General features: G+C 52.2%; 2 pseudogenes; one reads left to right on the top strand and one right to left on the bottom strand.

The window, feature by feature from the left end:
- Positions 1-46,893: 46,893 nt before the first annotated feature.
- On the top strand, positions 46,894-48,163 carry LOC136303281 (uncharacterized; annotated as a pseudogene).
- Positions 48,164-52,437: 4,274 nt separating this feature from the next.
- On the bottom strand, positions 52,438-60,433 carry LOC136303331 (zinc finger protein 502-like; annotated as a pseudogene).
- Positions 60,434-71,123: the final 10,690 nt, after the last annotated feature.

Raw genomic sequence — 71,123 nt, 5'->3', positions numbered from 1 at the left:
CTGAATGTCGTGCAATTGGCCTCAGTCCATTGATCCAGCCCGTCTAGATAGATCCCTCTGTAGTGTCTTCTTACCCTCCAGCAGACCAACATTCCTGCCCAGCTTGGTGTTATCTGCAAATTGACAGAGAGTGCACTTGATCCTTCCTTCCAGGTCATTGATAAATGTATTAAACAGGACTGGCTTGCAGTGATGTCTGCTTTTCTGATTAAAATGGAAGTCAAATAATGAGGATTCCTTGGAGGTTGAATCAAGGCCTAACATCAAGTGCTCTAAATGGCAGGTGTACCTGTATTTTTGCAAGAAGTTCCTCTGTACAAAGCTGCTACTTTTTTTTATGCTGTGCCTTTGCACATTGTGTTTCACAGAGTCTGACGTAAAGTACTGAGAAGCTGCTTTTGTAATGGGTAGGCAGCTGGAAGCAGACAAGGAAAACAGTGGGCTACTTTCAGCACTGCAGAACATTAATTCATCCTGGTTAGTCACACCTTAACATGACAGCAAGTAAACAGAAAAAATATTCAAAGATAGGTAGGAACTGGTCAAATAAAAGCTTTACCAAAGCACTGGAACCATAAAATATGTGCTAATATATTGTGTGTATTTGTCTCCTAGCAAGTTTTTGCTAATGATGCATCTATTCTGAACCATGTACTGTTTTGTGTTTTACAGCACTTCAATAGAAGCTTGTGCAGGGCTCATGGTGAGAAATGGGCAGTAAACAAGTACAGCCAACAGATTAACAGACAGAGAATTGAAAGCAGGAACCAGTTCTTTATTTTGAACTGTAGGAATTTTAAAAAATATGTAAATAAATATAATACTCAAAAGAGGAAAGAAAAAGGTCTAAGCCAGTAACAAGACATGAATACATACACACAACAAGAGATTACATAAATTAGCAAATAGTGAACTCACCAGAGAAAAACTAATTGTAGACTAAAAACAAATCTCAAAAAGTCTGCATATAAATTTAGCATATCATTTCTATGGGGATAAATTTAGGGCCATGTTCTAAGACCATATTTAAAAGGTCAGAGGCAGCATAAATAGCCATCATCCCTTCCTCTGACTTTATCCTTACATTCTCGTTTTATTAGTTCCCTCTTAGCTCTTCTAGCCTTGAGGTGAACCATGATATAAGGCAAAAAAAAAAAAAGTTTTTGTCTTTATATCTCCTACCATTGCTTTTTTCCCTGAAGGTAAAGGCAATATAAATTAACTTTTTCAGGAGGTACTGGGAAAGTAAAGACTTCAAAAAAGCCACTCACCATTTTTGCTGATGTAGAATGTAAGGAACATGCACAAGAGCTCTAAAATCAGTGTAACTGCTGTTGGCAAGTCAGCTAAATCTGAGTAAGAGCTTATAACTCTCCTTTAACTAGCCTTAGCAGGTGGATCAAAGAATGTGTAGGCTTATATAAAAATCTGCCTACTAGTCCTGAGAATATCTACTTTGTGATTCCCTGTTGCAGGATCTTATTCCATCTTATTAAAATCTTTTTCTCGTTATAGTTAACAGTCCTTGTACTGTAGAGCCTCTTTCTTACATTAAGTCCATTGTCATTTTTGCTGATGGTCTAACTTCCATTCCTCCAAAACTTTTGGATTTTTTTTACCCAGCCATGCAGCATTTGACTTTCCAGATCTTATGTACAAATATCTTTACAGGGAATGACATGAAATGAGTTCCCATTACACCAAATTACTGCTCCAGTGCTAGGGCACTCTAAATTTCTCTTCATAGTTTGGAATAACAGATCATGCTCAATTAACTGTAAAAAGCAATAAAAGAGGAATTTGGGGTTTTTCCCAAAGGACGTACATTAGGTTAATTTTCTTCATTAAACCATTGCTTGTGAAATGCAAACTAATACAAACGCTTGATGCTGTGAATGATGCAGTGGATCCTCTTCTGCTTTTAGGCCAAAAACAATTTTCAAAGACAGGAAAAATGTCTTTACCAATGTCTGAGAAAAAATCCCTGACACGGCTTACCCACAAATAGATATTGAAATTGAAATTCTCCTGAATTCTTGGATTCTGGCATTTCATCAAGAAGTTTCTCTGATTATTTTCTGGAACAATAATAAATGTGTCCTTAGCAGCTAGCACACCTTTTACTATGGGGCTGTTCCTCACCTTGAAAATGTTTGTGGTCTGAACTTGTCTCATCAATTGGATTTGGCTGGTCAAAAGAAATTAGTTAAAGATTTTTTTTGGCAAAAATCAGAATACGATGAGGATGTGTATTCACATTGCTTTCGGTCCAGTAATACAGATTCAGATATCATTTCAGTCCAAAAAAAAAAAAAACAAACAAACCCTGAAAAGGCTTTGGAAATTCTGTGTTTTGGAGAATATGTGCTGAATTCTCTTTGTCTACTCGATGATGGTGATGTCATCCACACCATTCTGATTAGGCCATCACATTGGCCTTGCTGGGGCAGCAGTGAACCTTTCTTTTGACACCCAACTATCACTCCAACATTTTCAGAAGTATGCCCTTTATGCTGAGTTGAAGTTTTCTTTGTTATGCTTAATGTCATTCTGACATCATGCAGTATTTCTGGAAAGTAGGGCTGTTAGTATACATGACTGTTTTAAGCTACTGCTGAAATGGTGAAAATCTAGATAACTTTTAATCTAAATGTTACTAAGTGTTCTTTAAAGTAGGAACTCTCTCTGCTTGATGCGTGAGGTAAACAATGGATGGTAAATCACTGAATCATGGGATTGCTTAGGTTGGGAAACACCTGTAAGATCATTGACTTCACCATTTACCTGACACTGCCAGGCCCACCACTAAATCATGCAACTGGCCTCATACTATAGATCCAGCCTGCCATATCCCTCTGTAGAGCCTTCCTTTCCTAAAGCAGATTGACACTCTTGCCCAGCTTGGTATTATCTTCAAAATAACTGACCCAGTGTGCATTCTATCCCCTTGTCCAGATAGCTGATAAAGTCATCGAAAAGGGCTGGTCTCAGGACAGAGCCCTGGGGAACACCACTTGCCACAAGTCACCAGCTGGATGTATCTCCATCCACCATCACTCTCTCAGCCCAGCTGTCCATCCAGTTTTTTACCCATCAATGAGCACATCTGACCAAGCTACCAGCAGATAGTTTCTCCAGGAGAATGCCGTGATAAATGGTGTTAAGAGCTTTACCAATGTCCAGGTAAAAATCCACATATCCAGGTGACAATCTCACGATAGTAAAAACATAGGGGATCATAAAGAGTAATTTTTTACATATAAATACATATATGGCTCTGTAGTTTCTTGACTCCCAGGACAATTCCAGATACTGCAAAATACCAGAAAGCCATGGCTTCTGAAACTTCATGCACTCTTACTCATCTGACTAGGCTTTCCAGCTGGCACATAATTAATTTGGGGGTTCTAAAACCTCCAATGCAACCAATCTTCTTTTACTGAGATGGCCATAGAAAAAGGAAATCTTGAATTCTGGGGGTCTCAGAACTCCAGAGATATCATATCTATTTGGAAAGTAAATCTGAGATTTTCATTAGAGCTGCTTTTTCTGTGTAATTAGATTCTTGGCTCCTGACCATGAATGACTGGATTATCATACCTTTGCCTGTTTAGACTTCTGGCCCTGGACTTAACTGCTTGAACCAACTTGTGCTGTGGTGCCCCCAGACGGACAAACCTTGAAATCTCTGTAAAATGGAACCCACTTGCAGAAATATCCTGTATGTAACAGAAAATATTTTAGTTAACATAAGCAAGCTGAAAGTGCTGCCCCTTACCACTGCAGAGTGGAAGGAAATAATTTTTCAAATCTCTGTATTATGTTGCTTGAATAAAATTAATCAGATTTAATTATTTTTATTGGGATGGAAAGAGATGTGTATAAAGAGATAAGTCACATGTTAGTTTTATCATCAGATTAACTCTTGATTTTGGAAAAATAAAGAAAAGTTTTGGAAAAGATCAAGAAAAGTGGACAGAAAACTTTAGTGACAGTCTATCATGATGTGAAAGAAATACATGGTGTTTTAGAAAGGGTCCAAAAGGATGCTGAATACAGGTGGTGGGATACCCTTTTCAGGTGGGCACCTACTGCCACAGGTATCCGGACCAAAGTGTGTCATCCCATTGTTGTTCTTTTGATTTTGGTGTTGATTGATTTTGTCTTGTCAGTCGTTTTACACATCCTCAGTTGGAAAATGATGAAGAAGTTGACACACTTGGCATCTATCATGGAAGCACACAGTTTAGTCAAGACCCCTTTTGCATGACACACTCCCAAAGTTATTGACACCAGACATACTACCCAAACAGCGAAAACTAGACCTGCAACAGCGGGTTCATTTGAAATTGTTGGTTGCTTGTTTTGATTATTGTTGTTTCTTTGAATGATGTTAGATTACCATCAAAATTCAGCTTTTGTTTGGAACTGGTTATAGCTTTAAGAAATTTGATAATTTGGTTTGATTATTTTGAAGAAATTGTTTTAATCAATATTGATTGATTTTGGTTTGTTTCTATTTCCTTTTTCTATTTTTTCCTCTTTCTCTCTCTTTCTTTCACACACACTCTCTACTGTCTCTGTTTTTTCCGGGATATGCTACTGACATGGACGAGTCCTGAAGACTTCACAAGACTACGGAAGCCTGCTGAAGGAGCTCTCTTGACGACAATCGTGAGTCCCGGGCTGGTGTAAGAGACGGACGGAAGATCCCTCATCTGCCTCACCACCATGGTCAAGGACAGAGACTGAAACCCCTTGAAGGGACTTGAAAATCTCAAGACGGGAGTTGTGGCCTGGCTGAGCTGGGATGTTGGCCAAGTGCTGCCTGCAGGTATGTTTGATGGAAAAACCCAGCACCCACATGGGAACATCAGGACCTGAGCAGAAACAATGGGCAAGTCATGGTGAAGTGACCGCGCCTGCTGACTCGTACTGGTCGACACCGTACCTGCTGACGACCGACTTGTTCTGAGTTCTCTAAATGAACACACTGCAATGATTTCCCCCACCTGTTTGGCCAACTGCCTGTCGCTTCGGAGAGGACTATAAAAACCCTAGAGACCCCCGCTCACTTTTGAGATCTCCCCACTGGAGAAACTCACGTCTATAGGTATCTTAAAAAGCCTCGAAGACTCCACCCTCCATGCTGGTAGCTAGAATCCCCTTGCCCTCTTTTCTGTCTTTCTTGCTATTCTCTTTTCTCTCCCCACTATGGCATTTGTTGGCACGAAATCAAAGTGCATTTGTGATTGAGTAAACTGAGTTTGTCCCCCGCTGTGTCTTTTGTAGTCTGAGATCCCTAAAACGAACCATCCTGAACCCCGCCTCTGGGAGCGGATCGTGACACGCTGCGGGAGCGGCTGCCCGCGGTCTCCTTCCCGCCGCTGCCTCGACTGAGCCCATTCCCCTGCTTGCGCTGGCAGGTGCCATCAAATGCATCCCAGGATCCCATCTCCCCACCTGAAGCCTCCAGTGCCCAGCCTGTCCGGGCCTGGTGGCAGCCAGCCTGACAAAAACCAACAGCCACGGGCCACCAGCGCCCAGGGGCTCAGAAGCAGGCGAGGGACGCTTTGGTTGGCAGGAACGGAAGGGCCGGGGCTGCTCCCCTGCCTCTCTTTGCCTTGGGTTAGGATTCAATTTTCTTGCCTCTGTCCGAGGGGATAAAGGCATGGTTTTTCTCCAACACAGGGCAGGTTTTTTCTCTAGCATGGAGCCTTCCCCATGGCCCTTCTGGCCTTCCCCAGGCCCCTTCTGCCCTCTTGCAGAACCAGTGGCATTTTCCGCCACACGCAGTTTGTAACCCAGAGTCGAGTGCAGCCCAGAAGGCTCCAAGCAAGTCCTTCCAGGCTGACTCTGCAGATGCCGAGGCTGCTCTGGCCTCTGCCAGGCCTCTGCTGGGGCTCAGCTCTGGGCAAGGCTGGGCCCACTGTGGCCTCGCATTGCTCCGCGCAGCTGAGTCACAGGGGGAGAAGGATGGCACATGGCACAACTCAAGGGAGTTGAGGTTGAAGGGAGTTTTTATTCCAAAAGCTGCCGTAACAAACAGGGTGTCACAACAACCAGAACAAACAGGCTGTCCTAACTACCAGAACTAACTGGCAGTGCTAACTACCAGAACTAAGTAGTTGTCCCAAGGAGAAGAGAAAGCGCTTCATGTCCCCCGCTGCTCCCTCAGTTGCTTTGCTGCAGTGATCAGAGGGGTCAGGCTGGAGAGAGGCTTGGCTGATGCTAAAAATGGGTGCTGGCCAAAGGATAAAAAAGAAAGAAGTGAAGCGTTACTTTCCAAAGTCAAGTTCCTCCCAGGCTCTGTTGCAACAGGACAAAGGGGAATGGATTTGAACTGCAGGGAGGGAAGCAGGCTCAGATTAGAGGTAAGGGAGAATTTTGTTTTTATACCAGGAGAGTGGGGAACACACTGACAGAAGGTGCCCAGAGATGTGGGAGGTGCCTCCTCCCTGGAAAGAGCCAAGCTCAGCTCAGGCACGGCTCTGGGGCACCTGATCTGCTTGAAGATGTCTGCGCCCATTGAGGGCACCAGGTGCAGAGGACCTGGAAAGGAGCCTGCCAACCCAAACCGGGCGAGGATTCTGCTTGCTTTGCGCGTGTAAAGCAGCCAGCCTGGAGATTACGGGAGAGGGCCCCAGAAGAAAACCCCTCCCTGCCGCTGCTCTTTCCCCTGCAGCCGCTTGGCATTCACCTGCAGCAGCTCCTGGGCAGACCAGCGCCGCTCCTCGTCCCACTCCAGGCTGCACTCGAGGAAGTCCCGCAGCAGAGCCGACAGGCGCCGGGGCTCCTGCAGCCGCGGGGTCCCGTTCTGCCGGATCAGAGTGCGAGCCTGCAGGAAAAGCAAACACAGCGCTCTGCCAGCTTCCATCACACCCACAGTGCTCACGTCGACCCCAGCTTCTCAGCCCCAGCTCCAGGAACACTTTCCTCCCTGGCAGAGATGCTGCTCACAGTTCATTTTTCTTTACCAACCAAAAAACCCAAAGCCTGATGCAGCCACAGCCATTGCAACATCCAAATGATCTGGCCTGGAGAGCCAATCTCATTGGCTTTCTTAGTAGGCACTTCCATCAGAAAGAGCAGATTTTGCTTCTCCAAATACCGACACCAGCGTTCCAGGCCATTTGCAAGAGTCACTGTGGTCTGACTGTTATTTCAAAGGATTCTTACATCCAACGCATCTCTGCAGGGCCACTGACACTCAAGGAAATTCATTTGTGATGCCCCATGCCAGAAACTGCCAGACAAGAAACAGGTTTGTGTTGCTGAAAGCTCAGGCTTGGTGACATGGAGAAAGGAGCTTGGGCTAGGAAAGAAACGTGTTAGACTTTGGGCATGTTAAATAATCATCTTGAGGTGTTAGACAACTTTCCCAGTGAGAAGAGCCGGGAGGGACTTAATCTCGCCAAACCTGTTTTACAAACTCCTTCATAGATTTCTTGTGTTTGGGGCTGGCTTTTGGGGTGCGTTTGGGGTTTTTTTGCAAGATAACATTGGAGCTGATACTGGCTTGACGTTTTCAGGTCATCCTCACAGATAGAAGAGCTGAACACCTTAAAGCCCAAAGCACATTGTTGCCAGAGACTGCAGAATATTGGTCTGTGTTCAGGCTCGAGTCCTCTGGGAATTCCCTTCCCCATGTCCAGAAACCTTCAGCTGCTCCTGCCAGGGCAGGGTCACGCTGTGCTCACAGGCCTCTGCAAACACTGGAGAATCTGCCTCTTACCATGGCCGCCGTTTCCTTGAAGTAAGGAGGTTCTCCTTCCACCATCTCGATGGTCACAATGCCCAAGGACCAGATGTCCACCTTGGGGCCGTAAGGAGAACTGGTGACAACTTCTGGGGCCATCCAGTGAGCAGTGCCCACCATGGAGCTGGGCTGGTCCTGCTCAGGGCTGAGCTGAGCGCAGAGGCCAAAATCAGCTGAGGACAGAAACAAACCCTGTCAAAGGCAGCTGGAATGAGGAAACCAACCCCAAAGATTCCCCACTCTCAGTGTGAGAATGCAGTCGTGAATACAGCTGCAAAAGTCCTCACGGCTGGAGGCAAGGAAAGATGGAACTGGACCCTTCAAGAAACCCTCAGCTTTCATGCAGTGGCTTTTACTGATTCCCTTGAAGATTTCCATTCCAACTCCTGCCCCTCTGCAAGGGCCATAGCCAGAGCAAAGCCACTCCTGACACTCCTGCTCCTCCCCTGAGCTCTCTGCAGAGGCAGCAGGAGCGCTTGTGGCAGTGCCACCAGCAGCACTTGTGGGGCTCTGGCCGCCACTGGCAAGCAGCCCCACACCCGCAGCCCGGGAGCGCCGTGCCTGGCCAGGAACACTCACCCAGCTTGACAGAGCCGGCCATTCCCAGAAGGATGTTGGAGCTCTTCAGATCTCTGTGGATCACCTGGTTGGAATGGAGGAAATCCAGGCCCTGCAGACACTGAGAGAGAAAAAGAAACACCAGGGTAAAAATCAATGGCTGGAATATATCAGCCAAGAAAGGAGAGTTTAGAATTCTGCCAGCAGAAACTTTGCTGTGACAGGCCAGGAGTGCAGTGCACACAAGCTCCAGGCAAATGGTTCCAAGGCAAAGCTGAGAAGAGCAAATCAAACCCAAAAAAGACAGAGGACCCCAACAGCAGGAAAGGGGACAAGAACAGAAGTGCAGTGATGCTGGCAGGCCATTCATTTCAGTGGCTCTTTCCTCTCCAGCTCATAAAAACAAGACAGAAACAAAGCCCTGAGCGTGGAGCCGCTCCTCTTCTCCTGCCCTTCTGGAAGGAGCATCGTGTCCAAGCCATGGGAGGCACAAGCAGGATCCCTCACCTCCCGACTGACAGCTGCCATGTCTCCTTCAGCCATGCGTGTCTGTCTGACCACATCCTGCAAAGTTCCTCCATCCATGTATTCCATCACCAGCCAGAGATCTCCATCAACAAGGAAGCTGGAAAAGGAAAACAATGGCACAGAGATGAATGTGCAGTGCTCAATTCCCCCATGGAAAAGCCTCCAGTGGGGTTTTCTTTCCAGGTCACTTGTCAATGAGGACAGAATCCCATCTGATTTTCACAGGAGACACCTGTGAAAAAGGAGAGGCCTTAGATGGCAAGCAAGTGAAAGATGCACTTTTAGCAACAGCCCAGATCAATGTGAAACCACAACACTTGCCCCCAGCTGCTTCAGCATCTGAACTCATCACTTCCACCATTCACTCCACAACAAGGCAACACAACTTCCGGAGCTATCCAGGGAGGGAGGCCGTGCAGCACTTGGGATAAAAGTGGTCTACTCTTTGGAAAACCTTGCAGAAAGTCTCTTCAGCAACAGGCAGGGCCATTGAAAAATGGGCAGATGAGGCCTTTCTGGAAACAAGAACCTGCTCTTCCTGGTAACTGAAGCAATGGAAAAGATTTGGGAAGAAGACACCAAGGGAAATAATTTCTGCCATGGATTATCAGCACTTGTTGTAAGACACAGAAAATAGGGTCCGCTTGAAGAGAAAACCAAAGTGGTGCAACAAAGGAACATGGAGGGAGTGAACTGCCAGGCTGTTGTTTTAGGAAGATATGGCCGGGTCAGGCTTCTCAAAACAGGCTACGGACTGCGGATGCCAGGAAAGATTAACGCAGGGCTCGTGCACGGGATGAGAGCTGAAGCACTCACCTGTCCAAAGAGTTGATAATGTTGGGGTTCTTCTTGTCCTTCAGGAGCAGGAGCTCATTCACAGCTCGTTCCCTCTTCTGCCCTCGGAGACTCATTTTCTTTATGGCCACCTGAAGGGACATTGCAGACCTTCAACTGGAGGAGTCTGTGGCAGGAGGCCACAGCAAACACGGAGCGAGTCTTTTTGGAGCGCCGCAGCCAGGCTGTGCCAAACTGCCTTGGGATGGGACACCAGAGCTCAGCAAGTGCCATTCCCACAGCCCATTGCTCTGCTGGCTGGGGGCTGCTTACAGGACACGTGGCCAGAGACATTTGGCCTTGTGAGCTCTGCAGAAATGGTCCCTCAGCTTCAAAGCTCTAACAACCTTCTCTGCACCTACACTCTTCTCAAATGGCCCTAGTTTACCACCACTCTTAGAATGATGATGATGATGATGTTCATTATTATTCAAACACATTTTGCAAGCAGGAGGTAATTCTGGTTCTGTGCAAACAGAGCAAAAGAGCTGGGAACCCTTTAGCAATTCTATGGCATTTGCTCATGATTTCAAACGCAGCTGCTCTGCTTGGGCTTGCACAACAAAGCAAACACACACATCCCATGCTCAGATGATCCCTGTCACAGGCCGGCACCCACACCAGAGCCAAAGACAACTGCAGGCTTTAGGAGAGAGCTTTGCTCTGGACATCCATCTTCTCATTGCTCTCCCTCTCTCTCTGTCAGCAGACACTCACCTCTCGTCCAGTGGCCCTGTCGAGTCCTTTACAAACGGCTCCGAAAGCCCTGCAGACAAAACAGCAGAGAGGAAAGAAGCAGTGCTTTAGACCCTGGGAGTGAAAGTCAGGCAGACAGGAGATCTTTTCTAACTGTAGCATTCAGAAAACACCTGGGCGCGTCAAGCCTTGAAAGAAGGGCGCGGCAGCCACCAGCCCTCTGCCATGCAAGGTGTGCAAGGGAAAACTGAGGCCAAACATGAAGGAAAAGTGCTGGAGCAAACCCCAAATGTCCGTGATGAATTTCTTTAGTTCAAAACCTGGGCTGGGGGCCGGCTGTCTAAAGAACTAGAAAAGAATGTATTTCATCCTTTTGCATTTCCTGCCTAAGAGCTGCAGGATCCACAAGAGCCCTGCATCAGGGCATCATGCATTTTCCCCTTGAGTGCAGCAGCTCTGTGTCTGTTACTGGATGTGTGGGGTCTACTACTTGTGCTGAAAAGAGCCCTTCTTAGTTCATCTCTGCTTTCTGTTTGGAAGCCATTCTCTTGATAATCCTGAGCGGTGAATAGTTTTGCAAGTAAAAGATTTGAAAGCAATCTTGTTGAGAACTCTTGTCTGACAGTCAGCAGATGGTGAGTTGCTCTCTTAGGCAATCCAATTGCATGGACAGAAGATCTTCCATGTCCTGCTCCTTGCTGCAGGCAGGACACTGCCAGCCTCAGGGGCCTTTGGAGGTGCCATCTGACCACAGTTGTCAATTCTGATCAGGACTGAGAGACAGCAGCATCATCCCCCAGTGCCTGAAGGTGTCTGCAGCTCTCCTGACTTCTCACTTGATCCTGCACCAGCAAAATACCTGGGCCCTGCTCGTGTAGAAGTAACTGCCTTGCACTTACCCTTGGCCAATCTGCTCCAGTTCCAGGTATTTCTCCGCAGGCTCCCCCACGCTCACGCTGTTTCCTGAAAGAAACCACATAGAAGACACTCTCTCCCAGACGGAAATCCCACCTTGCAGCAGAGCCAGAATGCAGCCCCACTCCCTGGGGGCCCTTGTTCTCAGCTGGGGAAGGACAATCAGTCACTCTGGGACATTCAGCTGCAGAGCAACACCGGCTGCAGCTGATGCTGAGACACACACACAGCACCTGCTCTGGCACACAGGAACAGAGCAGACGTACTCAGCTGCATCAGGCACTGCTCCCCTCTTTCCTCTGCCGGCAGGGCTGTGCTGCTGCCAGAACCTTCAGCCCAGGACCCCGCAGCAGAGGGAGGTTCTCCGTCCTCTTCCCAAAACGCTGCAGCTTCTCCGTCCTCTTCCCAAAACGCTGCAGGTTGGCCATCGTCTTTCCAAGCCATGGGACGTTCACCCTCCACTTCCCATGCTGGGAGACATTCACCCTCCTCTTCCCAAGCCACAGGATGTCCTCTGTCCTCATCCCACACCGGGAGATGTCCGTCATCCTCGTCCCACGCCATGGCAGCTTGGCCATTCTCGTCCTGTGCCGAGTGACGTCCACCATCCTCGTCCCACGCTGGGAGATGTCCACTGTCCTTGTCCCACACGGCGGGAGCCTCGCCGTTGTATTCCCAATCGGCGGGATGTTCACCCTCATCTCCCAGAAGAGCGGGAAGTTCACTGTCGTCTCCCGGCACAGAGGGAAGTTCACCATTATCTCCCTGAAGTGTGGGAAGTTCACCGCTGCCTTCCTCCTCTTTGGCCTTCTCTTTGGAGGCAGAGGGAGCTGGAGGAGGTGCTGATGCTGCTTTTGTGCCCTGTGGACAGGCGGTAGTGTGAGGGACGGGAAGTTCCATCTCAGTTATCACCTTATTTATCCTCAGCTACACATCCAGCTGCACTAAGGAGAAATAGGCTTCCCATCTGTTCAAACAAACAAACAATGGGCTAAAGTCGACATTGCCACTTATTGTTGGGAATTTGATACTCCACCATGGCTAAAGCCAGCAAGCAATCTTCTGCCTGCAAAACCACACCTGCAGCTCTTCAAAAGCATTTCAACAGAAAAGGAGAAAACTGCCAGGGATGCCTTTGCTGCTGCTGCTGCTGCTGCTGCTGCAAAGACACTGACAGGAACTTTCCTTCAGCCTCCCAGGTTTGCACTCGGCTGCCACACGCTCAGCTCACAACTTGCTGCACAATTCCAAACACCAAAGGTTCCCTTTGAACTCACCAAAGGAGGAGCTGCTCGAGATCCACCTGTCAGGTGCCCTGCAGTGGGAGAAGGAACATGAACCAGATGCTGTCAGGAAAAGAAATGCCTGTGGTGGGAAATGCCACAGAGCAAGGCAAGCCCAAGAGAGCATTTTGCTTTCACAGCATCCCTCCAGGAGCCACAGTCCCTTCACACAGCAAGCAAGAGAACAGCACCAAATACTGGGCTGTGTCAGTTCTGGGCCAGACCAGCAAACGGAGGGAGTTCCAGGCTCGGCTGCCACACACTCTCCCCTTGAGAGTACGGAACTCCCCCAGGCCTCACTGCAAATGCTGTGCACACCCTGCTGGCTGCAGACACCCCCTTTTTTCAGCTGCAGCTGCTGGCAGCAGCTCTCCCAAACCAATGGTGTCTTCATGACAATTTGGTTACAAAGTCAACCCAGTTCCCGAGGAAGAACAGAAAGCACACAGCAAGCTCAAGGCCACAGAATCTGCACTGAGGGAAAAGCTTGACTTACGTGCCAAGTGGGTCAAGAAATACACCGAATAAGCCACAGAGTACAGGCTGCAAACTGCAGCAACCAAATTCTGGAACATTTTGGCTGCGCTGCACACGTCTGCAGACTGTAGCCCTGCAAGCACAGAAGGACAGCCGTCAGGGTGTGGGCTGACCGCTGGGAATGCCTCGGGCAGGAGGATCCTCCTGCAAGGAGCAGGCGCCCAGAGTCGCTCTGGACACTGCGGCCTCTGTGTCCCACAGCAAGAGCAACACCACAGGGACGTGGCAATGCTCCTGTGACATCACAGCAGCAGCTCATGCAAAAACTGCCTGGAAGGTTCTCCTGTGTCACCAAGGAGCAGAAAGAATCCTCCCAGGGCACAGGCTATTGCCCAAAGGATGCAAGAGGAACTGTGAAAATGCAGCCCTAAGGACGCCTGATAGCCCAGCCTGAACACTGAGGAGGAACAAGGATGGGAGAAAACCAAAGGAAACGTGACCTTTGGTCACTGATGCTTCTGACTGATACCAGCAAGGCTCCTTCCATCTGGCATCTTTGTTCTAGTTCTAAAAACTAATTCTTGGCTTGAAACAGGGGAAAATGGGAAGTTGATCCATGGGGAAGAGAGGTGGCGGGGCCGGGTGGGTGGGAGCAGCGGGATGAGCTCTTGCGGGAGCTCTTGGTTTTCCCTGGGAAGAGGAAAGGGGCTGGATGCAGCTCCTTGCGCAGGACTGCACAGGCGGTGATTCCTGCAGGGATGAGAGCGGGTCGTGGTGTTATCTTGTCCCAGGTGCACAAGATGGACCGCGGAGCATTTCGGCGAGGGAAGAATGCAATCAATCATTATGATTGGTAAAGCATTGTTCCACTTTATTGCTCATAACATCCGTTATTATACTTTTGCCCGAAGCGTTCAGCGTACTTGTCAAATTATAATTGGTTAGCATCCACTACTCATCTATACTTGATTGGCTATATCAAGCGTGAGAAGGTTCTTCCCCTTGGCATGCTGAAAACTTTGGAGACGTGCTTACTGCTCCGCTCTATTAACCACAAGTTCTTTTATCTTTGGCCTGTAACCGTGCTTCCTGCTGTCCCAAGGACAGCTTGTCTTAGCAGCACGTAGGCTGCTAGCACTTGGTATCGGGCCATAAGGCCTCTAATGATCCGTGGCCTTGCTCTGCTAACCATTCTTCAACAATGGACCTGGGCTGTGGAGCCCATGGAGAGCGGGAGCTGCTCCCAAATCCCACCTGATCCTGCTTCATCCACCCTGTCCCAGTCCTGCTCCACCCATGCCACCTGTTCCCACTCCAGAATCCAAGCCTGATCCTGCTCCATCCATTCCACACCAATCCTGCCCCATTCATCCTGCAGCAAACCTGCCTCATCTATCCATGCCCACTGATCCTGCTCCATCCAACCTGCACCAATCCTGCCTCATCCATCCCAACTGATCCCCCTCCAGCATCCAGCCCCGATCCCACTCCACAATTTCATCTGATCCTGCTCTGGACCCCTGCTCTGATTGCAATCCCCCCCTGATCCAAGTCCGTCCATCCTGCCCCAATCTCCCTCTGGAATCCCACGCCGATCCCCTTCCGTACCTAAGGTCAGGCCCTTGCTTCCCACATCTTTTCCTGCAGAAAGAGAAGATCCATCAGATTCCAGCACAGATCACACACCAGGATTAATCCCAGCATCCATCCTGGGATCCACACAGAGGGGATCCAGAGCTGGATCTGCCACTGGCACTCACTGGCTGCCATGTTGTATCCATTCCTGTCCCTCTTCCCTTGGGAAACAAAGTGGGATCAGTGTCAGTGGCACAGGATTCCCGGAGCGGTGCTGGGTGGATGCCCCTTCCTGACCCCCATGCAGTGTCTTACCAGATTGGAGCTTCCAGACTGTAAGAGACGGTCTGAAGATCCCTCATCTGCCTCACCACCATGGTCAAGGACAGAGACTGAAACCCCTCGAAGGGACTTGAAAATCTCAAGACGGGAGTTGTGGCCTGGCTGAGCTGGGATGTTGGCCAAGTGCTGCCTGCAGGTGTGTTTGATGGAAAAACCCAGCACCCACATGGGAACATCAGAACCTGAGCAGAAACAATGGGCAAGTCACGGTGAAGTGACCGCGCCTGCTGACTCGTACTGGTCGACACCGTACCTGCTGACGACCGACTTGTTCTGAGTTCTCTAAATGAACACACTGCAATGATTTCCCCCGCCTGTTTGGCCAACTACCTGTCGCTTCGGAGAGGACTATAAAAGCCCTAGAGACCCCCGCTCACTTTTGAGATCTCCCCACTGGAGAAACTCACGTCTATAGGTATCTTAAAAAGCCTCGAAGACTCCACCCTCCATGCTGGTAGCTAGAATCCCCTTGCCCTCTTTTCTGTCTTTCTTGCTATTCTCTTTTCTCTCCCCACTATGGCATTTGTTGGCACGAAATCAAAGTGCATTTGTGATTGAGTAAACTGAGTTTGTCCCCCGCTGTGTCTTTTGTAGTCTGAGATCCCTAAAACGAACCATCCTGAACCCCGCCTCTGGGAGCGGATCGTGACACGCTGCGGGAGCGGCTGCCCGCGGTCTCCTTCCCGCCGCTGCCTCGGCTGAGCCCATTCCCCTGCTTGCGCTGGCAGGTGCCATCAAATGCATCCCAGGATCCCATCTCCCCACCTGAAGCCTCCAGTGCCCAGCCTGTCCTGGGCTGGTGGCAGCCAGCCTGACAAAAACCAACAGCCACGGGCCACCAGCGCCCAGGGGCTCAGAAGCAGGCGAGGGACGCTTTGGTTGGCAGGAGCGGAAGGGCCGGGGCTGCTCCCCTGCCTCTCTTTGCCTTGGGTTAGGATTCAATTTTCTTGCCTCTGTCCGAGGGGATAAAGGCATGGTTTTTCTCCAACACAGGGCAGGTTTTTTCTCTAGCATGGAGCCTTCCCCATGGCCCTTCTGGCCTTCCCCAGGCCCCTTCTGCCCTCTTGCAGAACCAGTGGCATTTTCCGCCACACACAGTTTGTAACCCAGAGTCGAGTGCAGCCCAGAAGGCTCCAAGCAAGTCCTTCCAGGCTGACTCTGCAGATGCCGAGGCTGCTCTGGCCTCTGCCAGGCCTCTGTTGGGGCTCAGCTCTGGGCAAGGCTGGGCCCACTGTGGCCTCGCATTGCTCCGCGCAGCTGAGTCACAGGGGGAGAAGGATGGCACATGTCAAGGGAGTTGAGGTTGAAGGGAGTTTTTATTCCAAAAGCTGCCGTAACAAACAGGGTGTCACAACAACCAGAACAAACAGGCTGTCCTAACTACCAGAACTAACTGGCAGTGCTAACTACCAGAACTAAGTAGTTGTCCCAAGTAGAAGAGAAAGCGCTTCATGTCCTCCGCTGCTCCCTCAGTTGCTTTGCTGCAGTGATCAGAGGGGTCAGGCTGGAGAGAGGCTTGGCTGATGCTAAAAATGGGTGCTGGCCAAAGGATAAAAAAGAAAGAAGTGAAGCGTTACTTTCCAAAGTCAAGTTCCTCCCAGGCTCTGTTGCAACAGGAAAAAGGGGAATGGATTTTAACTGCAGGGAGGGAAGCAGGCTCAGATTAGATGTAAGGGAGAATTTTGGTTTTTCACCAGGAGAGTGGGGAACACACTGACAGAAGGTGCCCGGAGATGTGGGAGGTGCCTCCTCCCTGGAAAGAGCAAAGCTCAGCTCAGGCAGGGCTCTGGGGCACCTGATCTGCTTGAAGATGTCTGCGCCCATTGAGGGCACCAGGTGCAGAGGACCTGGAAAGGAGCCTGCCAACCCAAACCGGGCGAGGATTCTGCTTGCTTTGCGCGTGCAAAGCAGCCAGCCTGGAGATTACGGGAGAGGGCCCCAGAAGAAAACCCCTCCCTGCCGCTGCTGTTTCCCCTGCAGCCGCTTGGCATTCACCTGCAGCAGCTCCTGGGCAGACCAGCGCCGCTCCTCGTCCCACTCCAGGCTGCACTCGAGGAAGTCCCACAGCAGAGCCGACAGGCGCCGGGGCTCCTGCAGCCGCGGGGTCCCGTTCTGCCGGATCAGAGTGCGAGCCTGCAGGAAAAGCAAACACAGCGCTCTGCCAGCTTCCATCACACCCACAGTGCTCACATCGAGCCCAGCTTCTCAGCCCCAGCTCCAGGGGCACTTTCCTCCCTGGCAGAGATGCTGCTCATTTTTCTTTACCAACCAAAAAACCCAAAGCCTGATGCAGCCACAGCCATTGCAACATCCAAATGATCTGGCCTGGAGAGCCAATCTCATTGGCTTTCTTAGTAGGCACTTCCATCAGAAAGAGCAGATTTTGCTTCTCCAAATACCGACACCAGCGTTCCAGGCCATTTGCAAGAGTCACTGTGGTCTGACTGTTATTTCAAAGGATTCTTACATCAAACGCATCTCTGCAGGGACACTGACACTCAAGGAAATTCATTTGTGATGCCCCATCCCAGAAACTGCCAGACAAGAAACAGGTTTGTGTTGCTGAAAGCTCAGGCTTGGTGACATGGAGAAAGGAGCTTGGGCTAGGAAAGAAACGTGTTAGACTTTGGGCATGTTAAATAATCATCTTGAGGTGTTAGACAACTTTCCCAGTGAGAAGAGCCGGGAGGGACTTAATCTCGCCAAACCTGTTTTACAAACTCCTTCATAGATTTCTTGTGTTTGGGGCTGGCTTTTGGGGTGCGTTTGGGGTTTTTTTGCAAGATAACATTGGAGCTGATACTGGCTTGACGTTTTCAGGTCATCCTCACAGATAGAAGAGCTGAACACCTTAAAGCCCAAAGCACATTGTTGCCAGAGACTGCAGAATATTGGTCTGTGTTCAGGCTCGAGTCCTCTGGGAATTCCCTTCCCCATGTCCAGAAACCTTCAGCTGCTCCTGCCAGGGCAGGGTCACGCTGTGCTCACAGGCCTCTGCAAACACTGGAGAATCTGCCTCTTACCATGGCCGCCGTTTCCTTGAAGTAAGGAGGTTCTCCTTCCACCATCTCGATGGTCACAATGCCCAAGGACCAGATGTCCACCTTGGGGCCGTAAGGAGAACTGGTGACAACTTCTGGGGCCATCCAGTGAGCAGTGCCCACCATGGAGCTGGGCTGGTCCTGCTCAGGGCTGAGCTGAGCGCAGAGGCCAAAATCAGCTGAGGACAGAAACAAACCCTGTCAAAGGCAGCTGGAATGAGGAAACCAACCCCAAAGATTCCCCACTCTCAGTGTGAGAATGCAGTCGTGAATACAGCTGCAAAAGTCCTCACGGCTGGAGGCAAGGAAAGATGGAACTGGACCCTTCAAGAAACCCTCAGCTTTCATGCAGTGGCTTTTACCGATTCCCTTGAAGATTTCCATTCCAAGTCCTGCCCCTCTGCAAGGGCCATAGCCAGAGCAAAGCCACTCCTGACACTCCTGCTCCTCCCCTGAGCTCTCTGCAGGGGCAGCAGGAGCGCTTGTGGCAGTGCCACCAGCAGCACTTGTGGGGCTCTGGCCGCCACTGGCAAGCAGCCCCACACCCGCAGCCCGGGAGCGCCGTGCCTGGCCAGGAACACTCACCCAGCTTGACAGAGCCGTCCATTCCCAGAAGGATGTTGGAGCTCTTCAGATCTCTGTGGATCACCTGGTTGGAATGGAGGAAATCCAGGCCCTGCAGACACTGAGAGAGAAAAAGAAACACCAGGGTAAAAATCAATGGCTGGAATATATCAGCCAAGAAAGGAGAGTTTAGAATTCTGCCAGCAGAAACTTTGCTGTGACAGGCCAGGAGTGCAGTGCACACAAGCTCCAGGCAAATGGTTCCAAGGCAAAGCTGAGAAGAGCAAATCAAACCCAAAAAAGACAGAGGACCCCAACAGCAGGAAAGGGGACAAGAACAGAAGTGCAGTGATGCTGGCAGGCCATTCATTTCAGTGGCTCTTTCCTCTCCAGCTCATAAAAACAAGGCAGAAACAAAGCCCTGAGCGTGGAGCCGCTCCTCTTCTCCTGCCCTTCTGGAAGGAGCATCGTGTCCAAGCCATGGGAGGCACAAGCAGGATCCCTCACCTCCCGACTGACAGCTGCCATGTCTCCTTCAGCCATGCGTGTCTGTCTGACCACATCCTGCAAAGTTCCTCCATCCATGTATTCCATCACCAGCCAGAGATCTCCATCAACAAGGAAGCTGGAAAAGGAAAACAATGGCACAGAGATGAATGTGCAGTGCTCAATTCCCCCATGGAAAAGCCTCCAGTGGGGTTTTCTTTCCAGCTCACTTGTCAATGAGGACAGAATCCCATCTGATTTTCACAGGAGACACCTGTGAAAAAGGAGAGGCCTTAGATGGCAAGCAAGTGAAAGATGCACTTTTAGCAACAGCCCAGATCAATGTGAAACCACACCACTTGCCCCCAGCTGCTTCAGCATCTGAACTCATCACTTCCACCATTCACTCCACAACAAGGCAACACAACTTCCGGAGCTATCCAGGGAGGGAGGCCGTGCAGCACTTGGGATAAAAGTGGTCAACTCTTTGGAAAACCTTGCAGAAAGTCTCTTCAGCAACAGGCAGGGCCATTGAAAAATGGGCAGATGAGGCCTTTCTGGAAACAAGAACCTGCTCTTCCTGGTAACTGAAGCAATGGAAAAGATTTGGGAAGAAGACACCAAGGGAAATAATTTCTGCCATGGATTATCAGCACTTGTTGTAAGACACAGAAAATAGGGTCCGCTTGAAGAGAAAACCAAAGTGGTGCAACAAAGGAACATGGAGGGAGTGAACTGCCAGGCTGCTGTTTTGGCAAGATATGGCCGGGTCAGGCTTCTCAAAACAGGCTACGGACTGCGGATGCCAGGAAAGATTAACGCAGGGCTCGTGCACGGGATGAGAGCTGAAGCACTCACCTGTCCAAAGAGTTGATAATGTTTGGGTTCTTCTTGTCCTTCAGGAGCAGGAGCTCATTCACAGCTCGTTCCCTCTTCTGCCCTCGGAGACTCATTTTCTTTATGGCCACCTGAAGGGACATTGCAGACCTTCAACTGGAGGAGTCTGTGGCAGGAGGCCACAGCAAACACGGAGCGAGGCTTTTAGGAGCGTCGCAGCCAGGCTGTGCCAAACTGCCTTGGGATGGGACACCAGAGCTCAGCAAGTGCCATTCCCACAGCCCATTGCTCTGCTGGCTGGGGGCTGCTTACAGGACACGTGGCCAGAGACATTTGGCCTTGTGAGCTCTGCAGAAATGGTCCCTCAGCTTCAAAGCTCTAACAACCTTCTCTGCACCTACACTCTTCTCAAATGGCCCTAGTTTACCACCACTCTTAGAATGATGATGATGATGTTCATTATTATTCAAACACATTTTGCAAGCAGGAGGTAATTCTGGTTCTGTGCAAACAGAGCAAAAGAGCTGGGAACCCTTTAGCAATTCTATGGCATTTGCTCATGATTTCAAACGCAGCTGCTCTGCTTGGGCTTGCACAACAAAGCAAACACACACATCCCATGCTCAGATGATCCCTGTCACAGGCTGGCACCCACACCAGAGCCAAAGACAACTGCAGGCTTTAGGAGAGAGCTTTGCTCTGGACATCCATCTTCTCATTGCTCTCCCTCTCTCTCTGTCAGCAGACACTCACCTCTCGTCCAGTGGCCCTGTCGAGTCCTTTACAAACGGCTCCGAAAGCCCTGCAGACAAAACAGCAGAGAGGAAAGAAGCAGTGCTTTAGACCCTGGGAGTGGAAGTCAGGAAGACAGGAGATCTTTTCTGCCTGTAGCATTCAGAAAACACCTGGGCGCGTCAAGCCTTGAAAGAAGGGCGCGGCAGCCACCAGCCCTCTGCCATGCAAGGTGTGCAAGGGAAAACTGAGGCCAAACATGAAGGAAAAGTGCTGGAGCAAACCCCAAATGTCCGTGATGAATTCCTTTAGTTCAAAACCTGGGCTGGGGGCCGACTGTCTAAAGAACTAGAAAAGAATGTATTTCATCCTTTTGCATTTCCTGCCTAAGAGCTGCAGGATCCACAAGAGCCCTGCATCAGGGCATCATGCATTTTCCCCTTGAGTGCAGCAGCTCTGTGTCTGTTACTGGATGTGTGGGGTCTACTACTTGTGCTGAAAAGAGCCCTTCTTAGTTCATCTCTGCTTTCTGTTTGGAAGCCATTCTCTTGATAATCCTGAGCGGTGAATAGTTTTGCAAGTAAAAGATTTGAAAGCAATCTTGTTGAGAACTCTTGTCTGACAGTCAGCAGATGGTGAGTTGCTCTCTTAGGCAATCCAATTGCATGGACAGAAGATCTTCCATGTCCTGCTCCTTGCTGCAGGCAGGACACTGCCAGCCTCAGGGGCCTTTGGAGGTGCCATCTGACCACAGTTGTCAATTCTGATCAGGACTGAGAGACAGCAGCATCATCCCCCAGTGCCTGAAGGTGTCTGCAGCTCTCCTGACTTCTCACTTGATCCTGCACCAGCAAAATACCTGGGCCCTGCTTGTGTAGAAGTAACTGCCTTGCACTTACCCTTGGCCAATCTGCTCCAGTTCCAGGTATTTCTCCGCAGGCTCCCCCACGCTCACGCTGTTTCCTGAAAGAAACCACATGGAAGACACTCTCTCCCAGACAGAGACCCCACCTTGCAGCAGAGCCAGAATGCAGCCCCACTCCCTGGGGGCCCTTGTTCTCAGCTGGGGAAGGACAATCAGTCACTCTGGGACATTCAGCTGCAGAGCAACACCGGCTGCAGCTGATGCTGAGACACACACACAGCACCTGCTCTGGCACACAGGAACAGAGCAGACGTACTCAGCTGCATCAGGCACTGCTCCCCTCTTTCCTCTGCCTGCAGGGCTGTGCTGCTGCCAGAACCTTCAGCCCAGGATCCCGCAGCAGAGGGAGGTTCTCCGTCCTCTTCCCAAAACGCTGCAGGTTCTCCGTCCTCTTCCCAAAACGCTGCAGGTTGGCCATCGTCTTTCCAAGCCATGGGACGTTCAGCCTCCACTTCCCATGCTGGGAGACATTCACCCTCCTCTTCCCAAGCCACAGGATGTCCTCCGTCCTCATCCCACACCGGGAGATGTCCGTCATCCTCGTCCCACGCCATGGCAGCTTGGCCATTCTCACCCTGTGCCGAGTGACGTCCACCATCCTCGTCCCACGCTGGGAGATGTCCACTGTCCTTGTCCCACACGGCGGGAGCCTCGCCGTTGTATTCCCAATCGGCGGGATGTTCACCCTCATCTCCCAGAAGAGCGGGAAGTTCACTGTCGTCTCCCGGCACAGAGGGAAGTTCACCATTGTCTCCCTGAAGAGTGGGAAGTTCACCGCTGCCTTCCTCCTCTTTGGCCTCCTCTTTGGAGGCAGAGGGAGCCGGAGGAGGTGCTGATGCTGCTTTTGTGCCCTGTGGACAGACGGTAGTGTGAGGGACGGGAAGTTCCATCTCAGTTATCACCTTATTTATCCTCAGCTACACATCCAGCTGCACTAAGCAGAAATAGGCTTCCCAGCTGTTCAAACAAACAAACAATGGGCTAAAGTCGACATTGCCACCTATTGTTGGGAATTTGATACTCCACCATGGCTAAAGCCAGCAAGCAATCTTCTGCCTGCAAAACCACACCTGCAGCTCTTCAAAAGCATTTCAACAGAAAAGGAGAAAACTGCCAGGGATGCCTTTGCTGCTGCTGCTGCTGCTGCTGCAAAGACACTGACAGGAACTTTCCATCAGCCTCCCAGGCTTGCACTCGGCTGCCACACGCTCAGCTCACAACTTGCTGCACAATTCCAAACACCAAAGGTTCCCTTTGAACTCACCAAAGGAGGAGCTGCTCGAGATCCACCTGTCAGGTGCCCTGCAATGGGAGAAGGAACATGAAGCAGATGCTGTCAGGAAAAGAAATGCCTGTGGTGGGAAATGCCACAGAGCAAAGCAAGCCCAAGAGAGCATTTTGCTTTCACAGCATCCCTCCAGGAGCCACAGTCCCTTCACACAGCAAGCAAGAGAACAGCACCAAATACTGGGCTGTGTCAGTTCTGGGCCGGACCAGCAAACGGAGGGAGTTTCAGGCTCGGCTGCCACACACTCTCCCCTTGAGAGTACGGAACTCCCCCAGCAACTCTCCCTTGCAAATGCTGTGCACACCCTGCTGGCTGCAGACACCCCCTTTTTCCAGCTGCAGCTGCTGGCAGCAGCTCTCCCAAACCAATGGTGTCTTCATGGCAATTTGGTTACAAAGTCAACCCAGTTCCCGAGGAAGAACAGAAAGCACACAGCAAGCTCAAAGCCACAGATGCTGCACCGAGGGAAAAGCTTGACTTACGTGCCAAGTGGGTCAAGAAATACACCGAATAAGCCACAGAGTACAGGCTGCAAACTGCAGCAACCAAATTCTGGAACATTTTGGCTGCGCTGCACACGTCTGCAGACTGTAGCCCTGCAAGCACAGAAAGACAGCCGTCAGGGTGTGGGCTGACCGCTGGGAATGCCTCGGGCAGGAGGATCCTCCTGCAAGGAGCAGGCGCCCAGAGTCGCTCTGGACACTGCGGCCTCTGTGTCCCACAGCAAGAGCAACACCGCGGGGACGTGGCAATGCTCCTGTGACATCACAGCAGCAGCTCATGCAAAAACCGCCTGGAAGGTTCTCCTGTGTCACCAAGGAGCAGAAAGAATCCTCCCAGGGCACAGGCTATTGCCCAAAGGATGCAAGAGGAACTGTGAAAATGCAGCCCTAAGGACGCCTGATAGCCCAGCCTGAACACTGAGGAGGAACAAGGATGGGAGGAAACCAAAGGAAACATGACCTTTGGTCACTGATGCTTCTGAGTGAAACCAGCAAGGCTCCTTCCATCTGGCATCTTTGTTCTAGTTCTAAAAACTAATTCTTGGCTTGAAACAGGGGAAAATGGGAAGTTGATCCATGGGGAAGAGAGGTGGCGGGGCCGGGTGGGTGGGAGCAGCGGGATGAGCTCTTGCGGGAGCTCTTGGCTTTCCCTGGGAAGAGGAAGGGGGCTGGATGCAGCTCCTTGCGCAGGACTGCACAGGCGGTGATTCCTGCAGGGATGAGAGCGGGTCGTGGTGTTATCTTGTCCCAGGTGCACAAGATGGACTGCGGAGGATTTCGGCGATGGAAGAATGCAATCAATCATTATGATTGGTAAAGCATTGTTCCACTTTATTGCTCATAACATCCGTTATTATACTTTTGCCCGAAGCGTTCAGCGTACTTGTCAAATTATAATTGGTTAGCATCCACTACTCATCTATACTTGATTGGCTATATCAAGCGTGAGAAGGTTCTTCCCCTTGGCATGCTGAAAACTTTGGAGACGTGCTTACTGCTCCGCTCTATTAACCACAAGTTCTTTTATCTTTGGCCTGTAACCGTGCTTCCTGCTGTCCCAAGGACAGCTTGTCTTAGCAGCACGTAGGCTGCTAGCACTTGGTATCGGGCCATAAGGCCTCTAATGATCCGTGGCCTTGCTCTGCTAACCATTCTTCAACAATGGACCTGGGCTGTGGAGCCCATGGAGAGCGGGAGCTGCTCCCAAATCCCACCTGATCCTGCTTCATCCACCCTGTCCCAGTCCTGCTCCACCCATGCCACCTGTTCCCACTCCAGAATCCAAGCCTGATCCTGCTCCATCCATTCCACACCAATCCTGCCCCATTCATCCTGCAGCAAACCTGCCTCATCTATCCATGCCCACTGATCCTGCTCCATCCAACCTGCACCAATCCTGCCTCATCCATCCCAACTGATCCCCCTCCAGCATCCAGCCCCGATCCCACTCCACAATTTCATCTGATCCTGCTCTGGACCCCTGCTCTGATTGCAATCCCCCCCTGATCCAAGTCCGTCCATCCTGCCCCAATCTCCCTCTGGAATCCCACGCTGATCCCCTTCCGTACCTAAGGTCAGGCCCTTGCTTCCCACATCTTTTCCTGCAGAAAGACAAGATCCATCAGATTCCAGCACAGATCACACACCAGGATTAATCCCTGCATCCATCCTGGGATCCACACAGAGGGGATCCAGAGCTGGATCTGCCACTGGCACTCACTGGCTGCCATGTTGTATCCATTCCTGTCCCTCTTCCCTTGGGAAACAAAGTGGGATCAGTGTCAGTGGCACAGGATTCCCGGAGCGGTGCTGGGTGGATGCCCCTTCCTGACCCCCATGCAGTGTCTTACCAGGTTGGAGCTTCCAGACTGTAAGAGACGGTCTGAAGATCCCTCATCTGCCTCACCACCATGGTCAAGGACAGAGACTGAAACCCCTCGAAGGGACTTGAAAATCTCAAGACGGGAGTTGTGGCCTGGCTGAGCTGGGATGTTGGCCAAGTGCTGCCTGCAGGTGTGTTTGATGGAAAAACCCAGCACCCACATGGGAACATCAGAACCTGAGCAGAAACAATGGGCAAGTCAGGGTGAAGTGACCGCGCCTGCTGACTCGTACTGGTCGACACCGTACCTGCTGACGACCGACTTGTTCTGAGTTCTCTAAATGAACACACTGCAATGATTTCCCCCACCTGTTTGGCCAACTGCCTGTCGCTTCGGAGAGGACTATAAAAACCCTAGAGACCCCCGCTCACTTTTGAGATCTCCCCACTGGAGAAACTCACGTCTATAGGTATCTTAAAAAGCCTCGAAGACTCCACCCTCCATGCTGGTAGCTAGAATCCCCTTGCCCTCTTTTCTGTCTTTCTTGCTATTCTCTTTTCTCTCCCCACTATGGCATTTGTTGGCACGAAATCAAAGTGCATTTGTGATTGAGTAAACTGAGTTTGTCCCCCGCTGTGTCTTTTGTAGTCTGAGATCCCTAAAACGAACCATCCTGAACCCCGCCTCTGGGAGCGGATCGTGACACGCTGCGGGAGCGGCTGCCCGCGGTCTCCTTCCCGCCGCTGCCTCGGCTGAGCCCATTCCCCTGCTTGCGCTGGCAGGTGCCATCAAATGCATCCCAGGATCCCATCTCCCCACCTGAAGCCTCCAGTGCCCAGCCTGTCCTGGGCTGGTGGCAGCCAGCCTGACAAAAACCAACAGCCACGGGCCACCAGCGCCCAGGGGCTCAGAAGCAGGTGAGGGACGCTTTGGTTGGCAGGAGCGGAAGGGCCGGGGCTGCTCCCCTGCCTCTCTTTGCCTTGGTTTAGGATTCAATTTTCTTGCCTCTGTCCGAAGGGATAAAGGCATGGTTTTTCTCCAACACAGGGCAGGTTTTTTCTCTAGCATGGAGCCTTCCCCATGGCCCTTCTGGCCTTCCCCAGGCCCCTTCTGCCCTCTTGCAGAACCAGTGGCATTTTCCGCCACACGCAGTTTGTAACCCAGAGTCAAGTGCAGCCCAGAAGGCTCCAAGCAAGTCCTTCCAGGCTGACTCTGCAGATGCCGAGGCTGCTCTGGCCTCTGCCAGGCCTCTGCTGGGGCTCAGCTCTGGGCAAGGCTGGGCCCACTGTGGCCTCGCATTGCTCCGCGCAGCTGAGTCACAGGGGGAGAAGGATGGCACATGTCAAGGGAGTTGAGGTTGAAGGGAGTTTTTATTCCAAAAGCTGCCGTAACAAACAGGGTGTCACAACAACCAGAACAAACAGGCTGTCCTAACTACCAGAACTAACTGGCAGTGCTAACTACCAGAACTAAGTAGTTGTCCCAAGGAGAAGAGAAAGTGCTTCATGTCCTCCGCTGCTCCCTCAGTTGCTTTGCTGCAGTGATCAGAGGGGTCAGGCTGGAGAGAGGCTTGGCTGATGCTAAAAATGGGTGCTGGCCAAAGGATAAAAAAGAAAGAAGTGAAGCGTTACTTTCCAAAGTCAAGTTCCTCCCAGGCTCTGTTGCAACAGGACAAAGGGGAATGGATTTGAACTGCAGGGAGGGAAGCAGGCTCAGATTAGATGTAAGGGAGAATTTTGGTTTTTTACCAGGAGAGTGGGGAACACATTGACAGAAGGTGCCCAGAGATGTGGGAGGTGCCTCCTCCCTGGAAAGAGCCAAGCTCAGCTCAGGCAGGGCTCTGGGGCACCTGATCTGCTTGAAGATGTCTGCGCCCATTGAGGGCACCAGGTGCAGAGGACCTGGAAAGGAGCCTGCCAACCCAAACCGGGCGAGGATTCTGCTTGCTTTGCGCGTGCAAAGCAGCCAGCCTGGAGATTACGGGAGAGGGCCCCAGAAGAAAACCCCTCCCTGCCGCTGCTGTTTCCCCTGCAGCCGCTTGGCATTCACCTGCAGCAGCTCCTGGGCAGACCAGCGCCGCTCCTCGTCCCACTCCAGGCTGCACTCGAGGAAGTCCCGCAGCAGAGCCGACAGGCGCCGGGGCTCCTGCAGCCGCGGGGTCCCGTTCTGCCGGATCAGAGTGCGAGCCTGCAGGAAAAGCAAACACAGCGCTCTGCCAGCTTCCATCACACCCACAGTGCTCACGTCGACCCCAGCTTCTCAGCCCCAGCTCCAGGGGCACTTTCCTCCCTGGCAGAGATGCTGCTCACAGTTCATTTTTCTTTACCAACCAAAAAACCCAAAGCCTGATGCAGCCACAGCCATTGCAACATCCAAATGATCTGGCCTGGAGAGCCAATCTCATTGGCTTTCTTAGTAGGCACTTCCATCAGAAAGAGCAGATTTTGCTTCTCCAAATACCGACACCAGCGTTCCAGGCCATTTGCAAGAGTCACTGTGGTCTGACTGTTATTTCAAAGGATTCTTACATCAAACGCATCTCTGCAGGGCCACTGACACTCAAGGAAATTCATTTGTGATGCCCCATGCCAGAAACTGCCAGACAAGAAACAGGTTTGTGTTGCTGAAAGCTCAGGCTTGGTGACATGGAGAAAGGAGCTTGGGCTAGGAAAGAAACGTGTTAGACTTTGGGCATGTTAAATAATCATCTTGAGGTGTTAGACAACTTTCCCAGTGAGAAGAGCCGGGAGGGACTTAATCTCGCCAAACCTGTTTTACAAACTCCTTCATAGATTTCTTGTGTTTGGGGGTGGCTTTTGGGGTGCGTTTGGGGATTTTTTGCAAGATAACATTGGAGCTGATACTGGCTTGACGTTTTCAGGTCATCCTCACAGATAGAAGAGCTGAACACCTTAAAGCCCAAAGCACATTGTTGCCAGAGACTGCAGAATATTGGTCTGTGTTCAGGCTCGAGTCCTCTGGGAATTCCCTTCCCCATGTCCAGACCTTCAGCTGCTCCTGCCAGGGCAGGGCCACGCTGTGCTCACAGGCCTCTGCAAACACTGGAGAATCTGCCTCTTACCATGGCCGCCGTTTCCTTGAAGTAAGGAGGTTCTCCTTCCACCATCTCGATGGTCACAATGCCCAAGGACCAGATGTCCACCTTGGGGCCGTAAGGAGAACTGGTGACAACTTCTGGGGCCATCCAGTGAGCAGTGCCCACCATGGAGCTGGGCTGGTCCTGCTCAGGGCTGAGCTGAGCGCAGAGGCCAAAATCAGCTGAGGACAGAAACAAACCCTGTCAAAGGCAGCTGGAATGAGGAAACCAACCCCAAAGATTCCCCACTCTCAGTGTGAGAATGCAGTCGTGAATACAGCTGCAAAAGTCCTCACAGCTGGAGGCAAGGAAAGATGGAACTGGACCCTTCAAGAAACCCTCAGCTTTCATGCAGTGGCTTTTACTGATTCCCTTGAAGATTTCCATTCCAACTCCTGCCCCTCTGCAAGGGCCATAGCCAGAGCAAAGCCACTCCTGACACTCCTGCTCCTCCCCTGAGCTCTCTGCAGGGGCAGCAGGAGCGCTTGTGGCAGTGCCACCAGCAGCACTTGTGGGGCTCTGGCCGCCACTGGCAAGCAGCCCCACACCCGCAGCCCGGGAGCGCCGTGCCTGGCCAGGAACACTCACCCAGCTTGACAGAGCCGTCCATTCCCAGAAGGATGTTGGAGCTCTTCAGATCTCTGTGGATCACCTGGTTGGAATGGAGGAAATCCAGGCCCTGCAGACACTGAGAGAGAAAAAGAAACACCAGGGTAAAAATCAATGGCTGGAATATATCAGCCAAGAAAGGAGAGTTTAGAATTCTGCCAGCAGAAACTTTGCTGTGACAGGCCAGGAGTGCAGTGCACACAAGCTCCAGGCAAATGGTTCCAAGGCAAAGCTGAGAAGAGCAAATCAAACCCAAAAAAGACAGAGGACCCCAACAGCAGGAAAGGGGACAAGAACAGAAGTGCAGTGATGCTGGCAGGCCATTCATTTCAGTGGCTCTTTCCTCTCCAGCTCATAAAAACAAGGCAGAAACAAAGCCCTGAGCGTGGAGCCGCTCCTCTTCTCCTGCCCTTCTGGAAGGAGCATCGTGTCCAAGCCATGGGAGGCACAAGCAGGATCCCTCACCTCCCGACTGACAGCTGCCATGTCTCCTTCAGCCATGCGTGTCTGTCTGACCACATCCTGCAAAGTTCCTCCATCCATGTATTCCATCACCAGCCAGAGATCTCCATCAACAAGGAAGCTGGAAAAGGAAAACAATGGCACAGAGATGAATGTGCAGTGCTCAATTCCCCCATGGAAAAGCCTCCAGTGGGGTTTTCTTTCCAGCTCACTTGTCAATGAGGACAGAATCCCATCTGATTTTCACAGGAGACACCTGTGAAAAAGGAGAGGCCTTAGATGGCAAGCAAGTGAAAAATGCACTTTTAGCAACAGCCCAGATCAATGTGAAACCACACCACTTGCCCCCAGCTGCTTCAGCATCTGAACTCATCACTTCCACCATTCACTCCACAACAAGGCAACACAACTTCCGGAGCTATCCAGGGAGGGAGGCCGTGCAGCACTTGGGAGAAAAGTGGTCAACTCTTTGGAAAACCTTGCAGAAAGTCTCTTCAGCAACAGGCAGGGCCATTGAAAAATGGGCAGATGAGGCCTTTCTGGAAACAAGAACCTGCTCTTCCTGGTAACTGAAGCAATGGAAAAGATTTGGGAAGAAGCCGCCGAGGGAAATAATTTCTGCCACGGATTATCAGCACTTGTTGTAAGACACAGAAAATAGGGTCCGCTTGAAGAGAAAACCAAAGTGGTGCAACAAAGGAACATGGAGGGAGTGAACTGCCAGGCTGTTGTTTTGGCAAGATATGGCCGGGTCAGGCTTCTCAAAACAGGCTACGGACTGCGGATGCCAGGAAAGATTAACGCAGGGCTCGTGCACGGGATGAGAGCTGAAGCACTCACCTGTCCAAAGAGTTGATAATGTTGGGGTTCTTCTTGTCCTTCAGGAGCAGGAGCTCATTCACAGCTCGTTCCCTCTTCTGCCCTCGGAGACTCATTTTCTTTATGGCCACCTGAAGGGACATTGCAGACCTTCAACTGGAGGAGTCTGTGGCAGGAGGCCACAGCAAACACGGAGCGAGTCTTTTTGGAGCGACGCAGCCAGGCTGTGCCAAACTGCCTTGGGATGGGATACCAGAGCTCAGCAAGTGCCATTCCCACAGCCCATTGCTCTGCTGGCTGGGGGCTGCTTACAGGACACGTGGCCAGAGACATTTGGCCTTGTGAGCTCTGCAGAAATGGTCCCTCAGCTTCAAAGCTCTAACAACCTTCTCTGCACCTACACTCTTCTCAAATGGCCCTAGTTTACCACCACTCTTAGAATGATGATGATGATGTTCATTATTATTCAAACACATTTTGCAAGCAGGAGGTAATTCTGGTTCTGTGCAAACAGAGCAAAAGAGCTGGGAACCCTTTAGCAATTCTATGGCATTTGCTCATGATTTCAAACGCAGCTGCTCTGCTTGGGCTTGCACAACAAAGCAAACACACACATCCCATGCTCAGATGATCCCTGTCACAGGCTGGCACCCACACCAGAGCCAAAGACAACTGCAGGCTTTAGGAGAGAGCTTTGCTCTGGACATCCATCTTCTCATTGCTCTCCCTCTCTCTCTGTCAGCAGACACTCACCTCTCGTCCAGTGGCCCTGTCAAGTCCTTTACAAACGGCTCCGAAAGCCCTGCAGACAAAACAGCAGAGAGGAAAGAAGCAGTGCTTTAGACCCTGGGAGTGAAAGTCAGGCAGACAGGAGATCTTTTCTACCTGTAGCATTCAGAAAACACCTGGGCGCGTCAAGCCTTGAAAGAAGGGCGCGGCAGCCACCAGCCCTCTGCCATGCAAGGTGTGCAAGGGAAAACTGAGGCCAAACATGAAGGAAAAGTGCTGGAGCAAACCCCAAATATCCATGATGAATTCCTTTAGTTCAAAACCTGGGCTGGGGGCCGGCTGTCTAAAGAACTAGAAAAGAATGTATTTCATCCTTTTGCACTTCCTGCCTAAGAGCTGCAGGATCCACAAGAGCCCTGCATCAGGGCATCATGCATTTTCCCCTTGAGTGCAGCAGCTCTGTGTCTGTTACTGGATGTGTGGGGTCTACTACTTGTGCTGAAAAGAGCCCTTCTTAGTTCATCTCTGCTTTCTGTTTGGAAGCCATTCTCTTGATAATCCTGAGCGGTGAATAGTTTTGCAAGTAAAAGATTTGAAAGCAATCTTGTTGAGAACTCTTCTCTGACAGTCAGCAGATGGTGAGTTGCTCTCTTAGGCAATCCAATTGCATGGACAGAAGATCTTCCATGTCCTGCTCCTTGCTGCAGGCAGGACACTGCCAGCCTCAGGGGCCTTTGGAGGTGCCATCTGACCACAGTTGTCAATTCTGATCAGGACTGAGAGACAGCAGCATCATCCCCCAGTGCCTGAAGGTGTCTGCAGCTCTCCTGACTTCTCACTTGATCCTGCACCAGCAAAATACCTGGGCCCTGCTCGTGTAGAAGTAACTGCCTTGCACTTACCCTTGGCCAATCTGCTCCAGTTCCAGGTATTTCTCCGCAGGCTCCCCCACGCTCACGCTGTTTCCTGAAAGAAACCACATGGAAGACACTCTCTCCCAGACAGAGACCCCACCTTGCAGCAGAGCCAGAATGCAGCCCCACTCCCTGGGGGCCCTTGTTCTCAGCTGGGGAAGGACAATCAGTCACTCTGGGACATTCAGCTGCAGAGCAACACCGGCTGCAGCTGATGCTGAGACACACACACAGCACCTGCTCTGGCACACAGGAACAGAGCAGACGTACTCAGCTGCATCAGGCACTGCTCCCCTCTTTCCTCTGCCTGCAGGGCTGTGCTGCTGCCAGAACCTTCAGCCCAGGATCCCGCAGCAGAGGGAGGTTCTCCGTCCTCTTCCCAAAACGCTGCAGGTTCTCCGTCCTCTTCCCAAAACGCTGCAGGTTGGCCATCGTCTTTCCAAGCCATGGGACGTTCAGCCTCCACTTCCCATGCTGGGAGACATTCACCCTCCTCTTCCCAAGCCACAGGATGTCCTCCGTCCTCATCCCACACCGGGAGATGTCCGTCATCCTCGTCCCACGCCATGGCAGCTTGGCCATTCTCGCCCTGTGCCGAGTGACGTCCACCATCCTCGTCCCACACTGGGAGATGTCCACTGTCCTTGTCCCACACGGCGGGAGCCTCGCCGTTGTATTCCCAATCGGCGGGATGTTCACCCTCATCTCCCAGAAGAGCGGGAAGTTCAGTGTCGTCTCCCGGCACAGAGGGAAGTTCACCATTATCTCCCTGAAGTGTGGGAAGTTCACCGCTGCCTTCCTCCTCTTTGGCCTCCTCTTTGGAGGCAGAGGGAGCCGGAGGAGGTGCTGATGCTGCTTTTGTGCCCTGTGGACAGACGGTAGTGTGAGGGACGGGAAGTTCCATCTCAGTTATCACCTTATTTATCCTCAGCTACACATCCAGCTGCACTAAGCAGAAATAGGCTTCCCAGCTGTTCAAACAAACAAACAATGGGCTAAAGTCGACATTGCCACCTATTGTTGGGAATTTGATACTCCACCATGGCTAAAGCCAGCAAGCAATCTTCTGCCTGCAAAACCACACCTGCAGCTCTTCAAAAGCACTTCAACAGAAAAGGAGAAAACTGCCAGGGATGCCTTTGCTGCTGCTGCTGCTGCTGCTGCTGCTGCTGCTGCTGCTGCTGCTGCAAAGACACTGACAGGAACTTTCCTTCAGCCTCCCAGGCTTGCACTCGGCTGCCACACGCTCAGCTCACAACTTGCTGCACAATTCCAAACACCAAAGGTTCCCTTTGAACTCACCAAAGGAGGAGCTGCTCGAGATCCACCTGTCAGGTGCCCTGCAATGGGAGAAGGAACATGAAGCAGATGCTGTCAGGAAAAGAAATGCCTGTGGTGGGAAATGCCACAGAGCAAAGCAACCCCAAGAGAGCATTTTGCTTTCACAGCATCCCTCCAGGAGCCACAGTCCCTTCACACAGCAAGCAAGAGAACAGCACCAAATACTGGGCTGTGTCAGTTCTGGGCCGGACCAGCAAACGGAGGGAGTTCCAGGCTCGGCTGCCACACACTCTCCCCTTGAGAATACGGAACTCCCCCAGCAACTCTCCCCTGCAAATGCTGTGCACACCCTGCTGGCTGCAGACACCCCCTTTTTCCAGCTGCAGCTGCTGGCAGCAGCTCTCCCAAACCAATGGTGTCTTCATGGCAATTTGGTTACAAAGTCAACCCAGTTCCCGAGGAAGAACAGAAAGCACACAGCAAGCTCAAAGCCACAGATGCTGCACCGAGGGAAAAGCTTGACTTACGTGCCAAGTGGGTCAAGAAATACACCGAATAAGCCACAGAGTACAGGCTGCAAACTGCAGCAACCAAATTCTGGAACATTTTGGCTGCGCTGCACACGTCTGCAGACTGTAGCCCTGCAAGCACAGAAGGACAGCCGTCAGGGTGTGGGCTGACCGCTGGGAATGCCTCGGGCAGGAGGATCCTCCTGCAAGGAGCAGGCGCCCAGAGTCGCTCTGGACACTGCGGCCTCTGTGTCCCACAGCAAGAGCAACACCACGGGGACGTGGCAATGCTCCTGTGACATCACAGCAGCAGCTCATGCAAAAACTGCCTGGAAGGTTCTCCTGTGTCACCAAGGAGTAGAAAGAATCCTCCCAGGGCACAGGCTATTGCCCAAAGGATGCAAGAGGAACTGTGAAAATGCAGCCCTAAGGACGCCTGATAGCCCAGCCTGAACACTGAGGAGGAACAAGGATGGGAGGAAACCAAAGGAAACATGACCTTTGGTCACTGATGCTTCTGAGTGAAACCAGCAAGGCTCCTTCCATCTGGCATCTTTGTTCTAGTTCTAAAAACTAATTCTTGGCTTGAAACAGGGGAAAATGGGAAGTTGATCCATGGGGAAGAGAGGTGGCGGGGCCGGGTGGGTGGGAGCAGCGGGATGAGCTCTTGCGGGAGCTCTTGGCTTTCCCTGGGAAGAGGAAAGGGGCTGGATGCAGCTCCTTGCGCAGGACTGCACAGGCGGTGATTCCTGCAGGGATGAGAGCGGGTCGTGGTGTTATCTTGTCCCAGGTGCACAAGATGGACTGCGGAGGATTTCGGCGATGGAAGAATGCAATCAATCATTATGATTGGTAAAGCATTGTTCAACTTTATTGCTCATAACATCCGTTATTATACTTTTGCCCGAAGCGTTCAGCGTACTTGTCAAATTATAATTGGTTAGCATCCACTACTCATCTATACTTGATTGGCTATATCAAGCGTGAGAAGGTTCTTCCCCTTGGCATGCTGAAAACTTTGGAGACGTGCTTACTGCTCCGCTCTATTAACCACAAGTTCTTTTATCTTTGGCCTGTAACCGTGCTTCCTGCTGTCCCAAGGACAGCTTGTCTTAGCAGCACGTAGGCTGCTAGCACTTGGTATCGGGCCATAAGGCCTCTAATGATCCGTGGCCTTGCTCTGCTAACCATTCTTCAACAATGGACCTGGGCTGTGGAGCCCATGGAGAGCGGGAGCTGCTCCCAAATCCCACCTGATCCTGCTTCATCCACCCTGTCCCAGTCCTGCTCCACCCATGCCACCTGTTCCCACTCCAGAATCCAAGCCTGATCCTGCTCCATCCATTCCACACCAATCCTGCCCCATTCATCCTGCACCAAACCTGCCTCATCTATCCATGCCCACTGATCCTGCTCCATCCAACCTGCACCAATCCTGCCTCATCCATCCCAACTGATCCCCCTCCAGCATCCAGCCCCGATCCCACTCCACAATTTCATCTGATCCTGCTCTGGACCCCTGCTCTGATTGCAATCCCCCCCTGATCCAAGTCCGTCCATCCTGCCCCAATCTCCCTCTGGAATCCCACGCTGATCCCCTTCCGTACCTAAGGTCAGGCCCTTGCTTCCCACATCTTTTCCTGCAGAAAGACAAGATCCATCAGATTCCAGCACAGATCACACACCAGGATTAATCCCAGCATCCATCCTGGGATCCACACAGAGGGGATCCAGAGCTGGATCTGCCACTGGCACTCACTGGCTGCCATGTTGTATCCATTCCTGTCCCTCTTCCCTTGGGAAACAAAGTGGGATCAGTGTCAGTGGCACAGGATTCCCGGAGCGGTGCTGGGTGGATGCCCCTTCCTGACCCCCATGCAGTGTCTTACCAGGTTGGAGCTTCCAGACTGTAAGAGACGGTCTGAAGATCCCTCATCTGCCTCACCGCCATGGTCAAGGACAGAGACTGAAACCCCTCGAAGGGACTTGAAAATCTCAAGACGGGAGTTGTGGCCTGGCTGAGCTGGGATGTTGGCCAAGTGCTGCCTGCAGGTGTGTTTGATGGAAAAACCCAGCACCCACATGGGAACATCAGAACCTGAGCAGAAACAATGGGCAAGTCAGGGTGAAGTGACCGCGCCTGCTGACTCGTACTGGTCGACACCGTACCTGCTGACGACCGACTTGTTCTGAGTTCTCTAAATGAACACACTGCAATGATTTCCCCCACCTGTTTGGCCAACTGCCTGTCGCTTCGGAGAGGACTATAAAAACCCTAGAGACCCCCGCTCACTTTTGAGATCTCCCCACTGGAGAAACTCACGTCTATAGGTATCTTCAAAAGCCTCGAAGACTCCACCCTCCATGCTGGTAGCTAGAATCCCCTTGCCCTCTTTTCTGTCTTTCTTGCTATTCTCTTTTCTCTCCCCACTATGGCATTTGTTGGCACGAAATCAAAGTGCATTTGTGATTGAGTAAACTGAGTTTGTCCCCCGCTGTGTCTTTTGTAGTCTGAGATCCCTAAAACGAACCATCCTGAACCCCGCCTCTGGGAGCGGATCGTGACACGCTGCGGGAGCGGCTGCCCGCGGTCTCCTTCCTGCCGCTGCCTCGGCTGAGCCCATTCCCCTGCTTGCGCTGGCAGGTGCCATCAAATGCATCCCAGGATCCCATCTCCCCACCTGAAGCCTCCAGTGCCCAGCCTGTCCTGGGCTGGTGGCAGCCAGCCTGACAAAAACCAACAGCCACGGGCCACCAGCGCCCAGGGGCTCAGAAGCAGGCGAGGGACGCTTTGGTTGGCAGGAGCGGAAGGGCCGGGGCTGCTCCCCTGCCTCTCTTTGCCTTGGTTTAGGATTCAATTTTCTTGCCTCTGTCCGAGGGGATAAAGGCATGGTTTTTCTCCAACACAGGGCAGGTTTTTTCTCTAGCATGGAGCCTTCCCCATGGCCCTTCTGGCCTTCCCCAGGCCCCTTTCTGCCCTCTTGCAGAACCAGTGGCATTTTCCGCCACACGCAGTTTGTAACCCAGAGTCGAGTGCAGCCCAGAAGGCTCCAAGCAAGTCCTTCCAGGCTGACTCTGCAGATGCCGAGGCTGCTCTGGCCTCTGCCAGGCCTCTGCTGGGGCTCAGCTCTGGGCAAGGCTGGGCCCACTGTGGCCTCGCATTGCTCCGCGCAGCTGAGTCACAGGGGGAGAAGGATGGCACATGTCAAGGGAGTTGAGGTTGAAGGGAGTTTTTATTCCAAAAGCTGCCGTAACAAACAGGGTGTCACAACAACCAGAACAAACAGGCTGTCCTAACTACCAGAACTAACTGGCAGTGCTAACTACCAGAACTAAGTAGTTGTCCCAAGGAGAAGAGAAAGCGCTTCATGTCCTCCGCTGCTCCCTCAGTTGCTTTGCTGCAGTGATCAGAGGGGTCAGGCTGGAGAGAGGCTTGGCTGATGCTAAAAATGGGTGCTGGCCAAAGGATAAAAAAGAAAGAAGTGAAGCGTTACTTTCCAAAGTCAAGTTCCTCCCAGGCTCTGTTGCAACAGGACAAAGGGGAATGGATTTGAACTGCAGGGAGGGAAGCAGGCTCAGATTAGATGTAAGGGAGAATTTTGGTTTTTTACCAGGAGAGTGGGGAACACATTGACAGAAGGTGCCCAGAGATGTGGGAGGTGCCTCCTCCCTGGAAAGAGCCAAGCTCAGCTCAGGCAGGGCTCTGGGGCACCTGATCTGCTTGAAGATGTCTGCGCCCATTGAGGGCACCAGGTGCAGAGGACCTGGAAAGGAGCCTGCCAACCCAAACCGGGCGAGGATTCTGCTTGCTTTGCGCGTGCAAAGCAGCCAGCCTGGAGATTACGGGAGAGGGCCCCAGAAGAAAACCCCTCCCTGCCGCTGCTGTTTCCCCTGCAGCCGCTTGGCATTCACCTGCAGCAGCTCCTGGGCAGACCAGCGCCGCTCCTCATCCCACTCCAGGCTGCACTCGAGGAAGTCCCGCAGCAGAGCCGACAGGCGCCGGGGCTCCTGCAGCCGCGGGGTCCCGTTCTGCCGGATCAGAGTGCGAGCCTGCAGGAAAAGCAAACACAGCGCTCTGCCAGCTTCCATCACACCCACAGTGCTCACGTCGACCCCAGCTTCTCAGCCCCAGCTCCAGGAACACTTTCCTCCCTGGCAGAGATGCTGCTCACAGTTCATTTTTCTTTACCAACCAAAAAACCCAAAGCCTGATGCAGCCACAGCCATTGCAACATCCAAATGATCTGGCCTGGAGAGCCAATCTCATTGGCTTTCTTAGTAGGCACTTCCATCAGAAAGAGCAGATTTTGCTTCTCCAAATACCGACACCAGCGTTCCAGGCCATTTGCAAGAGTCACTGTGGTCTGACTGTTATTTCAAAGGATTCTTACATCAAACGCATCTCTGCAGGGCCACTGACACTCAAGGAAATTCATTTGTGATGCCCCATGCCAGAAACTGCCAGACAAGAAACAGGTTTGTGTTGCTGAAAGCTCAGGCTTGGTGACATGGAGAAAGGAGCTTGGGCTAGGAAAGAAACGTGTTAGACTTTGGGCATGTTAAATAATCATCTTGAGGTGTTAGACAACTTTCCCAGTGAGAAGAGCCGGGAGGGACTTAATCTCGCCAAACCTGTTTTACAAACTCCTTCATAGATTTCTTGTGTTTGGGGGTGGCTTTTGGGGTGCGTTTGGGGATTTTTTGCAAGATAACATTGGAGCTGATACTGGCTTGACGTTTTCAGGTCATCCTCACAGATAGAAGAGCTGAACACCTTAAAGCCCAAAGCACATTGTTGCCAGAGACTGCAGAATATTGGTCTGTGTTCAGGCTCGAGTCCTCTGGGAATTCCCTTCCCCATGTCCAGACCTTCAGCTGCTCCTGCCAGGGCAGGGCCACGCTGTGCTCACAGGCCTCTGCAAACACTGGAGAATCTGCCTCTTACCATGGCCGCCGTTTCCTTGAAGTAAGGAGGTTCTCCTTCCACCATCTCGATGGTCACAATGCCCAAGGACCAGATGTCCACCTTGGGGCCGTAAGGAGAACTGGTGACAACTTCTGGGGCCATCCAGTGAGCAGTGCCCACCATGGAGCTGGGCTGGTCCTGCTCAGGGCTGAGCTGAGCACAGAGGCCAAAATCAGCTGAGGACAGAAACAAACCCTGTCAAAGGCAGCTGGAATGAGGAAACCAACCCCAAAGATTCCCCACTCTCAGTGTGAGAATGCAGTCGTGAATACAGCTGCAAAAGTCCTCACAGCTGGAGGCAAGGAAAGATGGAACTGGACCCTTCAAGAAACCCTCAGCTTTCATGCAGTGGCTTTTACTGATTCCCTTGAAGATTTCCATTCCAACTCCTGCCCCTCTGCAAGGGCCATAGCCAGAGCAAAGCCACTCCTGACACTCCTACCCCTCCCCTGAGCTCTCTGCAGGGGCAGCAGGAGCGCTTGTGGCAGTGCCACCAGCAGCACTTGTGGGGCTCTGGCCGCCACTGGCAAGCAGCCCCACACCCGCAGCCCGGGAGCGCCGTGCCTGGCCAGGAACACTCACCCAGCTTGACAGAGCCGTCCATTCCCAGAAGGATGTTGGAGCTCTTCAGATCTCTGTGGATCACCTGGTTGGAATGGAGGAAATCCAGGCCCTGCAGACACTGAGAGAGAAAAAGAAACACCAGGGTAAAAATCAATGGCTGGAATATATCAGCCAAGAAAGGAGAGTTTAGAATTCTGCCAGCAGAAACTTTGCTGTGACAGGCCAGGAGTGCAGTGCACACAAGCTCCAGGCAAATGGTTCCAAGGCAAAGCTGAGAAGAGCAAATCAAACCCAAAAAGGACAGAGGACCCCAACAGCAGGAAAGGGGACAAGAACAGAAGTGCAGTGATGCTGGCAGGCCATTCATTTCAGTGGCTCTTTCCTCTCCAGCTCATAAAAACAAGACAGAAACAAAGCCCTGAGCGTGGAGCCGCTCCTCTTCTCCTGCCCTTCTGGAAGGAGCATCGTGTCCAAGCCATGGGAGGCACAAGCAGGATCCCTCACCTCCCGACTGACAGCTGCCATGTCTCCTTCAGCCATGCGTGTCTGTCTGACCACATCCTGCAAAGTTCCTCCATCCATGTATTCCATCACCAGCCAGAGATCTCCATCAACAAGGAAGCTGGAAAAGGAAAACAATGGCACAGAGATGAATGTGCAGTGCTCAATTCCCCCATGGAAAAGCCTCCAGTGGGGTTTTCTTTCCAGGTCACTTGTCAATGAGGACAGAATCCCATCTGATTTTCACAGGAGACACCTGTGAAAAAGGAGAGGCCTTAGATGGCAAGCAAGTGAAAAATGCACTTTTAGCAACAGCCCAGATCAATGTGAAACCACAACACTTGCCCCCAGCTGCTTCAGCATCTGAACTCATCACTTCCACCATTCACTCCACAACAAGGCAACACAACTTCCGGAGCTATCCAGGGAGGGAGGCCGTGCAGCACTTGGGATAAAAGTGGTCAACTCTTTGGAAAACCTTGCAGAAAGTCTCTTCAGCAACAGGCAGGGCCATTGAAAAATGGGCAGATGAGGCCTTTCTGGAAACAAGAACCTGCTCTTCCTGGTAACTGAAGCAATGGAAAAGATTTGGGAAGAAGCCGCCGAGGGAAATAATTTCTGCCATGGATTATCAGCACTTGTTGTAAGACACAGAAAATAGGGTCCGCTTGAAGAGAAAACCAAAGTGGTGCAACAAAGGAACATGGAGGGAGTGAACTGCCAGGCTGTTGTTTTGGCAAGATATGGCCGGGTCAGGCTTCTCAAAACAGGCTACGGACTACGGATGCCAGGAAAGATTAACGCAGGGCTCGTGCACGGGATGAGAGCTGAAGCACTCACCTGTCCAAAGAGTTGATAATGTTGGGGTTCTTCTTGTCCTTCAGGAGCAGGAGCTCATTCACAGCTCGTTCCCTCTTCTGCCCTCGGAGACTCATTTTCTTTATGGCCACCTGAAGGGACATTGCAGACCTTCAACTGGAGGAGTCTGTGGCAGGAGGCCACAGCAAACACGGAGCGAGTCCTTTTGGAGCGACGCAGCCAGGCTGTGCCAAACTGCCTTGGGATGGGACACCAGAGCTCAGCAAGTGCCATTCCCACAGCCCATTGCTCTGCTGGCTGGGGGCTGCTTACAGGACACGTGGCCAGAGACATTTGGCCTTGTGAGCTCTGCAGAAATGGTCCCTCAGCTTCAAAGCTCTAACAACCTTCTCTGCACCTACACTCTTCTCAAATGGCCCTAGTTTACCACCACTCTTAGAATGATGATGATGATGTTCATTATTATTCAAACACATTTTGCAAGCAGGAGGTAATTCTGGTTCTGTGCAAACAGAGCAAAAGAGCTGGGAACCCTTTAGCAATTCTATGGCATTTGCTCATGATTTCAAACGCAGCTGCTCTGCTTGGGCTTGCACAACAAAGCAAACACACACATCCCATGCTCAGATGATCCCTGTCACAGGCTGGCACCCACACCAGAGCCAAAGACAACTGCAGGCTTTAGGAGAGAGCTTTGCTCTGGACATCCATCTTCTCATTGCTCTCCCTCTCTCTCTGTCAGCAGACACTCACCTCTCGTCCAGTGGCCCTGTCAAGTCCTTTACAAAGGGCTCCGAAAGCCCTGCAGACAAAACAGCAGAGAGGAAAGAAGCAGTGCTTTAGACCCTGGGAGTGAAAGTCAGGCAGACAGGAGATCTTTTCTACCTGTAGCATTCAGAAAACACCTGGGCGCGTCAAGCCTTGAAAGAAGGGCGCGGCAGCCACCAGCCCTCTGCCATGCAAGGTGTGCAAGGGAAAACTGAGGCCAAACATGAAGGAAAAGTGCTGGAGCAAACCCCAAATATCCATGATGAATTCCTTTAGTTCAAAACCTGGGCTGGGGGCCGACTGTCTAAAGAACTAGAAAAGAATGTATTTCATCCTTTTGCATTTCCTGCCTAAGAGCTGCAGGATCCACAAGAGCCCTGCATCAGGGCATCATGCATTTTCCCCTTGAGTGCAGCAGCTCTGTGTCTGTTACTGGATGTGTGGGGTCTACTACTTGTGCTGAAAAGAGCCCTTCTTAGTTCATCTCTGCTTTCTGTTTGGAAGCCATTCTCTTGATAATCCTGAGCGGTGAATAGTTTTGCAAGTAAAAGATTTGAAAGCAATCTTGTTGAGAACTCTTCTCTGACAGTCAGCAGATGGTGAGTTGCTCTCTTAGGCAATCCAATTGCATGGACAGAAGATCTTCCATGTCCTGCTCCTTGCTGCAGGCAGGACACTGCCAGCCTCAGGGGCCTTTGGAGGTGCCATCTGACCACAGTTGTCAATTCTGATCAGGACTGAGAGACAGCAGCATCATCCCCCAGTGCCTGAAGGTGTCTGCAGCTCTCCTGACTTCTCACTTGATCCTGCACCAGCAAAATACCTGGGCCCTGCTCGTGTAGAAGTAACTGCCTTGCACTTACCCTTGGCCAATCTGCTCCAGTTCCAGGTATTTCTCCGCAGGCTCCCCCACGCTCACGCTGTTTCCTGAAAGAAACCACATGGAAGACACTCTCTCCCAGACAGAGACCCCACCTTGCAGCAGAGCCAGAATGCAGCCCCACTCCCTGGGGGCCCTTGTTCTCAGCTGGGGAAGGACAATCAGTCACTCTGGGACATTCAGCTGCAGAGCAACACCGGCTGCAGCTGATGCTGAGACACACACACAGCACCTGCTCTGGCACACAGGAACAGAGCAGACGTACTCAGCTGCATCAGGCACTGCTCCCCTCTTTCCTCTGCCTGCAGGGCTGTGCTGCTGCCAGAACCTTCAGCCCAGGATCCCGCAGCAGAGGGAGGTTCTCCGTCCTCTTCCCAAAACGCTGCAGGTTCTCCGTCCTCTTCCCAAAACGCTGCAGGTTGGCCATCGTCTTTCCAAGCCATGGGACGTTCAGCCTCCACTTCCCATGCTGGGAGACATTCACCCTCCTCTTCCCAAGCCACAGGATGTCCTCCGTCCTCATCCCACACCGGGAGATGTCCGTCATCCTCGTCCCACGCCATGGCAGCTTGGCCATTCTCGCCCTGTGCCGAGTGACGTCCACCATCCTCGTCCCACACTGGGAGATGTCCACTGTCCTTGTCCCACACGGCGGGAGCCTCGCCGTTGTATTCCCAATCGGCGGGATGTTCACCCTCATCTCCCAGAAGAGCGGGAAGTTCAGTGTCGTCTCCCGGCACAGAGGGAAGTTCACCATTATCTCCCTGAAGAGTGGGAAGTTCACCGCTGCCTTCCTCCTCTTTGGCCTCCTCTTTGGAGGCAGAGGGAGCCGGAGGAGGTGCTGATGCTGCTTTTGTGCCCTGTGGACAGACGGTAGTGTGAGGGACGGGAAGTTCCATCTCAGTTATCACCTTATTTATCCTCAGCTACACATCCAGCTGCACTAAGCAGAAATAGGCTTCCCAGCTGTTCAAACAAACAAACAATGGGCTAAAGTCGACATTGCCACCTATTGTTGGGAATTTGATACTCCACCATGGCTAAAGCCAGCAAGCAATCTTCTGCCTGCAAAACCACACCTGCAGCTCTTCAAAAGCATTTCAACAGAAAAGGAGAAAACTGCCAGGGATGCCTTTGCTGCTGCTGCTGCTGCTGCTGCAAAGACACTGACAGGAACTTTCCTTCAGCCTCCCAGGCTTGCACTCGGCTGCCACACGCTCAGCTCACAACTTGCTGCACAATTCCAAACACCAAAGGTTCCCTTTGAACTCACCAAAGGAGGAGCTGCTCGAGATCCACCTGTCAGGTGCCCTGCAATGGGAGAAGGAACATGAAGCAGATGCTGTCAGGAAAAGAAATGCCTGTGGTGGGAAATGCCACAGAGCAAAGCAACCCCAAGAGAGCATTTTGCTTTCACAGCATCCCTCCAGGAGCCACAGTCCCTTCACACAGCAAGCAAGAGAACAGCACCAAATACTGGGCTGTGTCAGTTCTGGGCCGGACCAGCAAACGGAGGGAGTTCCAGGCTCGGCTGCCACACACTCTCCCCTTGAGAATACGGAACTCCCCCAGCAACTCTCCCCTGCAAATGCTGTGCACACCCTGCTGGCTGCAGACACCCCCTTTTTCCAGCTGCAGCTGCTGGCAGCAGCTCTCCCAAACCAATGGTGTCTTCATGGCAATTTGGTTACAAAGTCAACCCAGTTCCCGAGGAAGAACAGAAAGCACACAGCAAGCTCAAAGCCACAGATGCTGCACCGAGGGAAAAGCTTGACTTACGTGCCAAGTGGGTCAAGAAATACACCGAATAAGCCACAGAGTACAGGCTGCAAACTGCAGCAACCAAATTCTGGAACATTTTGGCTGCGCTGCACACGTCTGCAGACTGTAGCCCTGCAAGCACAGAAGGACAGCCGTCAGGGTGTGGGCTGACCGCTGGGAATGCCTCGGGCAGGAGGATCCTCCTGCAAGGAGCAGGCGCCCAGAGTCGCTCTGGACACTGCGGCCTCTGTGTCCCACAGCAAGAGCAACACCACGGGGACGTGGCAATGCTCCTGTGACATCACAGCAGCAGCTCATGCAAAAACTGCCTGGAAGGTTCTCCTGTGTCACCAAGGAGCAGAAAGAATCCTCCCAGGGCACAGGCTATTGCCCAAAGGATGCAAGAGGAACTGTGAAAATGCAGCCCTAAGGATGCCTGATAGCCCAGCCTGAACACTGAGGAGGAACAAGGATGGGAGGAAACCAAAGGAAACATGACCTTTGGTCACTGATGCTTCTGAGTGAAACCAGCAAGGCTCCTTCCATCTGGCATCTTTGTTCTAGTTCTAAAAACTAATTCTTGGCTTGAAACAGGGGAAAATGGGAAGTTGATCCATGGGGAAGAGAGGTGGCGGGGCCGGGTGGGTGGGAGCAGCGGGATGAGCTCTTGCGGGAGCTCTTGGCTTTCCCTGGGAAGAGGAAAGGGGCTGGATGCAGCTCCTTGCGCAGGACTGCACAGGCAGTGATTCCTGCAGGGATGAGAGCGGGTTGTGGTGTTATCTTGTCCCAGGTGCACAAGATGGACCGCGGAGGATTTCGCCGATGGAAGAATGCAATCAATCATTATGATTGGTAAAGCATTGTTCAACTTTATTGCTCATAACATCCGTTATTATACTTTTGCCCGAAGCGTTCAGCGTACTTGTCAAATTATAATTGGTTAGCATCCACTACTCATCTATACTTGATTGGCTATATCAAGCGTGAGAAGGTTCTTCCCCTTGGCATGCTGAAAACTTTGGAGACGTGCTTACTGCTACGCTCTATTAACCACAAGTTCTTTTATCTTTGGCCTGTAACCGTGCTTACTGCTGTCCCAAGGACAGCTTGTCTTAGCAGCACGTAGGCTGCTAGCACTTGGTATCGGGCCATAAGGCCTCTAATGATCCGTGGCCTTGCTCTGCTAACCATTCTTCAACAATGGACCTGGGCTGTGGAGCCCATGGAGAGCGGGAGCTGCTCCCAAATCCCACCTGATCCTGCTTCATCCACCCTGTCCCAGTCCTGCTCCACCCATGCCACCTGTTCCCACTCCAGAATCCAAGCCTGATCCTGCTCCATCCATTCCACACCAATCCTGCCCCATTCATCCTGCACCAAACCTGCCTCATCTATCCATGCCCACTGATCCTGCTCCATCCAACCTGCACCAATCCTGCTCCATCCATCCCAGCTGATCCCCCTCCAGCATCCAGCCCCGATCCCACTCCACAATTTCATCTGATCCTGCTCTGGACCCCTGCTCTGATTGGAATCCCCCTCTGATCCAAGTCCGTCCATCTTGCCCCAGTCTCCCTCTGGAATCCCACGCTGATCCCCTTCCGTACCTAAGGTCGGGCCCTTGGTTCCCACATCTTTTCCTGCAGAAAGAGAAGATCCATCAGATTCCAGCACAGATCACACACCAGGATTAATCCCAGCATCCATCCTGGGATCCACACAGAGGGGATCCAGAGCTGGATCTGCCACTGGCACTCACTGGCTGCCATGTTGTATCCATTCCTGTCCCTCTTCCCTTGGGAAACAAAGTGGGATCAGTGTCAGTGGCACAGGATTCCCGGAGCGGTGCTGGGTGGATGCCCCTTCCTGACCCCCATGCAGTGTCTTACCAGATTGGAGCTTCCAGACTGTAAGAGACGGTCTGAAGATCCCTCATCTGCCTCACCGCCATGGTCAAGGACAGAGACTGAAACCCCTCGAAGGGACTTGAAAATCTCAAGACGGGAGTTGTGGCCTGGCTGAGCTGGGATGTTGGCCAAGTGCTGCCTGCAGGTGTGTTTGATGGAAAAACCCAGCACCCACATGGGAACATCAGAACCTGAGCAGAAACAATGGGCAAGTCACGGTGAAGTGACCGCGCCTGCTGACTCGTACTGGTCGACACTGTACCTGCTGACGACCGACTTGTTCTGAGTTCTCTAAATGAACACACTGCAATGATTTCCCCCACCTGTTTGGCCAACTGCCTGTCGCTTCGGAGAGGACTATAAAAACCCTAGAGACCCCCGCTCACTTTTGAGATCTCCCCACTGGAGAAACTCACGTCTATAGGCATCTTCAAAAGCCTCGAGGACTCGACCCTCCATGCTGGTAGCTATAATCCCCTTGCCCTCTTTTTCTCTCTTTCTTACTATTCTCTTTTCTCTCCCCACTGTGGTATTTATTGGCACAAAATCAAGGTGCATTTGTGATTGAGTAAACTGAGTTTGTCCCCTGCTGTCTTTTGCGCTCTGAGATCCCTAAAATGAACCATCACCAAGCCAGCTTGTGGGAGCGGATCGTGACATTAAATTGGCGTCACAGACAGGATCTGGATGGACAGAGAGGTTGCGGGTTTTACATGGTTTGTAACAGGGGAAGGACCCTCGTCTCAGCTGCACCTAGCACGCCACTTGGGTGAGCGCTGTTAGAACACAAGGGGGGCGAGGGAAAATTCCCGCAGACTGTACGCACCCAGGCGAATAGCACTTCCTGTCGTCAGGATTTCACAACAAGATCTCATTGTGCAAAAGATGGGACCGTGGTGAGTTTTTTGTGTGTGTGTGTTTTGGGCTGCTTGGCGTAGTTGAGGAGACAACTATTTGTAACTAAGGTGAACCTCCCAGGCAGTTTTGGTCTCCTGGCCCATTCCAGGGAAGCAAAGGGAAACAGAGTTTTAGCTGTGCCTTTGGTGTAACTTGAAGAGTACCTCCCTGAGAGTGGTTTTGGTCCCTTCAGAAAATGAATGAAAAAGATGAGAATGCATTTTATGCTTTGCGTGCAAAACATGGTGCTAGACCTTCTCCAGACGGAGAAAGGTGGGCACAGAATAATTGGCTTCACTTTGAAAACATTGTAGATAGAATATATTCTTTGCAAGATGATGCTAGATCAAAACTGGGCAGAAATAAAAGCCTCCTTTGCTCAGTTTTGGGGGCCTGTCTTTCGGCAGCCATAGAAACCCATTTTGAAGGGGTAAGTGAAGAACAAGCAGTCCTAGAATCCCTGCCAAATTTGGTAGAAGCTTTGCAAAAACAATTAGAACAGGAAAGAAATCAGAATTATTTGCTGCAGATTTCCCTTGCAGAAGGGCAAAGTAAAACCTTCAAATCTGCAGATTCACCTACAGAAATACAAGGAAAGGAGACATCCAACATTAAACAAATATACCCTCAGAAGGAATTAGTACACATGCAAAATTGTGGGGAACACTGTTGCTCCAACTTGAGACCTCTCATTCAAACAGAATAGAATTCTATAAATGAAGAGGATGGTGATCCCCACAGAACTCCCAAAGAAATACCATACACAGCCACGGAATTAGCTCAATTAAAGAAAGAGTACTCCCGCCTTCCTAGTGAATCAGAGACGGAGGATGTTTTTCGAATCTCCCTCACAGGAGGCGACCAAATTAAATGAAGTGAACAAGAAGCAAGTGGCTATTGGGGACATGGAGTTTTCTTAACAGCAGGAAATAGGCGTGCTCCATGGTCCCTGAGACAGCGTGCAGCTTACTGGGCCGGGGGGTTAAACCCCCTTGAGAGGGGCGACCCCCTGGCAATAGTCGGCACCTCAGACCGACTCCTAGAAAACATAGACAAAGCTGCATGCTTGCAAATGATACATGAAAGAAAATGAATCTCTGGCTGTGAGTCACCAATGCTCAATGCCTGTCAAACCTGAGATTATGACCCCTCTAATTCGAGGTTTGCCAGAGTCTTTTAAACCAACAGCAATTCTTCTTCAAAAAACAATAGCATCTATCTCTCCGCTAGATAGACTTGGAAGATTTCTTGGACAGACAAGAGATCAAACTGCTTCCACTGACTCCACTGACTCCTCACCTTTTACAACTCCTAGCACACAATCTAACAGCAGTTCTAAACTTTGAACATGGAGTCAGGTAGCAGAGGAGTTAATAAGTTACAGTAGAAAATATGGACCAGGGAAGTACCCCGAGGACAAACAAGAAAAACCCAGAGGAGTCAGGCACATTGCCTCTCCAAATGAAAAATCAGCAAAGGGAAAACAAATTTCCAAGCGGCAGCAACTGTGGTGACTAGGACTGAAAAGGGGAGTGCCGCCAGAAATAACGGATCAATTGCCTGATGATAAATCGGCTAAAATAATTTCTAATTGGCCCTGTCCCAAACCTATTGTGTTGGAATTGTCCAACCAACAACCCAGTGCACCTCCTCTTCCACAAGCCTTGGGCAACAAGCCACAACATTCCCTTACACAAGTTGTAAACAGCGAGACACAGCAAGTGGGGAATGTTCATCAACGGAAAAGAATTTCCCACTTAGAAAGCCTTGCTTTGCAGATCCCCTGAGAGAAAATACAAAAACCTTCTCAAGAAGTAAAATTTTGGGGTATCTGGTGGAAAGGAGGTATGACATGTATCCCAGCTGACACCCTAACCTCCTCAGATCAAATTCAAGTGCCTGAGTCCAGGCAAGATCTACAGCATGCCTTGGGATTAGTAGTGTTTTGGGGAAAAGACATTCCAGATTTTTCCATTTTTGCCAGGCCTCTTTATGATTTGTTGAGAAAGGGAGTAAAATGGGACTGGAGCCCATCTCAGGAAGAAGCGGTACAATTGTTGATTTTTGGAGCCACAGCTCATCAGGCCCTAAGCCCTATCCAGCCAACAGATCCTTTTCAGGTAGAATGGGGATTTGCTTCTTCACGGTTGTCAGTACACATATGGCAGTGGGGTCCTGAGGGTCCGACATGGCCTGCTGGTTTTTATTCCCGTGGTTTCAGAGATGCTGAAAAGAGGTATATTACCTGGGAAAAAGGCTTGTTTGTGGTTAGCCCAGCTCTCCTAGAAGTAGAGAAGATTGTACAACAACAAGCAGTTGTTTGGAGAGGGCCTTTCCAAGTTTTTAAGTCAGTCACTGCTGGGACTCCCCCAGCTGACGGGGTGGCCCAGACAGCCTCAGGAAGAAAGTGCTGTGCTCAGATTGTAACATTATTAGAACATCCTTGTATCATTATTGTAACATCTTCTCAAGAACTGAAGGAGCTGTGAAAAAACTGGCACTACAAGAAGCAGAAAACTTGGCTAGCATCCAAGACAAACCTGCCTCAGTTCTTACCCCTCCCTTTTCCCCCAAACAGTCAGCAAATCCTTGCTTTACTGATGCTTTTCCTTTTGGCCCAACAGCTCCAAGCATAGTTCCCTCACTACGGGGACCAAGGGATTCCAAGAATCCAGCACGTTACCCTGGACAACCTGTTTTGCTGGACCTCCCCACGGTGGGAGAGGGACCACTAGTGCTAAGACCCCCTCTGAAGAAATACCCATGGGTAACCTTTGATGCTCTAGGGAAAGAGTATGGAATAAATGCACAGGGAAGAATGTCCATCATTCTAACTTTCTGCCTTCTGGTGGCAGATTCTGTTGTGCTTACTTTTTACAGGAGAACTCCGAGGGACGTGAAGGCCATGGAAACCATGATAAATATCTTAAATTGGGAATTCTAAACAGGATTGATTCAGTAGTATTAATGAACAAATTGGCTGTTACAACTAGGGATTTGACCAAATTAGAACAAGCATTGCAGTTATCCTTATTGCCTTTGGGGACACATCAGTGGTTGCTATCAAACATATTAGCAAATTGGGAAAAGTAGATGTGAAGGATCACAAAATGATAATTGATGCACTTGGTGCTACACAAAACAATGTTTCTTTGGCTCTTAGCTGCATCCAGACACAGCTTTGGATGCAGACAGTTGTAGCCTCAATCATAAGGGAAGGAGAAGAAGGCACTTTTCCTCCTGAAATTCAGAAAATAATTTGGGACAATGCAAATGATTTTGAAAAGGAATTCCAATCCTGGTGGAAATTGGTCAACTTTACCTCTAACCCCAATACCAACACAGTTACAGCTTTTGTAAGAACCGTATGTAATGCCTTAGTGCACTTGATATTGTTCATGCAATCATAGCTCAAGGCATTTGTTTGGACACAGAGCAAAAGATTTGTCGTTTTGAAGTACACCCTAAGGAAACTCCTGAAACAGTGCTTGTGTATATAGGCAATGGATGTGCTTGTGGAAGGACTGCTTGTGATGCTGTAGTTGTAGAAAATGTAGTGGTGGATACTAAAAATCACTCCAATTTTTGTGTCTACAATTTTACCACAATTCCCGGATGTGACTTTTCTTACTCAGCCCCAGTTACATCCTACTGCCTTTTCCAATCAAATTTTACCATGTTTCACCAGATAACGCCTGTCCTCATAGGAATGAATCTGACTTGAATTAAGCAATTGTTGCTTCACCGAGACTTAGAAGGAATTTTAGAAAAGATCAAGAAAAAAGCACAGAAAACTTTTGTGACAGTCTATCATGATGTGAAAGAAATACATGGTGTTTTAGAAAGGGTCCAAAGGATGCTGAATACAGGTGGTGGGATACCCTTTTTTGGTGGTCACCTACTGCCACAGGTATCCGGAACAAAGTGTGTCATCCCATTGTTGTTCTTTTGATTTTGGTGTTGATTGCTTTTGTCTTCTCAGTCATTTTACACATCCTCAGTTGGAAAATGATGAAGAAGTTGACACACTTGGCATCTATCATGGAAGCACACAGTTTAGTCAAGACCCCTTTTGCAAGACACACTCCCAAAGTTATTGACACCAGACATACTACCCAAACAGCAAAAATTAGACCTGCAACAGCGGATTCATTTGAAATTGTTGGTTGCTTGTTTTGATTATTGTTGTTTCTTTGAATGATGTTAGATTGTCATCAAAATTCAGCTTTTGTTTGAAACCTGTTATAACTTGAAGAAATTTGATGATTTGTTTTGAATATTTTGAAGAAATTGTTTTAATCAATATTGATTGATTTTGTTTTGTTTCTATTTCATTTTTTTTTTTTTCCTCTTTCTCTCTCTTTCTTTCTCACACACTCTCTACTGTCTCTGTTTTTTCCGGGATATGCTACTAACATGGACGAGTCCTGAAACTTCACAAGACTACGGAAGCCTGCTGAAGGAGCTCTCTTGGCAACAATAGTGAGTCCCGGGCTGGTGTAAGAGACAGTCCAAAGATCCCTCATCTGCCTCACCACCATGGTCAAGGACAGAGACTGAAACCCCTCAAAGGGACTTGAAAATCTCAAGACGGGAGTTGTGGCCTGGCTGAGCTGGGATGTTGGCCAAGTGCTGCCTGCAGGTGTGTTTGATGGAAAAACCCAGCACCCACATGGGAACATCAGAACCTGAGCAGAAACAATGGGCAAGTCACGGTGAAGTGACCGCGCCTGCTGACTCGTACTGGTCGACACCGTACCTGCTGACGACCGACTTGTTCTGAGTTCTCTAAATGAACACACTGCAATGATTTCCCCCGCCTGTTTGGCCAACTGCCTGTCGCTTCGGAGAGGACTATAAAAACCCTAGAGACCCCCGCTCACTTTTGAGATCTGCCCACTGGAGAAACTCACGTCTATAGGCATCTTCAAAAGCCTCGAGGACTCGAGCCTCCATGCTGGTAGCTATAATCCCCTTGCCCTCTTTTTCTGTCTTTCTTACTATTCTCTTTTCTCTCCCCACTATCGCATTTGTTGGCACTAAATCAAGGTGCATTTGTGATTGAGTAAACTGAGTTTTTCCCCCGCTGTGTCTTTTGTGCTCTGAGATCCCTAAAACGAACCATCATGAACCCCGCTTTTGTGAGCGGATCGTGACAGGCCCCCAGAGATGCCGCCGGACGCTGCCCACAGCAAGGTGCTGACGGGGATCGGGGGCTTCGGGTTGGGCTTGGTCTTCCCGGCACTGGGGCTGGGCTTCTACCTGCGCAAGAAGGTGAGGGGGGCTCCTTGGGGTCGTGTCCACCCTCCCCCGCAGCGTGTGTGCTCCCCCCGGGGCCCCCAGCCCGGTGTCACCCCCTTTTCTCTGCCCACAGAGTTCCTGAGCCGCCGGCGGCCGCTGCCCCTCCCCGTGGCCTCGGGCCCGGCCGGGCCCTCCTGCTCCATCCCTGCGATGATTTGGGGGGATCATGTGTCCCTCCAAGCCCTGCTGTCACTCTGGTCCCCACCCAAGACGATCTCAGTGTACCCAATAAAGCTTCCCAGTTCACCGCAGTCCCAGGGAGCAGCTGGAGCAGCTGCTCCAGAACCTCCGCCAGGGTCTCCCAGCGCAGCCGGAGTCGCTGGGCCTGGGGTCCCCAAAGCCCTCAGCAAGCCCCAAGGCCCTCCCAGGAACCCTCAACTCCCTCAAACCCAGCATCCCCCACAGCCCCTGCAAGTCCCCCCATGGCACCGGCCATGGCCATGTCCCCACATGTCACTGGCCATGTCCCACCATGTCCTCACCCACGACTGTCTCCCCACCATGTTTCCATCCCTGTCATTGTCCCCCACGTCCATATCTGTGCCCGTGTTCCCCCTATGTCCCCATGAATGGCCACGTCCCACTCAAATGTCCATGTGCGCCCATGCCACTCTCCATGTCTCTGTCCCACCATGTCTATGTCCCCCCCATCATCCCAACCACATCTTAGTTCAATGTCTTTATTTTTACCCCACTGTTGGATATTTTAAATGCATGAAGAGAAATGAAAAGCAAATCAAGGCCAAAAGAAAACGATTTCCCTGTCCATGCCGGCTGAGGATCCACGTGCTTGGGTCGGAGGGAAGAACCATTTTTGGAGGGATTTCCACCCCACTGCCTCCAAAATCTTGGTCTTGGCCCCAGATCATCACCATGTGGCTGCACAAGATGCCCTCGGGCAATAGGAAATCAAAATCGTGTGGAATCCCTGAGGTTGGAAAAGATCTCGAAGACCATCCAGTATTCCTTGATGCCACCAAAAGATAGGACTGAACGAAAAAAAATTTTCTGGGGTTGAAAGTCAACAAATCCACTCTCCCCAAGGAATTCCCAATGTCAGTCTGCGTCACAAGGGATGTTTCTGCCCCTGTGTTCATCCAGGTGCCCACGGGGAGACAGGAAGATGTGGATCCCCCACAGCCAGGTGTCTTCCCAACACAGATCACCAGGACCACGGATCACCAGGGCTCTGCCCAACGGGGGTCACTGGGGATCATCCAACGCCGATCCTCCCATGGGGAATGGAGCTGGAGCAGCGTAAGAAGCTCTTCCCGCGCTCTGTGTGCTCTAAGGGCTTCCCTTAGTGGTGCCTCTGTTGGTGTCTGGTCACGTTAGATCTGTCTGAGAAGCCCTTCCCACACTCAGGACACTCGTAGGGCCTCTCCCCAGTGTGGATGCGCCGGTGCCTGATGAGGGTGGAGTTGTACTTGAAGCCCTTCCCGCAGTCGGGGCAGCGGAAGGGCCTCTCATCCGTGTGAATCCGCTGATGTTGGAGGAGTTCGGAGCTCCTTACAAACCTCTTCCCACACTCAGGACACTCATAGGGCCTCTCCCCAGTGTGGATGTGCTGGTGGTATATCAGGTTTGAGCTCCATCCAAAGCTCTTCCCACATTCCAAGCAGGTGTAGGGCCCTTCCCCCGTGTGGATCACCTGGTGCCGGATCAGGTCATAGCTTGCCCTGAAGCTCTTCCCACATTCCCCACACTTGTAGGGCTTTTCCCCAGTGTGGATCCTCTGGTGTTCCCTCAGCTGGAATCTCTGGATGAAGCTCTTCCCACATTCCCCACACTTGTGGGGCTTTTCCCCCGTGTGGATCCTCTGGTGTTTCCTCAGGCCGGAGCTGTACCTGAAGCTCTTCCCACATTCCACACATTCATAGGGCCGTTCCCCAGTGTGGAGCCTCTGGTGCTGCATAAGACTGCCCTTCTGGCCGAAGCTCATCCCACATCACCCACACTCACAGGGCCGTTCTCTGGTGTGGATCATCTGGTGTTTCACCAGGTGGCCCTTCCGGCTGAAGCTTTTCCCACACTCCCCACACTTAAAGGTCCGTTCCCCGGTGTGGATCCTCTTGTGTTGGATCAGGTGGGAGCTCCAGGCGAAGCTCTTCCCACATTCCCCACACTCGTAGGGCCGTTCCCCAGTGTGGATCACCTGGTGCTGGATCAGGTGGCAGCTGTAGCTGAAACCCTTCCCACATTCCAGGCACCTGTGGGGCTTCTCCCCTCCATGAGGCTTCTCCACCAGCTCCGAGCTCCAGATGGATCTCCGGCCGCCCTCCTGGCACAGGGAAGGTCTTTCCTTATCGCAGCTCCCTGGGCTGGGTTTGCAGCCCCTCCTCCTGCAGGATCTCCGGGGCTTTTCCTCCTTCTCCATATGGTCACTCCTTGGGAATGACAAATCCTGGTTTGGGGAAAAAACAAGAGGAGAGTGCTTTAGGCTGGGGGTTTCTCCTTGCCCAGCTTCATCTCAGGAAGTCACTGCTACCTCGTGTCTGTAAGAACCTCCAAAACACCAAGATTCAGTGCACAAGTCCTCCAAACATCAAGATACAGATCAAAAACTCCACAAATACTGTACTTTACACCAAACTTTCTCCAAAATATAAAGATGCAGCCCCTTGCAATAAACCGAGATACCAACATTTAGGCCCAATAATACTCAGAAAAACCAAGATTCACTCCCACGAAAACGATGAAGACCCGTAAACAGGGAACCCCCATGAAAGGAAGAAAGGAAAGTGTCTTTAGAAACAGATGCTGCGAATCTGCTTGGGGATAGGGCCAGGCACTTGGACATAAGGAAGGGACAGAAGAAGTCATCACTTCCACAAAATGTTACTAACTGACCACACAGACTGCTGCTCAGCCAAGGTCCTGCTAAATCCATGAACATTGAGAAGAGGAACAAGGACTTAATAGAGATATGAACATCGTTACCTATACAGAAGTGGGGTGCATATTAAGGGGGGTATGTAGTAGGTGGATTGGGAAGTCTGTACCTCCCAATACTTCAGCCAATGGGGAAAAGGAGAGGGAGACGCAGCCAGGAAAATTAGGATGGAAAGGAGACTGTGTGCTCCAACAGCTGGAGAGATCCCATGGGAAATGTCCCATAGCTTCTCCCTTTTTCTATAAATGAAATTACTTTTACAAGACTCCTCTGTCTTCTTTGTGGACACAAACCTCTGATGATGTCAATTTTTCCACACACCTTGGGGCTCCTCTGGAATTCCTTCCACCGTCTGGGGCGGCAGGCAGTGAGTGGAGCTGAAGGTGCCTCACCCAGTTTGGGTGATCGGCTCCCTGGGGTGGCGGCGGCACCGGGGGTTTGACAGGGGACCCGAGAGTGTCCAGGAGACAGATCAGCAGTGACACATCAGGGGGGTCTGTGAAGAATCGGCAGGGAGACAGCACTGAAAATCTCATCAGTGAGGACACTGGGATCTTCAGGGAGTGAACATGGCAGGGCATCCATGGAGGGTGGAAAAGGGAAAGCCAGGAAGGCATCCTGGCAAAAGGGATGATGATCCCGAAATATCTCTGAAGGGTCCCTTTGGAGAATGTTGAGGCAGTCTGCACATTCTCATTAATTACTCCCAGAGGTAATTAAGGACATGGACACCCAGCAAGGCAATAAAGGAAGTCCAGAAGGGATTTAGACAAGTGGGGATGGATGGCGTTGGTGTGCTGGGAAGGCACTGGGTGAAGGGGAGTGTGCAGGAATATGGTTAATGCTAGAAGCAGCAGGAGGAATCTCTGCAGTAAAAATAAGGATGATGGAAAAGAGGAGGAAGAGAAAAATACTGAGGACTGGGACATTTTTCAGCAGGGTCTTATCCTCTAAATTTGCCAGCTGCTGCAGATCCTTTGAACCCCCGGTTTCCAGGAGAGGAAAACAAGGAGGTCAGGATCCCAGGGAGTTTCTCCGTGCTGGGGAGCGGCAGCAGCGGGCGCAGAGGTGAGGCACCGGGAGCAGGGGCTGGGGGCCTGTGGGGAGCTGTGGGGCAGCCGGGGCTCAGCAGGAAGGAAGGAACAGCTGGGAAATGTGGATGGATCGAGATTCTCCTCTAAGGATTTTGTTTGGGTCGCTGGAGAAAGGAATGACTGCAGAAAGCTCAGCAGCGGTCAGAAGAGGAGCACCCACAGGCACTCAGGGGGGCTGCAGGAGCGGCACAAGAAGCCCCTGGAGCACTTGGGCACAAAGGCACAGCAGGTGAAGGCAAGAAGGGAGGAGGAAAAGGCCAAGCTGGAGGCAAAGGCCATGGCAGAGTTTCTACAGCCCCGGAGGGATGAACCCCAGCGCCCAAGGGGGCCCCAGCACCGAGGGGACGGGCTCGGCCACAAGCACCTGGCACAGGCATTGCCCTCCTCGGCGGGGGAGAGCCCACCCAAACAGCCCCTGGCAAGGAAGCAGGGTTCCATCTGCAGGACACAAGGACACTGCAGGCACACACGGCAGCACCCTCAGCAGGAGCAAGTCCACCCCTGCATGGACATGGATTCCTGGGGCTGCCAGAGCTCCCATTCCACCAGGGACCCACCACACTGCAGCCCTTGACAACATTCAGGCTGGGGCTGCATCCACACGAGGCCTTTCCTCATACACACAGGGGCCTCTCCATCCACTCTGGATCTTAGACCTAAGGGGGGAAAATCCCAAAAATGTCTTTAATTATTCAGGAGACAAGTGGGAAAGATGAGAAGATGTGTTTTATCCAACCACTATCGGCAGATGTGGGGGATGGGTTTGAAATGCAGGAATTTTTATTTGCTCCTAATTGTGATTGTAATTTACTGGGAAGGGATTTGATGGCTAAATTGGGAATGCAAATTAATGCTGTAAAAGGTGATACAGAGGCCAGTTCTGTGGTACCTTTGTGTCAAATGTCTGGCAAGGCCTGTGCTGAAGTGAACCCACAAGTGTGGGCAGCGGCAGGGAAAGAGGGAAAATCAGATACCCAGCCTCTCCAAATGACTCTGCAGCAACCAGGACAAGTGGTGTCTAAAAGCAATCCCCTATTCCAAGGGAGGGAAGGAAGGGCTTACAGCCTGTTACTGAGCCCCTGTTCAAGGCAGGGCTTTGGGAGCCAGGCATCTCTCCCTATAATGCTCCTCCTATGCTGCCAACCAAGAAATCAGATGGAATCCACAGAATGGTGCAGGACCTAAGAAGAAATGAGATTATCAAACCCAGGCACCCCACAGTCTCAGATCCTTACACCACCTGGAACCAGGTTCCCTCCTCACACTGCTGCCATTCAGGATTTGATGTCAAAGATGCTTTGGGGGATGCCCACTGACACAGGATGCTGAACAGGATTTGGCCTTTGAGTGGGAACAAGAGGGAGAAGGGAAAATGGGAAAGACATGGACGGTCCTTCTGCAGGGATGCACAGAAGCACCAGCCTTATTCGGGCAAGCTTTGCAGAAAATATCAAAAGAATTTACCTCACCCCCAGGGACAGGGATAATGCAGGATGAGGATGACTTGCTCCAGTCAGGAGGACACGAAGTGGTAGAAGAAGCCTCTGTGGAATGGCTCCATTTTCAGGCTAAAAAGCATTTTGGAGTATTTGAAAGAAAAAGCGCAAAAGGTGGAGAAAGAAGTTAAATATTTGGGGCATTATTTGACTGAAAGTTTGTAGTGAATTGACCAACAGAAGGTCAAGGGAATCTCAGAAGTAACTTTACCCAGGATAAAAAGGAGCTGCAACAATTCTGAGGATTAATAGGGAATTGGAGGACTGGATTGAGGACTCTCTGTTCTACCCAGAACATTGTGTGACATTTTAACCCCAGACAGCCTCAATGTTATGGTATGGACATGAGAAAGAGAACAAAACATGAGAAAATGAAAAAACGAAAATGATGGATGCCCCAGCCATGGCTCTCCCAGACTCCCAAAAGGAATTGGAATTGTCTGTGGATGTTAAACAGGCCACGACTGACCCCGCACTGAAGGCACCGGAGCAGCAGCCAGGGTTCCACAGCGGGGGAAGCCCCTGTGCCTGCCCACAGATCCTCTGCTGGATCTGTGGGTCAGACTGTAGAAAGTTTAGGGAAAATCCAGTAAAACTCACGTGTCATGGAATGATTTTTGCTGCACACCCAGGCTACGTGTAGATGAAATGGTTTCTGTTGCACATCCTGGCCAAAATCAAGTAATGCCTTGACTCTCTAACACTAAATGTATTATTGGAGAATTACTGTTTTTCTCGCAGTTTCAGAGAAACGATTGCACCATCAGAATAATCTCTCATAATAATCCTACTTTTAAATTGTCAGTAATGTTTGGACCAGGGGTGTGAGAAACAATTTTTAGTCCTAGGAGAAGAAGCAGAAAAAACTTGATGGCTTCGGAATGTTTTTGTGTATGTTTGTGGAAGGCATTTAGTGATGGCAAAATTTTGGTATGGGTTTTTCGATGTTCACCATTAGGTTGCATTTTACAAAACCAGAAGAGCTTTAAAAGCGAGCCTTTAACAGTAAACAGTGAAAAGAATTAAACAGTTAAATTCACAGTTAAAACAAAAGTAGATTGTAGGGAACCACATGAGAGTCATTCAATCGCTGGTCTGGAAGAGAAGCTTCCTTCCAGGCAGCCAGGAGAGGAGCTTTAGAAATGCAAATTAACACTGCTGGGGAAAAGTGTGGACAATGCACCAGGCTCTACTTGCCCGGGGGAGGAATTGGGCTGATTCCCTCTGTCCCTCACCCCAAGCTCTGCCTGCTGGCACAGATGGAATTGGCACAGCCAAAGGCAGAGCCCACAGTGAGGAGAGCTGACTCTGCAATACAAATTGCTTCAGCTGCAAAGGGAAACAGCAAATGGAGAATGTTGTGAAAACTTCACTAAAATAAGAGGGGGGGAATCATCCCTCTCCCCACTCCAACATGTGCTCTCACTGTCTGTGTCACACAGGGAGCATTAGACCACTGGGGTGTTTGTGCTACCACAAGTTCAGAGAAATCACTTGGGAATCCAAGTGTGTGAGGATTTAATTAGAAAAAAGAGATCAATTGTTGCAGCCCTGGCTGGAGGGAGCACCCAAAAATGGGGAAAAGATGAACGGCCATCAGAACAAATCCTGCAACACCATGGACCAGCCCCAGGGAACCCGAACCAATTCAGATCAGGGGCCAGAGAACCCACTGATCATTTCAATGGCAGAATTAGATTACAAGACGTCCACAAGACAGATCCAGCTCCTCAGTCTGGCCCACCAATCCACTCAAACGAAGAATGCAACATTTCACCGGGGGATGGGATCAGATTATATATTAGCAGAAGGAGGAGGACAGGGTGGAAAATTAAATGACTCAAGATGTCGTTGACAAATAGATGACAACAGAAAAGTGGTGAAACAGATAACAAAGGAAATAAGAAAGCAGCTCATGTGCCAGTCCAAACGTGGAAAGGATGGGAATGGGACACGGTTTCGTGGTTCCCTGGCACACCATGGGTTAAACGAAGGCTCTTTCTCCTCTGTTGTGCTCCAGCAACTCTCATCTTTGGACCGTGCAGGACACCTCGCTGAGGGCAGCTCATTCAGCAGCTGAGCAAGGGGATGCAGGTGGCAGCCAGGCCTCCTGATCCACACACGGCTACAAAAGGACAGGGAATGAGGGCACTGACAATAATCCCAAAGTCAAAGAGGACCCAGCAAGAAAAAACAGAGTGAATCAGTGAATCTGCTTGGACATAGGGACAGGGACTTGGAGAAAGGAAGGAATGAGAAAAACCATCAGTTTCAGAAAACGTTACTCATTGACATGGACTGCTGCTCAGCCAAGGTCCTGCGAAATTCCTTAACATCAAAAAGAAGAAAAAAGACTGAACAGAGCCATGAATATCGGATGTTATACAAAAGGGGGGTGCATATTAACGAGGACATGCAGGCGGCGGATCGGGAAGTCGGAACTTTCCAAGGACCTTCGCCACTGGGCAAAGGGACAGGGAGATGCAGAAGGGAAAATCAGGATAAAAAGGAGGTCGAGTACGACAACAACTGGAGAGACCCCACGGCAAACGCCGCACGGCCTCTCCCTTTGTTCAGGAATAAAGTCACTTTTACACGACTCCTCGGTCTCCTCCGGGGACACAAACCTCTGGCCACGGGAATTTTCCCGCACAGCCCCGGGGACAGGGCGGCCACCTCCGTCCTACCCGCAGGAAGCGGGACGAGGCAGCGCTGCTCCGGCACCGGCTCCTGCCGAGGCAGCGGCGGGAAGGAGACCGCGGGCAGCCGCTCCCGCAGCGCCCTCAGGCCACGGGGAACACGGCGCCGACACGGCACAAGGAACCCGCCAGAGCCCCCTGCCGCCCCCTCCGCCCGCAGCCGGCCCCGAGCCCCGGCAGAACCGAGCGCGGCTCCCACCCGCGCTGGGGCCGCCTCCGAGCTCCGCCGCCGCCTCACCGGGCTCCGGCCGCTGCCGCCGCTCCCGGGCCCGCACACACGCTCCGCCAATGGCGCCTCTGCCGGTCAACGGCAGCCCGGGGGGCGGCCCCGGGGCCGGGCTTGGCCCCGCTCGGCCCAATCGGCGCGCGAGATTCTGGAGTGAGGCCACAATTCGCCAATGGCAGCGAGCCAAGGGCGGGCTCTGTGCACGGCCCACACCCGCCCCGCGCTCTCAGGCCCCGCCCCCGGGCTGTGTGAGGGGAAAGCCGCAGATGAGGAACAGCGCTGGGACGGGCCCGGGCCCGGGCCCGAGTTGGGATTGAGCTGGAAACACAAACAAACTTCTCCGCACCTCCCGGCCCGCCTTTCCCAGCCCGGCGTGTTCCCCGGCACCGGCTCCGAGGAAAGCCGTCACTTCTCCTGGCCCTAATTATGAGCATGAAGTGCACGGCTTTGATTTCGCCAAATAAAAGGGAAAACCCCCCAGGCCCTTGGGCTGAGTGGAGGAGGGGAGAGATTTCTGGCAGAAACTTCCAAAAATCTTTTTTCCTGAGGCTGGGAAGAGCAAACCAAACCCAAGCGAGGTGGGTCCCACCCCTCGGCGTCGCCCCCCTGCCGTCCCAGCTGAAGCCCTCGCCGGCTGCTCCGGGCTGGATGGGCAGACTGGGAGCGCTGGGAAGGGGCCCCGGCTCAGGGCGCAGCCCCCGGGGCAGCCCCACGGCCCCCACGGCAGCTCCAAGGCTCCGCCAGCCGGGACGGGACGTGGGAGGGGGAGCAGGGAAGGGACGGGGCTGCCGGCGCCGGGGGAACACGAGGGACACCGGGGGCACTTTGCAAGCATTCAGTAAAAACCCCAAAATTATAAAGAATACAAAAACAGCAGCAACAGTGGCACCCTAAATACTGATGGAGGACATGCAGGGTCATTCCTCAGAAGGCTCTGAATTGGAAGGGACCCACAAGGATCGAGTCCAACCCTTAAGGTAATGGTACCTGTGAGGTTAAATCACACATTGGCATTATTGGCACCTTGCCCCAACCAAGGTCACATCCACATGGAAGCACTTGTTTGTGGTCTGTATTCACAGTGTTATACCAATATAGATATAAAAGCTTAGTGTGTAAATACAGTGTTAGAAGAATGCATTTGAAATCTGTTTCCAGAGTGTTGTACCTACATATATATACAGGCTTAGTGTATAAATGTGTAGTGCAAGAGAAACAGGATGAGTCCTGGAGTGGCTGCAGAAGGAGAAAGGAACCCCCAGGCCCTGCACAGGCAGCCACACGTCAGCTTCCACATCACGTCCTATTCCTGCAGGTTCATCTCCTGGAGACCAGGCACTGAGGTGACCCTGAGACCAAACAGGGTGAGATGTTGATGAGATCAGGTACTGAGGTGACCCTGAGGGTCAGTGCAAGGCAGACACTGCGCCTGAGGATGGACATCCCAGGGTTTGAAAAAGGGGCAAAGCTGTGATTGCCCAGCACAGAGAAGGTGCTTTGTCCATCCCCTGTCACAGGCGAGTTTGGGGTCTGCTGCACAGATAGGGCATTGGATTTGAGCAGGTCACACTCCCAAAATGATTCTCAGCCAGGTATACACACTCTGCATTGCCCAGGACAGGAACCCTGCAAGGAGGAGCAGAGACAATGCTGGCACACAAAAGGACACTTCCTGCCCCATCCCCTGTTCATTCCCACATGCCCCGACATGCCCCCCAGGTCCTGCTCGGCTCCCTGGGACTCACCAGGAGTTGAAGCTGCTGCCGTCCTCCCACTGAAGCTGCTGTCCCCGTCTGCGAAGCCCAAGCCAGTAACCGACTTTCCAGCTGAGGCGGAATAGGAACTCCTGGGAAGTGGAGAGGAGCCAGCAGTGGGAGCTGCACCCCCAGCCCAGGAGCCCCCAGGCTCCCCTCGGCCACCCCACACCCTCCCAGCCCCTCACTCACCATTTCCTCATCCCTGAGCACGGCCAGGGAGGCCCCGAGCTCAGAGCACTGAGCCTGACCCTGATCCCAGGTGCGCTCATCCTTCGAGAGGAAGTGGCACATCCCATTGTACCCAACCCACCCAGCAGGACAGGCCAGCAGCTGCGGAGTGTCAGGAAAAACTGGAATATTTCCTTGTCTTCCCCCTGCAGAGGGGAGAGGAGAAGGTCCAGGATTCCCCTCCACAGGCAATAGGGACCCTGCTGTGCCCCCAGGGGCTGGGCTGAGGCAGCTGCCCCTCCCTTACCTGACAGCACAGCCAAGGCCGGCACCAAAGCCAGGACCAGGATCACGAGCAGAGCCAGGACCAGAGTGACCTTGGGATGGGATATGAACCTCTCCCCTGGAGCAGTAAAGAGCCTCTGGCTGTGAGGACGGGGCTGTCCTGAGCGCGCCCAGCCCTCACATCCCCCCACCCAACACCCGGGGGACACAGGAGGGACCCCCCATTCTGCGGGGGGTCCCCAGGTCACTTGAAAGCCAGGGCTGGGGCTGAGAGAGGCGGGCAGATCCCGGTGGTGCAGTTTGGGAGAGGGGGAAGTGAAAGTGACAGAGGGAGTGTGAGGGGACAGGGGGGAAAGGGGGAATATTAGGGAATTCACCTGGGTCCCCTCCTCAGACCTCCCTGGATCTCCCCGGACTGCCCTGACACCCTCCATGGCCACGCACTGTGGGACCCCCGGGCCGGGCTGTGCTGAGCTCCGGGGCCCTGCACTCAAACTCTGCCTGCAACTTGCTGGGTTTGTCCCAAAGCAGGGGAAGCAGCGGGAGCAGTGGATCCAGTTTTTCTTCTGGGGAGGGGTTCCTGACCCTGGGCCGGTAGATCCCCAGTTAGCTCTGATTGCTGGCAGCGCCAGGGGCCGTTCCTGAATCTGCTTGCAGTCTCAGGTAATGGTGCAGAACAAGGCTGTTGTTCTACGGCAACAGGTGTTGGAGTGTCCAGGTTTCAGAGCAAGGATCAGAGAAGGCTCTTTTCCATATGGTTTCTCAGAGATCTTTATTCCCGAAGAGAGGGGGGACGAAAAAGAGATCGAACAAAGCCTGTGTGCCCACCTTTCAACTAGGGGATAGAGAGCGCGAAGCAGAAAGGTGATTGACCCCAGGCTGGACTGACAGGTATTTCTCTATAACATAGGGCAGGGTCAGGGGGAAAATGGACAGCTGACCAAAGCTTCCAGAGCAAGGGCAGGGTCAGGAGAGATGGACAGAGGGACAGGGGAGGAGATACCTTTGGACGGTACCTGATTTATTGGGGGGAGAAGCAGGGATGAACCATTGGGATCCAACTCCAAAACAGCTTAACAAAACCCACCACCAGAGGTTCCCATCCCCAGGGGAGTAGGACTGGGCACTGGGACTCCAATCTCTGATTCCAAATCTCCTCTCCTCTCCTCTCCTCTCCTCTCCTCTCCTCTCCTCTCCTCTCCTCTCCTCTCCTCTCCTCTCCTCTCCTCTCCTCTCCACTCCTCTCCTCTCCTCTCCTCTCCTCTCCTCTCCTCTCCTCTCCTCTCCTCTCCTCTCCTCTCCTCTCCTCTCCTCTCCTCTCCTCTCCTCTCCTCTCCTCTCCTCTCCTCTCCTCTCCTCTCCTCTCCTCTCCTCTCCTCTCCTCTCCTCTCCTCTCCTCTCCTCTCCTCTCCTCTCCTCTCCTCTCCTCTCCTCTCCCCTCCCCTCCCCTCCCCTCCCCTCCCCTCCCCTCCCCTCCCCTCCCCTCCCCTCCCCTCCCCTCCCCTCCCCTCCTCTGAATCTCTGATTCCAAATCTCCTCTCCTCTCCTCTCCTCTCCTCTCCTCTCCTCTCCTCTCCTCTCCTCTCCTCTCCTCTCCTCTCCTCTCCTCTCCTCTCCTCTCCTCTCCTCTCCTCTCCTCTCCTCTCCTCTCCTCTCCTCTCCTCTCCTCTCCTCTCTCCTCTCCTCTCCTCTCCTCTCCTCTCCTCTCCCCTCCCCTCCCCTCCCCTCCCCTCCCCTCCCCTCCCCTCCCCTCCCCTCCCCTCCCCTCCCCTCCCCTCCCCTCCCCTCCCCTCCTCTGAATCTCTGATTCCAAATCTCCTCTCCTCTCCTCTCCTCTCCTCTCCTCTCCTCTCCTCTCCTCTCCTCTCCTCTCCTCTCCTCTCCTCTCCTCTCCTCTCCTCTCCTCTCCTCTCCTCTCCTCTCCTCTCCTCTCCTCTCCTCTCCTCTCCTCTCCCCTCCCCTCCCCTCCCCTCCCCTCCCCTCCCCTCCCCTCCCCTCCCCTCCCCTCCCCTCCCCTCCCCTCCCCTCCCCTCCCCTCCCCTCCCCTCCCCTCCCCTCCCCTCCCCTCCCCTCCTCTCCTCTCCCCTCCCCTCCCCTCCCCTCCCCTCCCCTCCCCTCCCCTCCCCTCCCCTCCCCTCCCCTCCCCTCCCCTCCCCTCCCCTCCCCTCCCCTCCCCTCCCCTCCCCTCCCCTCCCCTCCCCTCCCCTCCTCTCCTCTCCTCTCCTCTCCTCTCCCCTCCCCTCCCCTCCCCTCCCCTCCCCTCCCCTCCCCTCCCCTCCCCTCCCCTCCCCTCCCCTCCTCTGAATCTCTGATTCCAAATCTCCTCTCCTCTCCTCTCCTCTCCTCTCCTCTCCTCTCCTCTCCTCTCCTCTCCTCTCCTCTCCTCTCCTCTCCTCTCCTCTCCTCTCCTCTCCTCTCCTCTCCTCTCCCCTCCCCTCCCCTCCCCTCCCCTCCCCTCCCCTCCCCTCCCCTCCCCTCCCCTCCCCTCCCCTCCCCTCCCCTCCCCTCCCCTCCCCTCCCCTCCCCTCCCCTCCCCTCCCCTCCCCTCCCCTCCCCTCCCCTCCCCTCCCCTCCCCTCCCCTCCCCTCCCCTCCCCTCCCCTCCCCTCCTCTCCTCTCCTCTCCTCTCCTCTCCTCTCCTCTCCTCTCCTCTCCTCTCCTCTCCTCTCCTCTCCTCTCCTCTCCTCTCCTCTCCTCTCCTCTCCTCTCCTCTCCTCTCCTCTCCTCTCCTCTCCTCTCCTCTCCTCTCTCTCCCTTTGGGTGATCATAAATCCCAGAGCAGCTTAAGAGCCCCATTGCAAGTTCAGGTTTCCCAGGAAAGGGAGGCCTGGGGGTGAGGTGCCCCAGGATGGCCAGGAGTGTGGGTCTGGGGGCCCCCGAGGCCACGGAAACAGGGGATCAAGGGTCTGGGAGAGGAGGAAAGGCGGGAAAGAGGGTGCAGGGGGATGTTGGTGGGAGATAAGGGGCTGCAGGGCATCCCGGAACTGAGGATGGAGATGCAGGGGGGTCCCAGTACCCAGGAACGCGGCAGGGGGGCAGGATCTGGGAAACAGTGGTGGTTGCCAGGAAGGGACCGGGACAGAGAGGGATGGGCTGGGACAGACTGGGACGCTGAGACACGCCAGGACTGGGACAAGAACCCATTGGCAGCAGAATTGGGGCAACAGGGATCGTACTGGGATCTACTGGGACCACACTGAGGGCTACTGGGAGCATACTGGAGACAACTGGGAGCAGATGAGCATGACTGGGAGCATGCTGGGGACAACTGAGATGTACTGCGAGAGATTGGGAGTGGTTTGGATCATCCTGACACTGACTGAAATCATACTGGGAGTGATCAGATCTATCGTAGGAGTGAACAGGAGAAACTGGAACAATGCAGGGAATAACTGGGATCATGCTGGGAGGAGGTGGGCCCATGCTGAGGTCATGCTGGGGTCATACAAGATCACTTGGAGTGACTGGCAAAGTCCTGGGGATGTCTGGGATCATACTGGGTGTGGCAGGGATCAAACTGGACTGATACTGGGAGTGTCTGGAGGTTACCGGGATCACACTGGGTAACTGGACTTACACTGTGAGCAAGTGGGACCACAGCAGGGGCAAAAGGAATCATAGAAGGTGTCACTGGGTTCGTGGTGGAATTGACTGGGGCCACACTGAGCTGTTCCTGAGAGAGACTGAAAGGAACCGTACAGGGCATGAGTGGGAGCCACTGGGACCATGTTTTGGACAATTGGGATCCTAGCGGGGGCGATTTGGAACATCCTGTGGGTGACCGGGATCATCCCGGGGGTGACCGGGAACCACCGTTGAGGCGATGGCGGATCTCGGAGGCGGCCCCAGCGCGGGTGGGAGCCGCGCTCGGTTCTGCCGGGGCTCGGGGCCGGCTGCGGGCGGAGGGGGCGGCAGGGGGCTCTGGCGGGTTCCTTGTGCCGTGTCGGCGCCGTGTTCCCCGTGGCCTGAGGGCGCCGCGCGAGCGGCTGCCCGCGGTCTCCTTCCCACCGCTGCCTCGGCTGAGCCCATTCCCCTGCTTGCGCTGGCAGGTGCCATCAAATGCATCCCAGGATCCCATCTCCCCACCTGAAGCCTCCAGTGCCCAGCCTGTCCTGGGCTGGTGGCAGCCAGCCTGACAAAAACCAACAGCCACGGGCCACCAGCGCCCAGGGGCTCAGAAGCAGGCGAGGGACGCTTTGGTTGGCAGGAGCGGAAGGGCCGGGGCTGCTCCCCTGCCTCTCTTTGCCTTGGGTTAGGATTCAATTTTCTTGCCTCTGTCCGAGGGGATAAAGGCATGGTTTTTCTCCAACACAGGGCAGGTTTTTTCTCTAGCATGGAGCCTTCCCCATGGCCCTTCTGGCCTTCCCCAGGCCCCTTCTGCCCTCTTGCAGAACCAGTGGCATTTTCCGCCACACGCAGTTTGTAACCCAGAGTCGAGTGCAGCCCAGAAGGCTCCAAGCAAGTCCTTCCAGGCTGACTCTGCAGATGCCGAGGCTGCTCTGGCCTCTGCCAGGCCTCTGCTGGGGCTCAGCTCTTGGCAAGGCTGGGCCCACTGTGGCCTCGCATTGCTCCGCGCAGCTGAGTCACAGGGGGAGAAGGATGGCACATGTCAAAGGAGTTGAGGTTGAAGGGAGTTTTTATTCTAAAAGCTGCCATAACAAACAGAGTGTCACAACAACCAGAATAAACAGGCTGTCCTAACTACCAGAACTAACTGGCAGTGCTAACTACCAGAACTAAGTAGTTGTCCCAAGTAGAAGAGAAAGCGCTTCATGTCCTCCGCTGCTCTTTCAGTTGCTTTGCTGCAGTGATCAGAGGGGTCAGGCTGGAGAGAGGCTTGGCTGATGCTAAAAATGGGTGCTGGCCAAAGGATAAAAAAGAAAGAAGTGAAGCGTTACTTTCCAAAGTCAAGTTCCTCCCAGGCTCTGTTGCAACAGGACAAAGGGGAATGGATTTGAACTGCAGGGAGGGAAGCAGGCTCAGATTAGATGTAAGGGAGAATTTTGGTTTTTTACCAGAAGAGTGGGGAACACACTGACAGAAGGTGCCCAGAGATGTGGGAGGTGCCTCCTCCCTGGAAAGAGCCAAGCTCAGCTCAGGCAGGGCTCTGGGGCACCTGATCTGCTTGAAGATGTCTGCGCCCATTGAGGGCACCAGGTGCAGAGGACCTGGAAAGGAGCCTGCCAACCCAAACCGGGCGAGGATTCTGCTTGCTTTGCGCGTGCAAAGCAGCCAGCCTGGAGATTACGGGAGAGGGCCCCAGAAGAAAACCCCTCCCTGCCGCTGCTATTTCCCCTGCAGCCGCTTGGCATTCACCTGCAGCAGCTCCTGGGCAGACCAGCGCCGCTCCTCGTCCCACTCCAGGCTGCACTCGAGGAAGTCCCGCAGCAGAGCCGACAGGCGCCGGGGCTCCTGCAGCCGCGGGGTCCCGTTCTGCCGGATCAGAGTGCGAGCCTGCAGGAAAAGCAAACACAGCGCTCTGCCAGCTTCCGTCACACCCACAGTGCTCACATTGAGCCCAGCTTCTCAGCCCCAGCTCCAGGGGCACTTTCCTCCCTGGCAGAGATGCTGCTCATTTTTCTTTACCAACCAAAAAACCCAAAGCCTGATGCAGCCACAGCCATTGCAACATCCAAATGATCTGGCCTGGAGAGCCAATCTCATTGGCTTTCTTAGTAGGCACTTCCATCAGAAAGAGCAGATTTTGCTTCTCCAAATACCGACACCAGCGTTCCAGGCCATTTGCAAGAGTCACTGTGGTCTGACTGTTATTTCAAAGGATTCTTACATCAAACGCATCTCTGCAGGGACACTGACACTCAAGGAAATTCATTTGTGATGCCCCATGCCAGAAACTGCCAGACAAGAAACAGGTTTGTGTTGCTGAAAGCTCAGGCTTGGTGACATGGAGAAAGGAGCTTGGGCTAGGAAAGAAACGTGTTAGACTTTGGGCATGTTAAATAATCATCTTGAGGTGTTAGACAACTTTCCCAGTGAGAAGAGCCGGGAGGGACTTAATCTCGCCAAACCTGTTTTACAAACTCCTTCATAGATTTCTTGTGTTTGGGGGTGGCTTTTGGGGTGCGTTTGGGGTTTTTTTGCAAGATAACATTGGAGCTGATACTGGCTTCACGTTTTCAGGTCATCCTCACAGATAGAAGAGCTGCAACACCTTAAAGCCCAAAGCACATTGTTGCCAGAGACTGCAGAATATTGGTCTGTGTTCAGGCTCGAGTCCTCTGGGAATTCCCTTCCCCATGTCCAGAAACCTTCAGCTGCTCCTGCCAGGGCAGGGCCACGCTGTGCTCACAGGCCTCTGCAAACACTGGAGAATCTGCCTCTTACCATGGTCGCCGTTTCCTTGAAGTAAGGAGGTTCTCCTTCCACCATCTCGATGGTCACAATGCCCAAGGACCAGATGTCCACCTTGGGGCCGTAAGGAGAACTGGTGACAACTTCTGGGGCCATCCAGTGAGCAGTGCCCACCATGGAGCTGGGCTGATCCTGCTCAGGGCTGAGCTGAGCGCAGAGGCCAAAATCAGCTGAGGACAGAAACAAACCCTGTCAAAGGCAGCTGGAATGAGGAAACCAACCCCAAAGATTCCCCACTCCCAGTGTGAGAATGCAGTCGTGAATACAGCTGCAAAAGTCCTCACGGCTGGAGGCAAGGAAAGATGGAACTGGACCCTTCAAGAAACCCTCAGCTTTCATGCAGTGGCTTTTACTGATTCCCTTGAAGATTTCCATTCCAACTCCTGCCCCTCTGCAAGGGCCATAGCCAGAGCAAAGCCACTCCTGACACTCCTGCTCCTCCCCTGAGCTCTCTGCAGGGGCAGCAGGAGCGCTTGTGGCAGTGCCACCAGCAGCACTTGTGGGGCTCTGGCCGCCACTGGCAAGCAGCCCCACACCCGCAGCCCGGGAGCGCCGTGCCTGGCCAGGAACACTCACCCAGCTTGACAGAGCCGTCCATTCCCAGAAGGATGTTGGAGCTCTTCAGATCTCTGTGGATCACCTGGTTGGAATGGAGGAAATCCAGGCCCTGCAGACACTGAGAGAGAAAAAGAAACACCAGGGTAAAAATCAATGGCTGGAATATATCAGCCAAGAAAGGAGAGTTTAGAATTCTGCCAGCAGAAACTTTGCTGTGACAGGCCAGGAGTGCAGTGCACACAAGCTCCAGGCAAATGGTTCCAAGGCAAAGCTGAGAAGAGCAAATCAAACCCAAAAAAGACAGAGGACCCCAACAGCAGGAAAGGGGACAAGAACAGAAGTGCAGTGATGCTGGCAGGCCATTCATTTCAGTGGCTCTTTCCTCTCCAGCTCATAAAAACAAGACAGAAACAAAGCCCTGAGCGTGGAGCCGCTCCTCTTCTCCTGCCCTTCTGGAAGGAGCATTGTGTCCAAGCCATGGGAGGCACAAGCAGGATCCCTCACCTCCCGACTGACAGCTGCCATGTCTCCTTCAGCCATGCGTGTCTGTCTGACCACATCCTGCAAAGTTCCTCCATCCATGTATTCCATCACCAGCCAGAGATCTCCATCAACAAGGAAGCTGGAAAAGGAAAACAATGGCACAGAGATGAATGTGCAGTGCTCAATTCCCCCATGGCAAAGCCTCCAGTGGGGTTTTCTTTCCAGGTCACTTGTCAATGAGGACAGAATCCCATCTGATTTTCACAGGAGACACCTGTGAAAAAGGAGAGGCCTTAGATGGCAAGCAAGTGAAAAATGCACTTTTAGCAACAGCCCAGATCAATGTGAAACCACAACACTTGCCCCCAGCTGCTTCAGCATCTGAACTCATCACTTCCACCATTCACTCCACCACAAGGCAACACAACTTCCGGAGCTATCCAGGGAGGGAGGCCGTGCAGCACTTGGGATAAAAGTGGTCAACTCTTTGGAAAACCTTGCAGAAAGTCTCTTCAGCAACAGGCAGGGCCATTGAAAAATGGGCAGATGAGGCCTTTCTGGAAACAAGAACCTGCTCTTCCTGGTAACTGAAGCAATGGAAAAGATTTGGGAAGAAGACACCAAGGGAAATAATTTCTGCCATGGATTATCAGCACTTGTTGTAAGACACAGAAAATAGGGTCCGCTTGAAGAGAAAACCAAAGTGGTGCAACAAAGGAACATGGAGGGAGTGAACTGCCAGGCTGTTGTTTTGGCAAGATATGGCCGGGTCAGGCTTCTCAAAACAGGCTACGGACTACGGATGCCAGGAAAGATTAACGCAGGGCTCATGCACGGGATGAGAGCTGAAGCACTCACCTGTCCAAAGAGTTGATAATGTTGGGGTTCTTCTTGTCCTTCAGGAGCAGGAGCTCATTCACAGCTCGTTCCCTCTTCTGCCCTTGGAGACTCATTTTCTTTATGGCCACCTGAAGGGACATTGCAGACCTTCAACTGGAGGAGTCTGTGGCAGGAGGCCACAGCAAACACGGAGCGAGTCTTTTTGGAGCGACGCAGCCAGGCTGTGCCAAACTGCCTTGGGATGGGACACCAGAGCTCAGCAAGTGCCATTCCCACAGCCCATTGCTCTGCTGGCTGGGGGCT

This window comes from Chamaea fasciata, unplaced genomic scaffold (assembly GCF_029207755.1).
Source record: "Chamaea fasciata isolate MVZ Bird 193981 ecotype frontalis unplaced genomic scaffold, bChaFas1.0.hap1 SCAF_32, whole genome shotgun sequence".
NCBI classification, from domain to species: Eukaryota; Metazoa; Chordata; class Aves; order Passeriformes; family Sylviidae; genus Chamaea; species Chamaea fasciata.
This window is presented reverse-complemented; position numbering and strand designations above follow the sequence as displayed.